At 28.9% G+C, this 68,625-nt stretch overlaps 2 protein-coding genes across 2 annotated transcripts; both read right to left on the bottom strand.

The window, feature by feature from the left end:
- Positions 1-24,702: 24,702 nt before the first annotated feature.
- Positions 24,703-64,680, bottom strand: LOC119608316 (serine/arginine repetitive matrix protein 1-like). Its single transcript, XM_037962688.1, has 2 exons — positions 63,219-64,680; positions 24,703-25,872 (listed from the first exon to the last, which is right to left on the bottom strand). Exons 1-2 carry the CDS (start codon positions 64,678-64,680, stop codon positions 24,722-24,724), a joined length of 2,613 nt encoding a protein of 870 aa, XP_037818616.1. The 3' UTR covers positions 24,703-24,721.
- Positions 25,923-27,291, bottom strand: LOC119608310. The gene is made up of 2 exons (XM_037962683.1): positions 26,709-27,291; positions 25,923-26,638 (listed from the first exon to the last, which is right to left on the bottom strand). Exons 1-2 carry the CDS (start codon positions 27,175-27,177, stop codon positions 25,947-25,949), a joined length of 1,161 nt encoding a protein of 386 aa, XP_037818611.1. The 5' UTR covers positions 27,178-27,291; the 3' UTR covers positions 25,923-25,946.
- Positions 64,681-68,625: the final 3,945 nt, after the last annotated feature.

Genomic DNA, 68,625 nt, shown 5'->3' with positions numbered 1-68,625 from the left:
GAACGAGAACTGAACTAGAATGAACTAGAACTGAACTAGAACTGAACTAGAACTGAACTAGAACTGAACTAGAACTGAACTAGAACTGAACTAGAACTGAACTAGAACTGAACTAGAACTGAACTAGAACTGAACTAGAACTGAACTAGAACTGAACTAGAACTGAACTAGAACTGAACTAGAAACTGAACTAGAACTGAACTAGAACTGAACTAGAACTGAACTAGAACTGAACTAGAACTGAACTAGAACTGAACTAGAACTGAACTAGAACTGAACTAGAACTGAACTAGAACTGAACTAGAACTGAACTAGAACTGAACTAGAACTGAACTAGAACTGAACTAGAACTGAACTAGAACTGAACTAGAACTGCACTAGAACTGAACTAGAACTGAACTAGAACTGAACTAGAACTGAACTAGAACTGAACTAGAACTGAACTAGAACTGAACTAGAACTGAACTAGAACTGAACTAGAACTGAACTAGAACTGAACTAGAACTGAACTAGAACTGAACTAGAACTGAACTAGAACTGAACTAGAACTGAACTAGAACTGAACTAGAACTGAACTAGAACTGAACTAGAACTGAACTAGACTACTAGAACTGAACTAGAACTGAACTAGAACTGAACTAGAACTGAAACTAGAACTGAACTAGAACTGACTAGAACTGAACTAGAACTGAACTAGAACTGAACTAGACTGAACTAGAACTGAACTAGAACTGAACTAGAACTGACTGAACTAGAACTGAACTAGAACTGAACTAGAACTGAACTAGAAAGGAACTAGAACTGAACTAGAACTGACTAGAACTGAACTAGACTGAACTAGAACTGAACTAGAACTGAACTAGAACTGAACTAGAACTGACTAGAACTGAACTAGAACTGAACTAGAACTGAACTAGAAACTGAACTAGAACTGAACTAGAACTGACTAGAACGGAACTAGAACTGAACTAGAACTGAACTAGAAACTGACTAGAACTGAACTAGAACTGAACTAGAACTGAACTAGACTGAACAGAACTGAACTAGAACTGACTAGAACTGACTAGAACTGACAGAACTGAACTAGAACTGAACTAGAACTGAACTAGAACTGACTAGAACTGAACTAGAACTGAACTAGAACTGAACTAGAACTGAACTAGAACTGACTAGAACTGAACTATAGAACTGAACTAGAACTGAACTAGAACTGAAACTAGAACTGAACTAGAACTGAACTAGAACTGAACTAGAACTGAACTAGAACTGAACTAGAACTGAACTAGAACTGAACTAGAACTGAACTAGAAACTGAACTAGAACTCGAACTAGAACTGAACTAAACTGAACAGACTGAACTAGAACTGAACTAGAACTGACTAGAACTGAACTAGAAACGAACTAGAACTGAAATTGATAAAACTGAACTATTTTTAACAACTTTATTTATTTAAAGTTTTGAAAATGTTCTGCATTACTTACAACATAAAATTTAAATTCCGTTTTGTTAACTCTAAGACTGTAACTAATAGTATAATATTAAAACGAAAATAAAAGAGCAGCAAGTAAATCATATTTCCGCCTTTTTCAACTTACTTTTAAACATTTATTTTTTCATTTATCATTGACACTATTTTTACAAAAAAAAATATATTTTTTTACTAAAGTTTTAGTTGTTTTTTTTTTTGTATTCATTGAGTAGTAGTGTAGTTGTAGATTATATTTCTAGTAAATCCTTTTTATTGGTTGCGTTGGCTTGCATGTATTTTTGGCTGGCTTTTGTATTAAATATTGTCCTTGACATGCTTCCAAAATAAATAGCAGATACATGAGACTAGTACTATATAGAATTTCTGTTCTTTTATATTTTGTATGTATTATATAATATTTTTCAATTGTTTGTTTAATGTTTGCAAAAAAAAGAACAAAAGTTTAAACAACAGAATTTGGTTCAATAGAAATAAATGAACTGTTTTATTTTAGGAAAATTGCTTGTAAATGCCAGTTTTTATTATTATTTTATACAATTTAGAAGAGATAAAAATAAATTGCTTCCGTTTTCGTTAAGGTGTAATTAGGGGCTTAATAGGTGTTAAAGGTCAAATAAGAAAAAGTATATTCTACAAAATAAAAGTTTAAAATACCTGGAAGACAGTTTCTAAGAGTTTGTAAAATAAATTGGTTTCCGGTTCTCTTTCTGCGTATTAGAAATTAACAAATAAAGTAACTCTGCTAAGATGTTATTAGTGTCTGTTGTATAGAAAATATTTGAAAATATTTCTCATATTCACAATTTTTATAACACCGTCCATTTAAATTTCAAATATTTAACCACATTTCACTTAATATTTTTCAAACATTCCAGTGTTTTGCTTCTAAATTAACACTACAAAAATATTTTTTATAAATATTTAATGTCCTTCCTTAAAACCCACAACTGGCTATAAAGTGTAAATTAAGTTAAATTATTTATTATTCACACGCTTTTACACTCGCTTTTAAAGTCAAACTAAACAAGTTTTTCAATTAAAAGAATACTAAATCCTTTTAAGGACCTCTTTTCTCCACTTCCTAACCACCCACTCAAAAACTCACTGTTTAAATTATATATGTGTGTGTGTATGTTTATGCATATGGTTTGGTATTTTTGTGTTTGTATTTTACTCATACAAACACTACCAGCATTTGTACACAATGATATACATACAAACAAACAAAAAAAGGATCTAAATCTCACGTACATTAAAACTCATACACACAAACTAAAGTAATTAAAAACCAAAAAGAGCATTGAAAATTATAACGCCTGCTGCTTATAATTAAATGCATTTATAACAAAAAACAAAAAAAAAACAAATGAATACTCAACACATTTAAATTAAAAAAATAAGTTTAATTTCCGGTAAAACAAGTTTTAAATATTGTTTAACAAAATTTGGAATCCTTCGAAGTATAGGACTATTTCTACCAATTCTAGTTCAGTTTTAGTTCAGTTATAATTCAGTTCTAGTTTAGTTCTATTTAAGTTCTAGACCAGTTCTAGACCAGTTCTAGTTCAGTTCTAATTCAGTTCTAGTTTCAGTTCTAGTTCAGTTCTAGTTCAGTTCTAGTTCAGTTCTAGTTCAGTTCTAGTTCAGTTCTAGTTCAGTTCTAGTTCAGTTCTAGTTCAGTTCTAGTTCAGTTCTAGTTCAGTTCTAGTTCAGTTCTAGTTCAGTTTCTAGTTCAGTTCTAGTTCAGTTCTAGTTCAGTTCTAGTTCAGTTCTAGTTCAGTTCTAGTTCAGTTCTAGTTCAGTTCTAGTTCAGTTCTAGTTCAGTTCTAGTTCAGTTCTAGTTCAGTTCTAGTTCAGTTCTAGTTCAGTTCTAGTTCAGTTCTAGTTCAGTTCTAGTTCAGTTCTAGTTCAGTTCTAGTTCAGTTCTAGTTCAGTTCTAGTTCAGTTCTAGTTCAGTTCTAGTTCAGTTCTAGTTCAGTTCTAGTTCAGTTCTAGTTCAGTTCTAGTTCAGTTCTAGTTCAGTTCTAGTTCAGTTCTAGTTCAGTTCTAGTTCAGTTCTAGTTCAGTTCTAGTTCAGTTCTAGTTCGTTCTAGTTCAGTTCTAGTTCAGTTCTAGTTCAGTTCTAGTTCAGTTCTAGTTCAGTTCTAGTTCAGTTCTAGTTCAGTTCTAGTTCAGTTCTAGTTCAGTTCTAGTTCAGTTCTAGTTCAGTTCTAGTTCAGTTTTCTAGTTCAGTTCTAGTTCAGTTCTAGTTCAGTTCTAGTTCAGTTCTAGTTCAGTTCTAGTTCAGTTCTAGTTCAGTTCTAGTTCAGTTCTAGTTCAGTTCTAGCTAGTTCAGTTCTAGTTCAGTTCTAGTTCAGTTCTAGTTCTTCTAGTTCAGTTCTAGTTCAGTTCTAGTTCAGTTCTAGTTCAGTTCTAGTTCAGTTCTAGTTCAGTTCTAGTTCAGTTCTAGTTCAGTTCTAGTTCAGTTCTAGTTCAGTTCTAGTTCAGTTCTAGTTCAGTTCTAGTTCAGTTCTAGTTCAGTTCTAGTTCAGTTCTAGTTCAGTTCTAGTTCATTCTAGTCAGTTCTAGTTCAGTTCTAGTTCAGTTCTAGTTCAGTTCTAGTTCAGTTCTAGTTCAGTTCTAGTTCAGTTCTAGTTCAGTTCTAGTTCAGTTCTAGTTCAGTTCTAGTTCAGTTCTAGTTCAGTTCTAGTTCAGTTCTAGTTCAGTTCTAGTTCAGTTCTAGTTCAGTTCTAGTTCAGTTCTAGTTCAGTTCTAGTTCAGTTCTAGTTCAGTTCTAGTTCAGTTCTAGTTCAGTTCTAGTTCAGTTCTAGTTCAGTTCTAGTTCAGTTCTAGTTCAGTTCTAGTTCAGTTCTAGTTCAGTTCTAGTTCAGTTCTAGTTCAGTTCTAGTTCAGTTCTAGTTCAGTTCTAGTTCAGTTCTAGTTCAGTTCTAGTTCAGTTTCAGTTCAGTTCTAGTTCAGTTCTAGTTCAGTTCTAGTTCAGTTCTAGTTCAGTTCTAGTTCAGTTCTAGTTCAGTTCTAGTTCAGTTCTAGTTCAGTTCTAGTTCAGTTCTAGTTCAGTTCTAGTTCAGTTCTAGTTCAGTTCTAGTTCAGTTCTAGTTCAGTTCTAGTTCAGTTCTAGTTCAGTTCTAGTTCAGTTCTAGTTCAGTTCTAGTTCAGTTCTAGTTCAGTTCTAGTTCAGTTCTAGTTCAGTTCTAGTTCAGTTCTAGTTCAGTTCTAGTTCAGTTCTAGTTTCAGTTCTTTTATTGAAAAAATACAATTTTTATTGAAATTTTTGAAAAAATCTAACCCTTAGTTTAAGGAAAGTTTTAAATCAATTCTCTACACGGAAATCTGTTCTTCTCTTAACCCACTGTTCTAATCCTTTTATTTAAACTTAAATAAAACTTACATTGTATTTGTCAGCTTACTATAATTTTATAAATGACAACTTGTCCCTTGAACTATTTTAAATATATACCTTTGTTTTAAAATAGCAGACAATGACAATGAATTGGTCGTTCTCTGTCTGTCAGTCTTACTTACAAGGAGTGTAAGAAATTGCTAAAAATAATGCAGCAATTTTCTGCTTGACAATACTATAAATACGAAAAAAAGAATTGCAGTAGTTAAAAAAATGAATAAGTAGTAAATTATTCATAATTTATTTACTTGAAAAACACTTGATTTCCGCTGACAACAAGAACAACAAATTTTGCTTTTCCTGTCCTTTTAAAATGCAAATTTTTTTTTTTTTTTTTAACAATTCAGAAATATTTTATAGTTATTGCATGGTCGTGTCAACACCACCAACACCCTTAGGTTAATTTGTATGGATGTACCAGAGTGTGTGTGTGTCTGGTCAAAGTGTCAGTCATTCGTTGTATTTGTGAGTAAGAGTAAACTTGCATGTGTTTATTTGGTATTTGTTATAGTAGTTGTTGTTCTTTTCCATTCCATTCATATTCATTCATTGTTGATGGATAATAATGATATTGTTACATAAAATTAATGACATTTTAACACACAATCAACTTGTAAATTGATGACACTTGATGGTTGACTCTTATAACACTTTCGGGGTTTAAGGGTAAATAGTAAATAGTAATGATTTTATGGGGTTTGATACCCAATAGATTTTGGAAAACTATATAATGTTGTTGGAAAGTATTTAAGAGAATATTACTTTTTATGAAAATTTACTCGTTATAGATTAAGATAAATCTATCGACATCTTTGGTGTCTAGGATAAAAGGAAGAATTTTTAGAATATATTTTCTATAAAAAGACAAATGTTCTGAAAATTTCCTATAAAAAGAAATATGCTCCCAAAATTTTCTAAAGAAAGAGAAATTTTTCCGAAAAATTTCTATAAAAAAGAAATGTCTCGAAAATTTCTACAAAAAGAGAAATTTTACAAAAATTATAAACTTTTCGAAAACTTTTTATAAGAAGTGAAATTTTCTAGAAAAAAGTGACATTTTAGTGCTTTTTCGGATTTTGTAAAACAAATTGTTTATTTTTCAATAGAGTAAAACATATTTCGTTATATTGATTTCGAAATACTGTGACAAGCCATAACAAAATTTATTCAAATTTTTCACATACAACGACAGAAACAATGCAGGAAGGAAATTGTTTATATGTATGTGTATTTGCATTTTTTAATAAATAAACCAACAAAAATGCATGTGTTAACAACAACAATACAAATGTGAAAAGTGGGACTTTAGACTGAAATAAGTAAAAGAATGGGAATTTTTCATAAAATGATTTTAATTTACATTGTTGACATTGTGTAAATAATTAAAACAAGTGCTTAAAACGTTATACTAAAGCAAAAAATTAGAATAATTTCTTCATATAATTGAAAAATTACATTGTTGACATGTAAAAAGAAATCTTTATATTAATATTTTCCAGTAAATTTATAATTTAGAGAAATTTGTATATACTTTAAATTTTTTACATTATGTCAACAATGTAAAATATGCAAAAAATACGATATTTCGACAGTAATATTATTATTTTGCATTTAAGTTTAAATTTTTTACAATTCTTTACATTTTTTACATTATGTAAACAATGTATAAAATACATGTAATCATACATTTGGAACAAAAATGTTCCTATTTATGATATATACAATAATTTTAGAAAAATAATAACTATTTACATTGTTGACATCGTGTAAACAATTTAAAAATTGCTTAAAATTTAAAACTGAAAAGATATAATTTTCTGTATAACTTTAAAATTTAAAGCTGTTTATTTTTCTGTTCTTCTAAAGAAGTAATTTCAAGAGCGTCGTGCGAGGTAATATTGCAATGTATTATCGACAGTTATTAAAAACGTTGTTAATTAAGAACTGTCAATCTCTAACCTACTATAAGTATTTCATTTTAGTGTTCTCTTTCCATTTCTATTCCCATTGTGCACACAGCACCTTCGCAATACTAACATTAAATATTGAAATGAAAAGTGCAAACCATTTTTTTCACCTGTAGTAGTAGTGTTAAATATTTTTCCAGTTTTTTTCGAAGACAAATGAATAGTAAATTTTTGTATGAATAATTTTTATACAAATCATCGTTATCTTTTTTTAATCAGTTTTTTAGTTTTGCTTTATTTTTCTTGCAACTTAGTCGTTCTCGAAACGATGCAAGAATACCTGTGGTGGTTTTTTGTGTGACTCGTTAGAGAAAGTTTTTAAATTATATACAAATTTTAAAGTGGTCCCTAAATGACCATTTACCCTGGAAGCATATACATACATGTGAGTGTGTGTGTTAAGGGCGGTTAAAGAGGAAGAAGAAATTGCAATTGTAATGTCATAAGTTTAGCATAAGGTTGATCACATTGTAGTGTGGAGGAGAAGAGGATAAATGCAATTATAGCTGAAAAATGGGGAATCATTTTAAAGTTTTTATTTATTTAAATTGATGTGTGGTATCCGGCAGTTAGTGTAGTAGTCTGGTAGAACGCAGGTCGTGAACTTTTTCCTACCTTACTCACTGCTAAACGACAACGCAACAGGCCGGAGGGGCTTAGGTGTATTTCTTCGTAACTAACTAACTAACTAACTAACTAACTAACTAACTAACTAACTAACTACTAACTAACTAACTAACTAACTAACTAACTAACTAACCAACTAACTAACTAACTAACTAACTAACTAACTAACTAACTAACTAACTAACTACTACTAACTAACTAACTAACTAACTAACTAACTAACTAACTAACTAACTAACTAACTAACTAACTAACTAACTAACTAACTAACTAACTAACTAACTAACTAACTAACTAACTAACTAACTAACTAACTAACTAACTAACTAACTAACTAACTAACTAACTAACTAACTAACTAACTAACTAACTAACTAACTAACCTAACTAACTAACTAACTAACTAACTAACTAACTAACTAACTAACTACTAACTAACTAACTAACTAACTAACTAACTAACTAACTAACTAACTAACTAACTAACTAACTAACTAACTAACTAACTACTAACTAACTAACTAACTAACTAACTAACTAACTAACTAACTACTAACTAACTAACTAACTAACTAACTAACTAACTACTAACTAACTAACTAACTAACTAACTAACTAACTAACTAACTAACTAACTAACTAACTAACTACTAACTAACTAACTAACTAACTAACTAACTAACTAACTAACTACTAACTAACTAACTAACTAACTAACTAACTAACTAACTAACTAACTAACTAACTAACTAACTAACTAACTAACTAACTAACTAACTACTAACTAACTACTAACTAACTAACTAACTAACTAACTAACTAACTAACTAACTACTAACTAACTAACTAACTAACTAACTAACTAACTAACTAACTAACTAACTAACTAACTAACTAACTAACTAACTAACTAACTAACTAACTACTAACTAACTAACTAACTAACTAACTAACTAACTAACTAACTAACTAACTAACTAACTAACTAACTAACTACTAACTAACTAACTAACTAACTAACTAACTAACTACTAACTAACTAACTAACTACTAACTACTAACTAACTAACTAACTACTAACTAACTAACTAACTAACTAACTAACTAACTAACTAACTACTAACTAACTAACTAACTACTAACTAACTAACTAACTAACTACTAACTAACTAACTAACTAACTAACTAACTACTAACTAACTAACTACTAACTAACTAACTAACTACTAACTAACTAACTACTAACTAACTAACTAACTAACTGCCTTCAAAATAACTACTCACCTAGCTGGTCGGGTGGCCATTGGTGGTCTTAAGTGGTTGGTTAAATAACAGTCCCCCGGAACTGCTGGGAAGGGACTATTTTGCTTAATTACCGTTGAAATTAGGGAAAAGTTTTTATTTTTTATGAATGTTAAGATAATAGGGAACGGATACTCTAAGAAGTAGAAGGGACTCGTTGGTTCAATGGCTAAATGGAGTTTTATTAATGGGGTAATACAATTCCATTTAGCCAAGCCTCTTCAACGTTCTCCGCCTTAGAATACCCGTTCTCTACATACTCAACATCAAATGCAAACACCCATTATTCTACCACAGAGCATAGAATGCCCTTCCATATTGCATTTCATCGTTAAGATGAATTCCTCTTAAAACAATTTTTCACCTAAAAACTCCATTTTTTACGTCCACTTTTCTTTGAAATCCTGCTTATCATGCTGCTCAACAAAACAAAACTTCTATAAACCATCAAATTAATCAATCTGTTTAATATTAGTTGTTTGCTTTTGCTTAATCAGGTTAAACTAATCCTTAAAACTTTAAATAAACACACACACTTGCATAAAAACGCGAGTAAACCAACTGGCGCCATCGTTTCTTTTTATTTCGGAAAAATTGTTGTAGATTGTCATTTCCTTTTGAAAATAACAGAAAAAAAATCTTGCTCTATTATTTACACTCTTTTTTTTTCTTTTCTATGTAAAACAAGACAAAATCAAATACTATAGCAAAAACAAATACAAATAAACATTACCAACAACTATACACTACAACAAAAAGAGTCGTATTGGGTAGTAAGGACAAAAAAAAGAGAAACAACAATAACACTAAAGTACAATTGAGCGCCAATTCAAAAGCACTTAAGTGTAATTTTCAATAGTTTCCTTGCATTCTTCCTTTTAGTCCTTGCTGCTCCCCCTTATAGTTTTTTCGTTACGTTTTATAAGTTTGTCGTTGGTTTTTTTTTTTTTTTGTCAAACTACTGTTTTTTTATTAATGCTTAAATCTATATGTATTAAACGATTAATAGAAGGCAAAGAGTAAGAGGCAAGAAAAAAAATCTTTAAAATGCAAATTGTTCTTGGGTTTTTTTCTCTCTCTCAGCTAGTTTTATGCTAAAATATACTGATGGCGGTTGACAGGCGGAATTTTTTTACTGTTTCAAATTAACCGAGGGATAAAAGAAAAATCTCGATTTTAGGCACTTTAAAATCTTTAACAAAATTCGAATTTTTGTTTCATATACGTTCTAGTTCAGTTCTAGTTCAGTTCTAGTTCAGTTCTAGTTCAGTTCTAGTTCAGTTCTAGTTCAGTTCTAGTTCAGTTCTAGTTCAGTTCTAGTTCAGTTCTAGTTCAGTTCTAGTTCAGTTCTAGTTCAGTTCTAGTTCAGTTCTAGTTCAGTTCTAGTTCAGTTCTAGTTCAGTTCTAGTTCAGTTCTAGTTCAGTTCTAGTTCAGTTCTAGTTCAGTTCTAGTTCAGTTCTAGTTCAGTTCTAGTTCAGTTCTAGTTCAGTTCTAGTTCAGTTCTAGTTCAGTTCTAGTTCAGTTCTAGTTCAGTTCTAGTTCAGTTCTAGTTTAGTTCTAGTTTAGTTAATGAATATATACATATTTTCGTATTTTCCGGTACTTTTCGATTATCCACTGGTACTTTTTTTGTTTTCAATAATATTGAGCTTAGAAACATGAAGTTAAATAAGCAGCGTTCTGAGTAATTGAAAATTAAAAAATTCAAAATTAGTTGAAATCTTAAAAATTTAAAAGGTATCCAAGATTAGTTCAAAATATAGAGGAAATCATTTAAATATTTACGATAATTTTTTTTGAAAAACAACAGAAATAATAAAAATATTTACGTTAAAGATTATGCTAATGAAGAGAGTAACCAAACTTACGAATGTAAAATACATTGCTCAGCGATTTGAATTGTAATTTGTTAAATAAATTGGATTAAACAATGTGAAAAAACTTTTAAGGATTTTAGGCGAAATAAAGATTAAACAAACTCACACCGCCAGCAAGATAATTAAAAACGCTAGAACACTAGATAAAACTTACTTTATTTAGCCATTATTTCTCTTGCCGAGTATGTATGGGTGGTGTGCTTTCGTTCATTTGTACTGAATTTTAAATAATTGTCTTAATGGTCTTTCTCTAACTAAAGCCAAAGCCAATCAAACGTCCAGTTATTCAGTTGTAGTAAACCACTACACTTTTATAGCATTTTTATGCGAATATAGGAGAGATTGCAAAAAAAAAATTGTTAAAGCCACATTATAAAATTCCCATTTTAATAGGCTGCTGCATTTTTATTTCTATATAAATATTTGATTTTAATTTTGTTTTTTTGCACAATAATTTTCAGGACTAAATGGCGACATAAAAGTCATAAATTTTTGTATTTTGTAGTGTTTTCTATTATTTTTTGTTTGCATAATGGTGGATAAAATAGGGAATTGCAACAAATTACTCGTTGGTAAGAGGTCAAGCGTGATTATATGGTATTTACTTAAGGGAAACAGGACATATTTGTTGAAAAAGCCTATTAATTAAATGGAATTTTTTCGTTTTGTTATTAGAACAGAAGTACACAAAATTCTTCTAAATTTAAACATTAGCAAAACATCTAGCAATAACATGGTGATATACACCAGCAATATGTAATTTAAAGTAATTTTTGGGAAAAAATGGAAATTAAAACAAAATATCAACATTATCGTAAATATTTCATTGACTTCTGGTATAATTTCTGCACAAGTTTTGGTGCCTTGTGAGTCTTTAGCATTTAAGCTAATTTTGAATTTAAACAAATATTTAAAAAAAGTTACTGAAACTTTATCGTAAATTTTTTACAGATTTTAATTAATTTGTAAACTAATTTTTTATATTTTATTAAAGTTTAAATAAAACACTAATTTCGTATTTTATTAAATTTTAAAATAAACAATTTTAAAAAATTTTTTAAAATATTAGCAACTTTATCGTAAATATTCTAATAATTTCTTGCTTAATATTAATAAAATTTTTGGTGCTTTTTAAATCCTTAAGATTTAAACTAATTTCGAATTTAAAAAAACTTGAATTGAATTTCAAATTTTTTATACAAAAAAATAAAACCAACTTTATCGTAAATATTGAAGTCTTAGAAAAGCCTTAGATCAAAACTAATTTCGATTTTTTTCATATTAAAAAAAAAATTATAAAATGCCAAGAAAAAGCAAATTTTATCGTAAATATTTTAACAATTTCTGGTAAATTTTTAAACAAAATTTTCGTGTTTTTTAAAACGGTACAATTTAAACTAATTTCGAATTTCAAAAAATTAAAAAAATAAAATAACAAATAAATTTTGTGAAACTTTATCGTAAATATTTTAGTGATTTCTGCAGATTTTTTTTAGAAACAAATTTATGTGTCATTAAAGCTTGACAGTGCAACCAATTTCGAATTTATTCAAAAACCAATAATAAACTATTTACAAATTTTTAAAAAATGTCTTACTTTATCGTAAATATTTGAAAGGTTTTTTGTATAATTTCCAAAAAATTTTTGGTGTCTTATGAATCTGTAGGATTTAAACTAATTTTGAATTTTAATAAAAATTAAAAAAAAAAACAAATTTTATAAAATTTATCGTAAATATTTTAGTGATTTCTACAGAATTTTTAACAAAAATGTTTAAGTCTTATTAAAGCTTGATACTACAACTTATTTCGAATTTATTCAAAAATCAAAAATAAACAATTTAAAAGTGATAAAAAATTACTTACTTTATCGTAAATATTTTAATGGTTTCTGTTACAATTTGAAAAAAATTCTTGGTGCTTTCTAAAACTGCAGGATTTTAACTAATTTCGAATTTTAGAAAATATTAAAAAACTCAAACAAATTCATTATAGGAAATAGTAAACATTTTAGTGATTTTTAAAATTTAGTAAATATGAAAAAATTACCAACTTTATCGTAAATATTTTAATGATTTCTGATACAATTTCAATAAAATTTTTGGTGGCTTATAAATCTTTACAATCTAAACTAATTTCAAATTTTAACAAATTTTTACATTTCCCTTCATTTTAAAAATTTAATAAAAATTAAAAAATTACCAACTTTATCGTAAATATTTTAATGATTTCTGATACAATTTCAATAAAATTTTTAGTACCTTATAAATCTTTACAATCTAAACTAATTTCGAATTTTAACAAATTTTTAAATTTCCATTAGAAAAGCAATATTTTCTTATTACAAAAAAAAAGTTTTTACTTTGCATGTATAATATTTAGGTCATTTAATATTATTTAGTAAAAGTAACTAAATCTTCAAATTGCATGTTTAATTTTATGCAAAATTTAATATATTAATAACACACTTTTATAAAACTATAAAAAATCCTTACAAACACCTGCAGTTTGCTGTACAAAAAAATGTCAAACACTTAAACGCTATATTACACACCTTGACGTATGATTAATTTATAAATATTTTAATTTATACAGATTACTAATACGTCTCTATGAACTTTAAAACATAAAACACTTTTTTAACAAGTTTTAAAGAATCTTAGAAAATTTTTGTTTAATTTCTTTAGAATCACTAGATTTTTTGATTTTTTTCTGTGGTTTGAAAATTTGTTATTTTTTTATTTATATTTTTTCCTTTTTAATTATCCTTCAACTTTAATTTCCATTTGTATTTAAGTTTATATGAGTGTAGTGTGTAAATGTGTATGTTGTTGTTTAACAATCTTTGAACAATGAATGCAGTTTTAATACTGAAAACTAAACTTTAGGAATCATGGTAAAAATTCTTTTGCTTATTCCAAAATACACAATACACAAATGTATTAAAACTATACAAACGCACACTCACACACACATACTAAAGTATTTAGCAAAAACAAAAAAAAAGAGTCCACTACTATTTTATTCACATGATATAAAACAGAGATGGGTACAACAGAAATCATCATAAAAGTACCTTACAAAGCAGAAACGGAAACAAATTGTTGAAATTTGAAAGTACCAAAGCAATATCTACAAAACTAAAGTTTTTAGAGCAATTAGCAACCAACAGGACTTGCATATTAAGCAAACTTTTGCAGCAGCAGGTTACTTTAATCTAATAAATACATTTAAATGATTTTAAAATCTCTTTTTGGTACCATTTTTTTCTATTTTAGTACCATTTCGATATATCCTTTTTGTGCATTCCTGCCAACAAGAAATAAGAAAATCAACAACAAAACTACATCGTACAATAAAAACATAATCATTACACTCTCACACAAACACTCAAATACACACACATTCTTTTTTTTTCATACTCACGCTCTTTAAATAAATGTCCATGTAATAGTTGTTGTTGTAGTTGTAGCAGGAGTAATAGTTTATAATAGTTGTTGCTGTTGTATAAAAGCACGAGTTGAATATTATACAAAAAAAAGGACATGGACTAACGTCATCACTAAATGAAATTCACTGTCAGACACAAAACTCACACACACTCAAACGCTCTCACACTTAAACACTGAAAACTATTAGGAGCAGGTTTCTCTGCATACAGCAGAGTGATAACAAAAACTATTAACATTTGAGTTTAACTCAAAATGCAGTTGCATCAGCTGCTTTATTGGCCAAAGAGAGAGAAAGAGAGTGATTATTATTCTCTTTTAAAAGAGAACGAGTTCATATAAGTTGCTTTTAAAGGAAAATGTGACAATTTTAATTGTATTTAGACATGTTATATTATTTTTATAGTATTTTGTTTTAGCAAAAGAAGAAAAAAGCTATGACGTGTTAACGCTATGACCATGTGGCTCATTTTTTCTGCTCTTTATAAATTTACTATGATTATCAAGGTAAAAAATAGATTATATGGAAGAGAGGTCTTTAAAATTTAATAGGTTTAAAGATAATTTAAAATCTCTATACAAATAGTACGAAATAAGTAAATAATAAACTAACTAACTAACTAACTAACTAACTAACTAACTACTAACTAACTAACTAACTAACTAACTAACTAACTACTAACTAACTAACTAACTAACTAACTAACTAACTAACTACTAACTAACTAACTAACTAACTAACTAACTAACTAACTAACTAACTAACTAACTAACTAACTAACTAACTAACTACTAACTAACTAACTAACTAACTAACTAACTAACTAACTAACTAACTAACTAACTAACTAACTAACTAACTAACTAACTAACTACTAACTAACTAACTAACTAACTAACTAACTAACTAACTAACTAACTAACTAACTAACTAACTAACTAACTAACTAACTAACTAACTAACTAACTAACTACTAACTAACTAACTAACTAACTAACTAACTAACTAACTAACTAACTAACTAACTAACTAACTAACTAACTAACTAACTAACTAACTAACTAACTAACTAACTAACTAACTAACTAACTAACTAACTAACTAACTAACTAACTAACTAACTAACTAACTAACTAACTAACTAACTAACTACTAACTAACTAACTAACTAACTAACTAACTAACTAACTAACTAACTAACTACTAACTAACTAACTAACTAACTAACTAACTAACTAACTAACTACTACTAACTAACTAACTACTAACTAACTAACTAACTAACTAACTAACTAACTAACTAACTAATTAACTAACTAACTAACTAAATAACTAACTAACTAACTAACTAACTAACTAACTAACTAACTAACTAACTAACTAACTAACTAACTAACTAACTAACTAACTAACTAACTAACTATCCATCTAAACTAATTTTGAATTTTAACAAAATTAAAAAAAAAATTGAAAAAAATTAAAAATTTCTTGTAAATATTTCAGCGATTTTTTATACATACTTTTTTAAAATATAAACTAAACTAAGCTTATTTATATTTGAAAGAAGTCCAATTGATTTTACAATGTCGAAGATAAAAATTCAAAATTTACTCGCTCAATACGAGTAAAATAATCTAAATTTAGAAAAAGATTTTCTATTGTTCTACCATAATCTGTGCAAAGAAGTTACGACTCAAAAAATCTAAAATAAACTAAAACAAATCTGAAATAACAATCTTTTGCAACTGAGAAAAACGTATTAGTATAATACGTGTAAGTATTACACCTTATATATTTACTACCTTCGAAAAAAAAAAAACGATTCCCAAACTATTGTTTTCTTAAAAGTTTTCTTGTTATTCCACACTGCTGCTGTGTTCTTTATTCTTCCAAAATTCTTGTTTTTTTCTGTATTTTAAGTCATAAATTTTTCAACTTTTTGATTTTGTCAAACAAAAACTTTAAACATTTTCTTCACAACTTTTCTATTTGTGGTCGTTCACACGCCCGTTTGTATATTTTGTTCCGTATGCAGTACTATTACCCTGATAATGATTATGAATTAGATTTCAAAACTGTGTGTTTTTTTTATTCCGTGTTGTTTTGGTTTTAAGGCGTTTATTTTTCATTTTAAATATTTTATTTTGTTTGCTTAAAACTTAACGCCAGAGTTCAACGTTACAATTTCTTGTGTAAATTTACACAAAAACTACACATACGAACATACGAGATTGTAAGGATGTGTGTATTAAGTCAAAATAATAAAGTGTCTTCTAATTATAAGATATTTACTCTTAGACACACATTTCCAGAGATAAACATTAAACATTTATAAAGGAAATACTAGAATGACATAAATCTAAGATGATAAAAAATTTATAAAAAATAAAGAGAAATGTGTGTGTAGGTATAAAAATGTTGTGTACCAAAATAAACACATAAATGTATGGCTAAATAAGTATGTAAGTATGAAAAATATTATATACAGTGTGTAACAAAAGTGGTGAATGTAATTCTTGGCAATAGACTCAGTAAATGATGCAAAACAGATTCAGTTTATTACGTTACGGATCTTTTCGTTAAAACGAGACAATTCTCACTTATTATGTACCTGTGAGGTCAAAGGTCACCTTTTTTATAAACAAGGATTGAAAATTTCCTAAGAAAGGAAATTTCTGAAAATTTTATATAAAAAGGAAATTTCTGGAAATTTTCTTATAAAAAGGAAATTTTTGGAAATTTTCTTATAAAAAGGAAACTTATGGAAAATTTCTTATAAAAAGGAAATTTATGGAAAATTTTTTATAAAAAGCTAATTTATCGAAAATTTCTTATAAAAAGCTAATTTATCGAAAATTTCCCATAAAAAGTAAATTTATCGAAAATTTCCTATAAAAAGTAAATTTATCGAAAATTTCCTATAAAAAGTAAATTTATCGAAAATTTCCTATAAAAAGTAAATTTATCGAAAATTTCCTATAAAAAGTAAATTTATCGAAAATTTCCTATAAAAAGTAAATTTATCGAAAATTTCCTATAAAAAGTAAATTTATCGAAAATTTCCTATAAAAAGTAAATTTATCGAAAATTTCCTATAAAAAGGAAATTTATCGAAAATTTCCTATAAAAAGGAAATTTATCGAAAATTTCCTATAAAAAGGAAATTTATCGAAAATTTCCTATAAAAAGGAAATTTATCGAAAATTTCCTATAAAAAGGAAATTTATCGAAAATTTCCTATAAAAAGGAAATTTATCGAAAATTTCCTATAAAAAGTAAATTTATCGAAAATTTCCTATAAAAAGTAAATTTATCGAAAATTTCCTATAAAAAGTAAATTTATCGAAAATTTCCTATAAAAAGGAAATTTATCGAAAATTTCCTATAAAAAGGAAATTTATCGAAAATTTCCTATAAAAAGGAAATTTATCGAAAATTTCCTATAAAAAGGAAATTTATCGAAAATTTCCTATAAAAAGGAAATTTATCGAAAATTTCCTATAAAAAGGAAATTTATCGAAAATTTCCTATAAAAAGGAAATTTATCGAAAATTTCCTATAAAAAGGAAATTTATCGAAAATTTCCTATAAAAAGGAAATTTATCGAAAATTTCCTATAAAAAGGAAATTTATCCAAAATTTCCTATAAAAAGGAAATTTATCGAAAATTTCCTATAAAAAGGAAATTTATCGAAAATTTCCTATAAAAAGGAAATTTATCGAAAATTTCCTATAAAAGGAAATTTATCGAAAATTTCCTATAAAAGGAAATTTATTGACAATTTCCTATAAAAAGGAAATTTATCGAAAATTTCCTATAAAAAGGAAATTTATCGAAAATTTCCTATAAAAGGAAATTTATTGAAAATTTCCTATAAAAGGAAATTTATTGAAAATTTCCTATAAAAAGGAAATTTATCGAAAATTTCCTATAAAAAGGAAATTTATTGAAAATTTCCTATAAAAAGGAAATTTATTGAAAATTTCCTATAAAAAGCAAATTTATCAAAAATTTAACGAAAATTTCCTTTAGAAAGGAAATTTATTGAAAATTTCTTTTAGAAAGGAAATTTATCGAAAAATTCCTTTGGAAAGCAAATTTATCGAAAAATTCCTTTAGAAAGAAAATTTATTTATTATTTATTTTTCTTTAGATAGGAAATTTATCGAAAATTTCCTATAAAAAGAAATTTTTGGAAAATTTCCTATAAAAAGGAAATTTTTGGAAAATTTCCTATAAAAAGGAAATTTATGGAAAATTTCCTATAAAAAGGAAATTTATGGAAAATTTCCTATAAAAAGGAAATTTATCGAAAAATTCCTATAAAAAAGAAATTTATCGAAAAATTCCCATAAAAAGAAAATTTTTTGAAAATTGCTTAAAGAAAAAAGAAAAAAATAATTTTCTAAAAGTTTCAGAATTATCCGAATGTAGCTTTTGATGAGTCTAACTTTTTAATGTTCGAAATTGTTTACTACCCACTGTATATTGTGTACCATGTAAGAGTGCAAGTGTTTGTATGTAAACTTACAAGCGAGAGTGTGTTTATTTTCATACTTCTTGTCATACATAGTAAATTTTGTATATAGAAATGTAATGAGTATGTATGTTTTTCATAAAACATACATACATACTCTTACAAACATATGTATGTACCAAGAGGAATAGATTTGATTGAAATAAGAGATGGTACTAATTAGCTAAAATGAGGGTACTTTTGATAGTGGTAGCAGCTAAATAAAAACAAAATATTTTCAGCTTGTGAGGGAAAAATATTCCAATAAAGTTCCATTGTCTAATTTGTAATCTACTGTCTACCTTCCGAACTACCATTCCCCAGAAAAATCTTTAGGGGAAACATATAATTTTAGTTTTGTTACTCTTATCTTATTTTTTTAATGGAAAATTTAGTATCATATTAGAAGATGGATAGTACATAATTTTTTAGAAATTACGGGATAAAATTCCCCCTTAAAATCAACAATATTAGTACTCACTGAGAAAGTAAAAGAGAAATTAAGAATAAAAAACTCTACACTAAAATAAAAAATAATAAAAATATATATATTTATATGTATGTATACGGAAGTGAAGTGACTTGTGTTTTGGCGCCATTAAAAACTCTAAGTGTACGTTATTTAAAATTCAAAAGTTAAAACAACAAAATAATGTATAAAGTTTAATGAAAATATAGTGTGTATCAGTATGTAAGTGGATTTTCGCATCTTTAGCAAAGGGGCCAGACCAAATATATGTAAATATGTATATAACACACTCATACACACATATATAATATTGTATTAAGGATAAATGATGCTGAAAGCAGCAGATGTGTAAAACAGCGGAGATATTTATGCAAAATATCAACAAATATAAAGAAGTATTAAAAAGAGTTAATAATATAAAAAAACTGAATTATTAATATAATGATTATTCAATATACAGATGAGATTATTTTTTGTACTTTAATGATTAACATAGATTTAAGCAAATTTGTATGGAAAAAAATTCCAACAGAAAAGTGTTTTAAGTAAGTAATTAAAGAAGAAAGTTGGTAATATACATATAGTACAAGTATATATTTTAATTATGGAAATATCAATAAATAGTAAAAAAAACTCTATAATGAAAGTTATAGCGAAATTTTTCCTACTTAATTATGTTTGGTACAAGTATTTTTTATGATTTCAAAATTGTCAAACTTTATTGGTGTAAATAAATTATTTATATTTTGCGTTTTAATTACTTTCTTACATTAATTTGGTAGTTAATGGCAAAAGGAAATGAAGCATAATAATGCAAAGAAAATTTTTTGTTAGTTTTTTTAAAAAGTAATTAAAAAATTCCAGTAAAAAGGAAATTTATGTAAAATTTCCTATAAAAAGGAATTTTACGGAAAATTTCCTATAAAGAGGAAATTAATGAAAATTTCCTATCAAAAGGAAATTTATGGAAAATTCTCTATAAAAGGAAATTTATGGAAAATTCCCTAAAAAAATAAAATGAAGGAAAATTCCCTAAAAAAGGAAATTTATGTAAAATTTACTATAAAAAGGAAATTTACGGAAAGTTTGCTATAAAAAGGAAATTTACGGAAAGTTTGCTATAAAAAGGAAATTTATGGAAAATTCCATAAAAAATTAAATTTATGGAAAATTCCCTAAAAAAAGGAAATTTACGGAAAGTTTGCTATAAAAAGGAAATTTATGGAAAGTTTGCTATAAAAAGGAAATTTATTAAGTTTACTATAAAAAGAAAATTTATAGAATATTTCCTATAAAAAGGAAGTTTATGGAAAATTTCAATAAAAAGGATATTTATAGAAAATTCCCCATAAATTTACTTTTTATTAGAAAATTCCCCATAAAAAGTAAATTTATGGAAAATTCCCCATAAAAAGGAAATTTGTGGAAAATTTACTATAAAAAGGTAATTTATGGAAAATTTCCTATAAAGAGGAAATTTATGGAAAATTTTCTATATAAAGGAAATTTATGAAAAATTTCCTATAAAAAGGAAATTTATGGAAAATTTCCTAAAAAAAGGAAACTTATGGAAAATTTCCTAAAAAAAGGAAATTTATGGAAAATTTCCTAAAAAAGGAAGTTTATGGAAAATTTCCTAAAAAAAGGAAATTTATGGAAAATTTCTTATAAAAAGGAAATTTATGGAAAATTTCTTATAAAAAGAAAATTTATGGAAAATTTACTATATACAGGAAATGTATGGAAAATTTACTATAAAAAGGAAATTTATTGGAAAATTTACTATAAAAGGAAATTTATGGAAAATTCCTTATAACAAGGAAATTTATGGAAAAATCCTTAAAAAATAAAATTTATGGAAAATTTCCTATAAAAAAAAATGATATTTATGGAAAATTTCCTATAAAGATAAATTTATTGATTATTTCCTATAAAAAGGAAATTTATGGAAAATTTACTATAAAAGGGAAATTTATGGAAAATTTTCTATAAAAAGGAAATTTATGGAAAATTTCCTATAAAAAGGAAATTAATGGAAAATTTCCTATAAAAAGAAATTTATAAAAAGATATATTTTCGAAATTTTTTATATTCCAAATTTTCCAAAAAAATTCATTTAAAAAGAAAATTTAACAAAAATTCCTTTAAAAAGAAAACTGAACAAAAATTTCCTTTGAAAAGAAAATTTACCAAAAAAATGTTAAAAAGAAAATTTACCAAATATACCTTTAAAAGAAATTTTACCAAAAATTTTCTTTAAAAATAAAATTTTTCAAAAATTTATTTCATTTAATTAGTAATGGTTTTCAACTCCTACTCACAACAATTACATTAATAATAATGTTTTTTATCTAAAATTAAATAAAAATATTTTTAAATATTATACAAAAATATCATAAAGAATTTTCTAAAAATATTTTCTACTGGCAAAACACATACCAACACAGCATCAGCTTCTACATAAGCTTGATTATAAAACCGACATTTCCATGGACTTGAATATGTATGTACATATATGTAAATGATAATATACTATTTTAAGAAATGTTTATATATACATTTTACATACTTCCTTTATTTATCTACCAAAACAACATAGAAAAAAAAAACTATTTTTATTTCAATTTCAACAAAAACTTTCTATTAAAAAATAACCACATTGATATGAAAAGGAAAATGTTTTGAATGGTTGCATACAAAGAGACATTTTGCCAACAAGACCACACAAATCTAAATAAAGACACATTGAGTTTCTTTCCAGCATTGGGCCAACAGGTTAAATAAACATTGACAGAGAGTATAGACAGACATATTTAATAATACTAAAAGCCGCAAGGAAGTTATAGTTTTTTATTTTTGTATTGATGCTGACAACTCACAGACGACAATAGACCACAATAAGATTCTGGTACAGATTTTGGAAATGTTTATAATGTTGCCAGCTCTTTTAGGGAAATGCTAGAGGGGGGATAAATGATTTATTTAAAAAAATATATACATAAGTATCTGGGACTAACTATATACTATATCGAAGTTTTGTTGTAGTTCCCTAATTTAAATAAAAGTGAATGTGTTCCATTGGTTTCACCATTTTCTAGCTCGGAACAATATGTTGCCATCAATCGATGTAGAACGCAGAGTATCTGAAGTTATGTTCTATATTTGGTGAGACCAAAGGGGTCCTATACGTTATTAGATTTAGAAATCTAGCCCAATCATTACAGGGAACCTGTACCGAATGAAATTGTTCCTGATTTTCTTCATCCGCCTTACCCCTCCGACGACTATTCATTTCGATCGATGCATAACGCTCTCTCTGGTATACGCTTTATTTCAGAAAAGGATATCTGAAATTGGCTTAGAAGACTACCGATCAGGTTAGAGTATCAGTAACTGACTTGATTTGATCATGACCTTAAAATAAGAAAATTTCTTCTAGCGCGAAACAATATGTTGCCAGAAATATGAGAAAAGATCGCCCGACTACTATTTCTTTTGATCAATGCAGTCATACGATCTCCTTGGGATATGCTTTACTTCAGAACAGAGTATCCGAAATTGACTTGATTCAATCATGTCCTCAATCATGTTGAAAGGTTCTTCTGGAACCACACGTCGGCAGAAAAATACAAAAAAGATTGTCCGACTACTGTTTCATTCGATCAACGTAGACATACGATCTCTCTGTAGGACACGCTTCACTTTTGAACAGGTTATACGAAATTGAATTGTTGCCAGAATGATATGAAAAGATCATAGCGAAAAATACTTTTATTGTAGAAATTGACCTTAATTACACCAATATAAAGGTAAAAATATCATAGGCCAATGAAACTACTCACTACCAGTATACAGAAAGGTAACTAATGTAATGCATAAGTAGCGAAAATTAAGGTAAGGATATTTACGAACTACTAGGGCCAATACTCTAGAAAGAACTAACAACCAACATTATCACTTTTAAATGAAACTTATCGTTACACCACTTGACATTATACTAGTAGATAGGATGGTAACTAGTATGATTTTAAGCTCTAGTCAGCTAAGACAAAAACATCATTAGAATATCCGAAATTGACTTGATTCAATGATGTCCTCAAAAGTTTAAAAGTTCTTCTGGTGCCGAACCACACGCCGACAGAAAGATACAAAAAAGATCGTCGGACTACTATTTTATTCGTTCAACGTAGACATAAGATCTCTCTGTAGGACACGCTTCACTTTTGAACAGGTTATACGAAATTGACTTGTTGCCAGAATGATATGAAAAGATCATAGCGAAAAATACTTTTATTGTAGAAATTGACCTTAATTACACCAAGATAAAGGCATAAAAATATCATAGGCCAACGAAACTATTCACTACCAGTATACAGAAAGGTAACTAATGTAATGCACAAGTAGCGGAAATTAAGGTAAAGATATTTACGAACTACTAGGGCCGATACTCTAGAAAGAACTAACAACCAACATTATTGAATATAATGAAACTTAACGTTACACCACTTGGCATTATACTAGTAGATAGGATGGTAACTAGTATTAGATTTGAAGCTCTAGTCAGCTAAGAAAACAACTTCATTAGAGTATCCGAAATTGACTTGATTCAATCATGTCCTCAATCATGTTGAAAAGTTCTTCTGGTGGCGAACCACATGTCGACGGAAAGATACAAAAAAGATCGTCCGACTACTATTTCATTCGATCAACGTAGACATACGATCTCTCTGTAGGTTACGCTTCACTTTTGAACAGGTTATACGAAATTGACTTGTTGCCAGAATGATATGAAAAGATCATAGCGAAAAATACTTTTATTGTAGAAATTGACCTTAAATACACCAAGATAAAGGTATAAAAATATCATAGGCCAATGAAACTACTCACTACCAGTATACAGAAAGGTAACTAATGTAATGCATAAGTAGCGAAAATTAAGGTAAGGATATTTACGAACTACTAGGCCCAATACTCTAGAAAGAACTAACAACCAACATTATCATTAATTAATGAAACTTAACGTTACACCACTTGACATTATACTAGTAGATAGGATGGTAACTAGTATGATTTTAAGCTCTAGTCAGCTAAAAAAAACAACTTTTATAGCATTAAATTGAAAAATAAATATCGTATTTACTTAAATTTCAATTTTAGCAATTATTTACTTTTACTTTATATCCTTCATTTGCTTGATTACTTACAGATGATAACTTAATTATAAGTAGTTATATGGAAATTTTCACTTATGATGTTAACTTTGGTTTCAATTTGTAAAGATCTTAATCATAGAAACCACAGCATTAGGCAAGAAAGTCAAATACAACAAAACCAATATATTACTAATAAAAACCAAGTAATTTCCAGAAATTTACATAAACATTTACATTAACATTTGTCATATTATAAAACAGGACGTTTGATAAATTTACTCAAAATAAAATTATAATTTTTTAGAAAAACATTGAAACAGTTTTTTAAGACTCAATATAATTTAGTTAGAAAAAAGTTTGAACCTAACCTAGAAATCTAAAACCTTCAGTGTCTTAATTTATTTGTGCATTTTTTTTTCTTCTGATAACACTTAACCTAAACTACTTTATCAAATTCAAAATTCTCACTTACCTTGAGCTCAACAATCGCTCAGCTTCATCGGCTGTCATAGCATCGGGTAGGCTGCTATCTTCTCGACTAATAACCTCAGTGGGCGCTGCAACTGGTTCCGTTGCCTGCATTAGTTTATCATCTATATAAACATAATCAACTAAATCCACATCACCCTCAATGGTACGCATTAAATCATCTTCATCTTCGCCAGCACTAGTATCGGCATATTCCAAATCCTGCATATCTAAAACATCAACATTATTGATAAGAGCAGCCGCCGGTGGCGGCCTTTCCGGTAATGCTGGTATGTCAGAAGAACCTAAATCTTCATTTGCATCGAGTGAGGCTATGGGTGCCACACCCTTGGCAATCGAAGACATGGAACGTGAATTGGAAGATGAATTTGCATTGCTGGCAGCCGAGGCCGGTGACATGGGTGGTGTGGATTTAATGCTTATTTCCGAGCTGCGTCGTCGTATGGGCGACACCACACCCACGGGAGGAGAACTGGCAGTTTTTGTGGGTGAACCTACTAGGGAATTTGAGCCCGAATTAGTTTTAGTGGGCGAAGTTATTTTGTCCTGCTGAGGCTTAGCCGCATAATACATATCTGTAGGATTATTGGGTAATAAATCTGGCTTAATAATGGCATAAACTGTGCTAGTCTCTTGGGCAAAACCATTGGCATGGAATTTCTTATGCATATCGGAAACTTTGGCGGCGGTATCATACAGCTCTGATTCGCCAAACACCTCACGGGCCTCACTGCCATCGGGATTAAGGCGATAGCCTACATCTACATAATTAAGACTAGGTTTTTCAGCCTCTTCATCGGCTTCGTCTGCGGCCTGTGGTTCGTTGGCCGATTTATGAATTTTGGTGGGACTCTGTTGCACCAGACGCGTTTGATGTTTGGGACTTTCAAAGTCATAGGCAGGCCTTAGTTTGGCCTTAATTTCGGGTGAAGGTTCATTAAAGCCACCCTCGTCATTGCTGTTCGTTGAGGAAATAATGCTGGGCGGTCGAGAGCCTAAACCGGCCGCTGGCATATTAACGGAAATGCTTGATACACGTTTGGAGGAACGTTGTGGTGAAGTGATATGATTTTGTACACTCGCATTATCGGTAAATTCCTGTGTCTGGCGTTCCGTTTTATTAGAGCGTCCTGGAAAATAAACAATAAAGATTTCGGATTAAGTTAATAAAGCAATTTTATTTAATTTTAGATTTTATTCAGATTTATTTTTCCTCATTTAACAATTTAACTAAATCATTTTGTAAACTCAATAACAAACAATTGCGCAATTTTATGTCAGAAGTTAAAGATTTCAAATGGTCCGCCAAATAAGAATTAACCATAAGAAAACTTTTATAACGTGACAATTCACGATCTAAATAATCATTACTGCCCGGTTCAGAATCTCCACATAATTCAGCCTTTATAGCCTCCAATAACTCATTGATATCCTCACGCATTTCTTCATAATCCGGAGGCGTTGTGACAGATCTTGTCTCCACGATATCATGTTTTGATGTTTGGGCGGTATTTGTTTCTTTTAGCGATGAGGGGTTTTTGGGTAAAAAATAATGCTTGTGTGTTGTTACAGATAATTGTGATTGATTTTGGGTTTTTCCCTCCACCGAAGTAACTTTACATAAATCCATAAAAGAGGTTAGAGTAGCATCAAAATTATTCAGAAATTCGGGGGTAAAATTTAGCTGTTGCATTAGATAATTGCAAATGATATCTTCATCTTGAGGATGTGGTGAATCAGCACCAGCAGTAGAACGATTGCAATTACAAGGATCAGCTGAGCATTGACAAGGTTTAGGAGGACAGCTACAAGGGGAACTAGGTCCAGCTCCACCACTAGTTAAATTAAACGACAAATTGGTGGAACCTACAGATATTTGACCCTGGGATTCAACTCCTTAAATAAATAAAGAATTTTTGAACATGAAATCCGTTAAAGAAAGGAATTAACTTATGATCCTTGCTACCTGTAGAATTTATAGTCTTGGTGGCATTTACCACTGTATAAGAAGACTGCTCGGGACTACAAACACTAGGTTTACTGGGTTTCAAAGTCATGGTCAAATTTGAGGTTTCCCTGGCTGGTAACTGCATGGTGGAATGAGCATTTGGTTGCATCTGCTGCAAAGCCATGCTTGTATTAGGACACACAGCCACAGCATGAAAATCTATTTTTTCCAATTTCCCTCCCTTAACTGGTTCCTTAACGAAAGGCCCATAAAGTTGACGCTGTACTAAGGCGGTACATAAATGACTGATATAAACATTTCTGAGACGTCTATCATTCAAATCTTCAACTTCATAGGTGCACAAATACTCCAACCATTTTTGAGCTAAATTTTGTTCTTCAGAATTGGGTGGAAACGCTTGAACGGGACAGAGATCCAACATAAAGGGGAAATCTTGAGTAAGAACATCGTCGTAATTGATTTCCATGTTAAGTTATTTATTTTTCAAGAATATCTTTTTAAGTTTTTTTTTACTAAAATATTCTTTATATGAAAATTTTGTAATTTTTCTCAAATTTTAATTTTTTTTATATGAAAAGTCTGTCAAGTCAGTTTACTAATAGAGAAAGTAACGAGAACAGAACTTTGAATTAGTACACTAGAAAAAAAGACTTTAGACTGTACTGTAGTCAAAACTATGGACAAGAACATAGACTAGACTTTAGTCCAAACTCTAGTCTATAGTTATAGACTAGAGTAGCTATTGTTCATAAAATAAACTGCAGTATAATCAAGACTATATAGTTCGGTCTAAAGAATAGACTATAGTTACGACTATCGACCAGATTTTAGACAAGACTATAGACTAGACTTTGGACTGAACTAGACAATAGCCTCAATCAATCCAGTCAGTTTATTAATAGAGAAAGTAACGAGAACAGAACTTTGAATTAGTACACTAGAAAAAAAGACTTTAGACTGTACTGTAGTCAAAACTATGGACAAGAACATAGACTAGACTTTAGTCCAAACTCTAGTCTATAGTTATAGACTAGAGTAGCTATAGTTCATAAAATAAACTGCAGTATAATCAAGACTATATAGTTCGATCTAAAGAATAGACTATAGTTACGACTATCGACCAGATTTTAGACAAGACTATAGACTAGACTTTGGACTGAACTAGACAATAGCCTAGACTATGGACTTGACTATAGACTACACTCAAGTCGAATCTATAGCCTAGACTATATTCCAGTCTGTAGAATATACTATATACTCCAGTCTATAGACTATATAAACACTAATCTATTTATATTCCTCCTAAAATCGTATGAGTCAAAAAGTCAGCCATTAGACAGACAACCACGTGTCTCTGTTGACCATATGAGAAAAATTTAGGTTGCCTCATGATTTATGAAAATCAATTTATAAACAAATTTTTGTTTCTAAAATATAATCGGAATATTTTATATATATTTATATCTATATAATAAAAATAGATATAAAAAAAAAACGAAATATTATAAAGAAAACAATAACAATTAACTAAAACATCATAATTATAACACACGTCTAAAATATTAACAAAAGAAATTTTTATAAAAAATCAAAACAACGCAAAATTTTTTCACATTAAAAATAGCAACTAATAAAAATTTCTCAACATCACACTAATAACATAAAACTAAGAAAAATAGTTCAACCAGAAAATTTATTTTATAAAAAGATGAAAACATTAGCAACAAAATTGCGGTTGTCGTTGTAAATTTTCTTGCGAATAGTTTTTTAAAAAAATCTCGAAAGTATTATGGAGAAATTTCCATTTCAAATAGTAACAGGTTCACAGAAATTTTAGAGAAATATTTGTTTGCTGCAAAAAAGGAGAAATGTGCTATAAATATATTTGTTAGAAATAAGAATATAATTTTGCTGATTCTAGGGGAATTATACATTACACTATATCCCCACAACTAAAGTAGTTTAATCTCATATGGATATTGATTTGAAATCCAAATTTATAGTTCATATTCGGATCTAGTTCAGTTCTAGTTGAGTTCTAGTTCAGTTCTTTCTAGTTCAGTTCTAGTTCAGTTCTAGTTCAGTTCTAGTTCAGTTCTAGTTCAGTTCTAGTTCAGTTCTAGTTCAGTTCTAGTTCAGTTCTAGTTCAGTTCTAGTTCAGTTCTAGTTCAGTTCTAGTTCAGTTCTAGTTCAGTTCTAGTTCAGTTCTAGTTCAGTTCTAGTTCAGTTCTAGTTCAGTTCTAGTTCAGTTCTAGTTCAGTTCTAGTTCAGTTCTAGTTCAGTTCTAGTTCAGTTCTAGTTCAGTTTCTAGTTCAGTTTCAGTTCAGTTCTAGTTCATTCTGTTCAGTTTAGTTCAGTTCTAGTTCAGTTCTAGTTCAGTTCTAGTTCAGTTCTAGTTCAGTTCTAGTTCAGTTCTAGTTCAGTTCGTTCTAGTTCAGTTCAGTTCAGTTCTAGTTCAGTTCTAGTTCAGTTCTAGTTCAGTTCTAGTTCAGTTCAGTTCTAGTTCAGTTCTAGTTCAGTTCTAGTTCAGTTTCTAGTTCAGTTCTAGTTCAGTTCTAGTTCAGTTCTAGTTCAGTTCTAGTTCAGTTCTAGTTCAGTTCTAGTTTAGTTCTAGTTCAGTTCTAGTTCAGTTCTAGTTCAGTTTTAGTTCAGTTTTAGTTCAGTTTTAGTTCAGTCTAGTTCAGTTCTAGTTCAGTTCTAGTTCAGTTCTAGTTCAGTTCTAGTTCAGTTCTAGTTCAGTTCTAGTTCAGTTCTAGTTCAGTTCTAGTTCAGTTCTAGCTCAGTTCTAGTTCAGTTCTAATTCAGTTCTAATTCAGTTTTAGTTCAGTTCTAGTTCAGTTCTAGTTCAGTTCTAGTTCAGTTCTAGTTCAGTTCTAGTTCAGATCTAGTTCAGTTCTAGTTCAGGTTCTAGTGTCAGTTCTAGTTCAGTATCTGTTCAGTTCTAGTTCAGTTTCTAGTTCAGTTCTAGTTTCAGTTCTAGTTCAGTTCTAGTTCAGTTCTAGTTCATTTTCTAGTTCATTCTAGTTCAGTTCTAGTTCAGTTCTAGTTCATTCTATTTCAGTTCTAGTTCAGTTCTAGTGCAGTTCTAGTTCAGTTCTGTTCAGTTCTAGTTCAGTTCTAGTTCAGTTCTAGTTCAGTCTAGTTCAGTTCTAGTTCAGTTCTAGTCAGTTCTAGTTCAGTTTCTAGTTTAAGTTCTAGTTCAGTTCTAGTTCAGTCTAGTTCAGTTCTAGTTCAGTTCTAGTTCATTCAGTTCTAGTTCAGTCTAGTTCAGTTCTGTTCAGTCTAGTTCATTCTAGTTCAGTTCTAGTTCGTTCTAGTTCAGTTCTAGTTCAGTTTCTAGTTCAGTTCTAGTTCCGTTCTAGTTCAGTTCTAGTTCAGTTCTAGTTCAGTTCTAGTTCAGTTCTAGTTCAGTTCTAGTCAGTTCTAGTTCAGTTCTAGTTCAGTTCTAGTTCAGTTCTAGTTCAGTTCTAGTTCAGTTCTAGTTCAGTTCTAGTTCAGTTCTAGCTCAGTTCTAGTTCAGTTCTAGTTCAGTTCTAGTTTAGTTCAGTTCTAGTTCAGTTCTAGTTCAGTTCTAGTTCAGTTCTAGTTCAGTTCTAGTGCAGTTCTAGTTCAGTTCTAGTTCAGATCTAGTTCAGTTCTAGTTCAGTTCTAGTTCAGTTCTAGTTCAGTTTCTAAAGATTAACATATTATGACACTGCCCCTTTTGACCCCTATGATGTAGGGTGTTTCTGAAAATTCTTCTATTTAAAATATATGCTTAGTTTATAGTTAAAAAGCCAAAAAGTCTCGCAAAATTAAAAAAATAAAAACAAATACACAGCAACAAACAATACGAAAAAATCATCTACAAAACAAAACCAAATGGCAGCCAAAGAAATCAAATGTTGTCGCGACGTGAGATTTCAAAATTTTTTAAAAAATATAGAAACAATTTTCGAAATTAATTTTAGAACATTTTAGCTAAAATTATATGTATGTCTGTACTTTAATACTTTATCTACCACAAAAACAAGAATACCAATTTTATTAGCTTTAAAATAAATTTTTCAAATATTTTTGTTTATTTAAAAATACAAATTTATATTAAAATTTTACACACATACACAAAATTTAACGTAATTTTGACAAATTTTTCGTGACGTCTTTAATAGATACTATAATTGTTAATTGTTAGATTTAATTTCTTAAATTAAATTTTATTTGTTAGTTAGAGATTGACGACATTTATTAAATGTAAATTTTCGATTTAATTAAAGTTAAATAGAAATTTTGTTAAATGTGTATTTTTTTTTATATACTGACCTCGACAGGGGTTGCAGAAATTTCGTATACTTAAACACATGGTTGTTTTAAGAATTTTATCTTAAATATTTATTTGCTTTTAATTTCTTTGGTATGTTTTACTTTTTTGTATTTATCAATTTAATTTAATTATTAGAGATTTTTATGAAAAACACATTTAAGTTTTATTATTTTATTGGTTTTATAGAATTTTATAGTCATTATAATTTCAACTGTAGAGAAGAATAAAATTTAATTTTTAGCAGTTTTTTTAACATAAAAACAAACAATTTTTAATCAAATCAATGTTTAATTTTGTGAAAGGATTTTAATTAAAATTTAATTAAATGTTACAAAATGACATAATGAATCCAATGGACAATGTTGAGGGCGAAAGGTTTAAGATTAGTTCCAAGGACTATAGTTTAATAAGATCTAATTCAGTTTTAGTTTAGTTCAGTTCTAGTTCAGTTCTAGTTCAGTTCTAGTTCAGTTCTAGTTCAGTTCTAGTTCAGTTCTAGTTCAGTTCTAGTTCAATTTTTAATCAAATCAATGTTTAATTTTGTGAAAGGATTTTAATTAAAATTTAATTAAATGTTACAAAATGACATAATGAATCCAATGGACAATGTTGAGGGCGAAAGGTTTAAGATTAGTTCCAAGGACTATAGTTTAATAAGATCTAATTCAGTTTTAGTTTAGTTCAGTTCTAGTTCAGTTCTAGTTCAGTTCTAGTTCAGTTCAGTTCTAGTTCAGTTCTAGTTCAGTTCTAGTTCAGTTCAGTTCTAGTTCGTTCAGTTCTAGTTCAGTTCTAGTTTAGTTCTAGTTCAGTTCTAGTTCAGTTCTAGTTCAGTTCGAGTTCAGTTCTAGTTCAGTTCTAGTTCAGTTCTAGTTCAGTTCTAGTTCAGTTCTAGTTCAGTTCTAGTTCAGTTCTAGTTCAGTTCTAGTTCAGTTCTAGTTCAGTTCTAGTTCAGTTCTAGTTCAGTTCTAGTTCAGTTCTAGTTCAGTTCTAGTTCTAGTTCAGTTCAGTTCTAGTTCAGTTCAGTTCTAGTTCAGTTCTAGTTCAGTTCTAGTTCAGTTCTAGTTCAGTTCTAGTTCAGTTCTAGTTCAGTTCTAGTTCAGTTCTAGTTCAGTTCTAGTTCAGTTCTAGTTCTAGTTCAGTTCTAGTTCAGTTCTAGTTCAGTTCTAGTTCAGTTCTAGTTCAGTTCTAGTTCAGTTCTAGTTCAGTTCTAGTTCAGTTCTAGTTCAGTTCTAGTTCAGTTCTAGTTCAGTTCTAGTTCAGTTCTAGTTCAGTTCTAGTTCAGTTCTAGTTCAGTTCTAGTTCAGTTCTAGTTCAGTTCTAGTTCAGTTCTAGTTCAGTTCTAGTTCAGTTCTAGTTCAGTTCTAGTTCAGTTCTAGTTCAGTTCTAGTTCAGTTCTAGTTCAGTTCTAGTTCAGTTCTAGTTCAGTTCTAGTTCAGTTCTAGTTCAGTTCTAGTTCAGTTCTAGTTCAGTTCTAGTTCAGTTCTAGTTCAGTTCTAGTTCAGTTCTAGTTCAGTTCTAGTTCAGTTCTAGTCAGTTCTAGTTCAGTTCTAGTTCAGTTCTAGTTCAGTTCTAGTTCAGTTCTAGTTCAGTTCTAGTTCAGTTCTAGTTCAGTTCTAGTTCAGTTCTAGTTCAGTTCTAGTTCAGTTCTAGTTCAGTTCTAGTTCAGTTCTAGTTCAGTTCTAGTTCAGTTCAGTTCTAGTTCAGTTCTAGTTCAGTTCTAGTTTCAGTTCTAGTTCAGTTCTAGTTCAGTTCTAGTTCAGTTCTAGTTCAGTTCTAGTTCAGTTCTAGTTTCAGTTCTAGTTCAGTTCTAGTTCAGTTCTAGTTCAGTTCTAGTTCAGTTCTAGTTCAGTTCTAGTTCAGTTCTAGTTCAGTTCTAGTTCAGTTCTATAGTTCAGTTCTAGTTCAGTTCTAGTTCAGTTCTAGTTCAGTTCTAGTTCAGTTCTAGTTCAGTTCTAGTTCAGTTCTAGTTCAGTTCTAGTTCAGTTCTAGTTCAGTTCTAGTTCAGTTCTAGTTCAGTTCTAGTTCAGTTCTAGTTCAGTTCTAGTTCTAGTTCAGTTCTAGTTCAGTTCTAGTTCAGTTCTAGTTCAGTTCTAGTTCAGTTCTAGTTCAGTTCTAGTTCAGTTCTAGTTCAGTTCTAGTTCAGTTCTAGTTCAGTTCTAGTTCAGTTCTAGTTCAGTTCTAGTTCAGTTCTAGTTCAGTTCTAGTTCAGTTCTAGTTCAGTTCTAGTTCAGTTCTAGTTCAGTTCTAGTTCAGTTCTAGTTCAGTTCTAGTTCAGTTCTAGTTTCAGTTCTAGTTCAGTTCTAGTTCAGTTCTAGTTCAGTTCTAGTTTAGTTCTAGTTCAGTTCTAGTTCAGTTCTAGTTCAGTTCTAGTTCAGTTTCTAGTTCTAGTTCAGTTCTAGTTCAGTTCTAGTTCTAGTTCAGTTCTAGTTCAGTTCTAGTTCAGTTCTAGTTCAGTTCTAGTTCAGTTCAGTTCTAGTTCAGTTCAGTCTAGTTCAGTTCAGTTCAGTTCTAGTTCAGTTCGTTCAGTTCTAGTTCAGTTTCTAGTTCAGTTCAGTTCTAGTTTCAGTTCTAGTTCAGTTCAGTTCTAGTTCAGTTCTAGTCAGTTCTAGTTCAGTTCTAGTTCAGTTCAGTTCTAGTTCAGTTCTAGTTCAGTTTCTAGTCGTTCAGTTCTAGTTCAGTTCTAGTTCAGTTTCTAGTTCAGTTCTAGTTCAGGTCTAGTTCAGTTCTAGTTCAGTTTCAGTGCTAGTTCACTTTTAATTCAACAACAAGAAAACACTCATATTTTATGTAATTTATTCCAATTGAAGATATATTTCAAGATCTTATCTACGGAACCTCTCTCACTTCTATATTCAACTTCCTCCTCTTATGCCAAAAATAAATGAATTCAATAGCAAAACCCAAACAACTGGCACAAATGCCAGCAATCCACAAATAAAAGGCTCCTTGTAAGATTTCCATATTCAAAACAACTTTCTTTTTATGCTGTAATGTTGCTGGCATACTGGCACCCACTTCATCATTTTCCAACCAATCAAAATCTTCTTCCAAATCTTGAACAAATTCCGAAGAACGATGGTAATAGTTTTTCTGTCGCGCATCAACCTCAAGCCAATGATTTATGAAACCATACTCATAGAATGAACTTACAATAGTCTGAAATTTATAGATGAAAGGAGAACCTTTGGTCAGCACGTAAGAGGAAGTAAGAGAACGTAAATACTCTTTGACGATGTGGAAAGAAGGACGTTTAGTTTCATCGTTGTAGGAATGAGCAACAACTTCTTTGGCTAATTCCCCGTGTAGTATAATGGCCACATTTTTATGTTTTTTAACGAGGGCTAGGGAAAAATCATCAGCACTTATATTGCGTGGAACACGTACACCATTTTTATTGATTATATCAAAGTATTTGGGTTCCAATGAGACCTTTATGGCTTGGAAGACTACATCAAAAGCATAAATGGGTACTTTAAGTTGACACAAATCTTTTAGGTTATCCAATTCCGGTTCATAGATGGGTTGCACAAAACTGCTCTCCAGTTTGGCAAAATAAACACTAGTCAAAACATAACTGAATAGAATCCAGGTAATAAGAAATTGCCGGAGAGAGCTAATGCGTGAAAACCCCTCCACCGGTTCTCCCAGTTGAGTTTTTATAAACATTTCCACAATTTCATACCAGCGCCAATGTTTGGGTGAATTCTCAAGATTATGATTGGGCAAACGTTCCACTAGTTTTTGAAGAATTATGAAAATCACAAGAATTAAAAGAAAATTTATTAACAACAAACGCCAAAGGGAATAAGTGAAGGCATTGGCAAATATCAAATACTCGGGACGCATTTCAGCAGCCGGTACCACTAGATATAGCAGGCGCTTTTTATAGGGATATAACTCTTCTATATGAGGCTTAACATGATCTAGGGTGTAACGAAAATTAAAGCCTATATGGGTAAGGCCCGAATGTATATCCTTTAGAGAACCAGTGAAAGTGCCATTTAACAAGGCGCCATAGGTTTCTCGATCAGTGGGTTCTATATAACGGGCCGAGGCATTTAAACGTTCCACCAAGGTGCGGGCTACCCAGCCGTCGACTCTTTTATAGCCACGTTTGATATGACCCTCCAGAGGTAAGGCTCGCACGCTGTCCTTAAACATGCTAATGCGTAATTCAAAATGATGGAAGTTCCTCAATTTATCATAAAAATAGGGGGCTTCATAGATAATCTTCAACCGAAATCCTTGTGAAGTAAAAGGCTCAAAAGTATAAATTTCTTGTAAATTCATCACTGCGGCCACTGCATTAAGAATATTTTTAAACCAAACTTTCTCGAAAAATCTTCTCAATGTGTTCACATCATCCAAAAGCCATATGAATAAATAACAATGAGCCGGTTTCCATTTCTGTTTGGGATTCAATAAAGCCAACACTTTTCGCATAGTTCTATAGGAATCTATAAAATATATACTTAAACTGCTGGCAGATCTTAACGGTTCCACTTGATACTTATCCATGTCCCGTATAACTACCGGTTTCTCAGACATACAATGATAAAATAAATCCCAATTATTTTCATAATTTAAATCAAATACCGAAGAAGTTAACACCTCCGATTCCAAGTTAAGTCTATATATAATATTAACAACAGCATTTTTATTTGTTACAATTTCACAGATTTTCTTATGAAAATGTTGATCTCTTTTGTTAAACCGAAAACCACTTGAGTTTGTAAAACTCCAAAATCCCATCAAAACAATTAGTTTTAATAAATGTTTCATGTTGTTCTTACGCTGGCCAACTAATTTGTTGATTTCATTATTGTAACAATTTAGTTGTACTTGTAGCAAAGATTATCTTGCAACACAAACTTGTTGCATGTTTTTAAACAATTTAACACTATTTTAATTAGCTACCGGTGTTTGTTGGAAATGGTGCTTGGTAGTGGGGATGGTTACAAATATACAAATGCTTTCAGCTGTTGTTGTTTTTGTTGTTCTTTTATTAATTAACAATGTTTGCATAATAAAAATAAATAAAAATGATTTAAAGTTTATTAATTACAACACAACAAAGAAACTTTTTTTTCGAAATAGAAAAAAGGAAATGTTCTTGTAGTTTCTAGTTTAAATTAGGAAGTAAAGAGGAGTAAGCAACTGGTAAAGAGAGAGAGGTAGATAAAGTGTTACATTACTCATGAGTTATTTGGTATAGGGTTTGCTGTGTCTTGTCTAGTCTATAGTTTAGTTTATAGTATAGCCTATACATAGTCTGGTCTAGTCTAGTCTATAGCCTAGTCTACAGTCTAGTCTATAGTCTAGTCATTAGTCTAGTCTATAGGCTAGTCTATGATCTAGTCTATAGGCTAGTCTATAGGCTAGTCTATAGTCTAGTCTTTAGTCTAGTCTATAGTCTAGTCTAAAGTCTAGTCTATAGTCTAGTCTATAGTCTAGTCTATAGTCTAGTCTATAGTCTAGTCTATAGTCTAGTCTATAGTCTAGTCTATAGTCTAGTCTATAGTCTAGTCTATAGTCTAGTCTATAGTCTAGTCTATAGTCTAGTCTATAGTCTAGTCTATAGTCTAGTCTATAGTCTACTCTATAGTCTAGTCTATAGTCTAGTCTATATTCTAGTCTATAGTCTAGTCTATACTCTAGTCTATAGTCTAGTCTATAGTCTAGTCTATAGTCTAGTCTAGTCTAGTCTGTAGTCTAGTCTATAGTCTAGTCTATAGTCTAGTCTATAGTCTAGTCTATAGTCTAGTCTATAGTCTAGTCTATAGTCTAGTTTATAGTCTAGTCTATAGTCTAGTCTATAGTCTAGTCTATAGTCTAGTCTATAGTCTAGTCTATAGTCTAGTCTATAGTCTAGTCTATAGTCTAGTCTATAGTCTAGTCTATAGTCTAGTCTATAGTCTAGTCTATAGTCTAGTCTATAGTCTAGTCTATAGTCTAGTCTATAGTCTAGTCTATAGTCTAGTTTATAGTCTAGTCTATAGTCTAGTCTATAGTCTAGTCTGTACATCTATAGGCTAGTCTATAGTCTAGTCTTTAGTCTAGTCTATAGTCTAGTCTAAAGTCTAGTCTATAGTCTAGTCTATAGTCTAGTCTATAGTCTAGTCTATAGTCTAGTCTATAGTCTAGTCTATAGTCTAGTCTATAGTCTAGTCTATAGTCTAGTCTATAGTCTAGTCTGTAGTCTAGTCTAGTAGTCTAGTCTAGTCTATAGTCTAGTCTATAGTCTAGTCTATAGTCTAGTCTATAGTCTAGTCTATAGTCTAGTCTATAGTCTAGTCTATAGTCTAGTCTATAGTCTAGTTTATAGTCTAGTCTATAGTCTAGTCTATAGTCTAGTCTATACATCTATAGGCTAGTCTATAGTCTAGTCTTTAGTCTAGTCTATAGTCTAGTCTAAAGTCTAGTCTATAGTCTAGTCTATAGTCTAGTCTATAGTCTAGTCTATAGTCTAATCTATAGTCTAGTCTATAGTCTAGTCTATAGTCTAGTCTATAGTCTAGTCTATAGTCTAGTCTATAGTCTAGTCTATAGTCTAGTCTATAGTCTAGTATATAGTCTAGTCTATAGTCTAGTCTATAGTCTAGTCTATAGTCTAGTCTATAGTCTAGTCTATAGTCTAGTCTATAGTCTAGTCTATAGTCTAGTCTAGTCTAGTCTATAGTCTAGTCTATAGTCTAGTCTATAGTCTAGTCTATAGTCTAGTCTATAGTCTAGTCTATAGTCTAGTCTAGTCTAGTCTATAGTCTAGTCTATAGTCTAGTCTGTAGTCTAGTCTGTAGTCTAGTCTATAGTCTAGTCTATAGTCTAGTCTATAGTCTAGTCTATAGTCTAGTCTATAGTCTAGTCTATAGTCTAGTCTATAGTCTAGTCTATAGTCTAGTCTATAGTCTAGTCCATAGTCTAGTCTATAGTCTAGTCTATAGTCTAGTCTATAGTCTAGTCTATAGTCTAGTCTATAGTCTAGTCTATAGTCTAGTCTATAGTCTAGTCTATAGTCTAGTCTATAGTCTAGTCTATAGTCTAGTCAATAGTCTAGTCTATAGTCTAGTCTATAGTCTAGTCTATAGTCTAGTCTATAGTCTAGTCTATAGTCTAGGCTATAGTCTAGTCTATAGTCTAGTCTATAGTCTAGTCTATAGTATAGTCTATAGTCTATTCTAGAGACTAGTCCACCCATTTTGTCCTCCAATGTTCATATGGATGTCAAGGTTGGTCATACAAAATTTGAGAACTACAGCTATCGCTGTTTCTGAAATGTGCGACTTTTAAGACTTGTATGTGGGACCGACCGATAAAGACCTACATATATCCAAATATCCATATTTTTATCCCTCGGAAAGTTTTTTAATTTGTTTATAATTGAAACCCCTAATCGTAATAAACTTTAGTCAAGTAGAGGTTGAAATTGGAAAACAATGTGTCTGTAGCTACAATTAAATTATCTATGTTACTGGCTAATTTACGTTTAAATTACAACTTCGTGTTGGAAGCAAAGTGTCTCTTTAGACACAAAAATATTAAATAATTTCTTTTCAAAACCAGACATTAAGAAAGGCCGTTGGAAAATGTGTAGCTAGACTTAGAGATGAATCACTTATAAAGTAATTACTAAAGAAGATAATTATATATTTTAATACTGATTTAAAAAAATGTGTAAATTGTCATCAATGTGTAAGTAATGAATAAAGCTATAATTACAAAAATAGAAAATTTTAAATTTAGAACACATTCTTCAAATTCCTTTACATCTATATGTACATATGTATGTATATGCAATGTAATCTATTAGAATGTCTAAAATTTATTTTCATTTTCTGGATGTAATAAAATTGCAACATTTGTAATGCTATTTTTAAGAATAACAACAAAATTTGGTCAAAAATATACATAAATTTTCAATGAAAAGAATAATACACACAATCATTGTCTTCTAAGTCATTTACGATACTAAACAAAAATACATATAAAAACAACAAAAAAGATCATTCCCAGACACCATCAAATGTGATGTAATTTAAAACATGACAATGCAAATGTACGAAAAAAAACAAGAACTAAATGTAAAGGGTGTCATATTGGGCTATAAAGAATCATTTGAACTCTACATTTATTTAATTCATAATGGAGGTGCCACGCCCCTTATTATTTATCCGCCAATATATTACCCAAAGATTCACAGGGATGTCAAAGTTGTTCATGCAAAATTGAAGGTTTAGAGCTCAAATAGTTTCCCAGATATTCGTACTTGAATCAAGTATTTTGTACTTGATTTAAGAACAACCGTGCTTACCGCAGTTCTGACACTGTACCTGATTGATTTGTGAACGGACCGAAAAACATGTTTGGTACAAATTTTATCAAAATATCTTGAAAACTCAGGACTGTCTGATGGACATGTCTTATTCGACTTAGAAAGTGATTCTAAATCGACCGGTATACATTAAGTACCACCAGTTATGGGCAAATATCAGCACAAATTCCTAATAATGTCCCCACTTTGGTGGTGTAGGGTATAATAAGAGAAAGAATGATAAATGTTAAAAATAAGAAACGAAATAAACTTGAGATATCAACATATTAAGTGAATATACACTCGAAAATTGTAACTAAAGAGGGAAGTTTGAAAAGTTAATTAAAAAAGAAATAATATAAATCTAATACAGAACTTTAAATATACTGCTTCTAGCACCTATTGTTTTCCTTTGATTCAGTATATCGGTTGAAAATTTTTCGAAGATACTGAAACTGAAAGAAAGTCAGATGTTTGATTCATATGAAGTTAGTATTATGATCCCCTAGTTTCATGTGATAAAATAAATAAACAAAAATATTACAATAACTTTTTAGTCCTACCTCGTTTTTACAACTAGAAATTTTTGTATTTAAATGTATAAATATATGCATATATAGAAATCTTTTAAAAATACTTTAGGGCAGAACAGAAAAATACAAATATTTTTAAGACAAACCGAATATTTGTTGCAAACACACATCATACATATAGTTTACATGTGTTTAGTTGTTGCAATTGCTGCTATTTGATGTGAGAAGCATGTGAAATTAAATTATTCACTGTATAACAGCAACAGTAGCAGCAGCACGAACAACATCACATATTTTAATTTAAAAAAAAAAAATTATTCTCAAATAACAACAACAGCAAAAAATAGATATTTAACCAAGTACAAATATGCAAAAATTTTGGTTAGAACGAGAGAGAGAGAGATAGAGAAAGAAATTAAAGCAACTTAAAACTGTATTAGAATTAAACATGATGCAAATCAATTTATAAGCACAGTGGGCCATGAATGGTGCTTAAATTGCTTTCAAGTATTAGAGCTTTTCGGTTAATTCAGGTCATTTTGTCTATTAAGTTCTGGCAGTGTTAAAGAAAAGATGTTTCTAAAAAGTTTTCTAAAGAAAACTGTTAGAAACGAAAGATTTCTTCTGAAAGCTTTTCGAAAAGCAAGATTTCTAAAAAAAATCGGTTCTAAATGGATACTTTCTAAAGAAAACTGTTCCAGAAGTAAGTTTTATAAGAAAACTGTTCTAAAAGAAAATTTGTTTAAAGAAAACTGTTATAAAAGAAAGTTTTTTAAAGAAAACTGTTCTAAAAGGAAAGTGTTATAAAAAGGTTTTAAAGAAAGTTTTCTGAAGAATATAAGAAAGTTTTCTAAAGAAAACATTTCTAAAAGAGAACTTTTCTAAAGGAAATTGTTTTTTAAAAAAGATTCTCTAAAGAAAATTGATTTTAAAGAAAATTTTTTTTATAAAAAAGCTTTCTAAAGGAAAAAACTGTTTTAAAAAAAGTTTTTAAAAAAAAGCCTTTTATATTTCTATAAAAAACCATTTCTGTTTACATACATGTTCTTTAAGAAAGTTTCTCATAGAACTTTATTAAAGAATGGCTCCTACAAAAAACTTTTCAAAAGAAAGCTTTCTATAGAAAACGTTTTCATAAGAAAACTGTTTAAAAGTAAAAATCTGTTGTAAAATAAAGCTTTTAACAAAAAAAATTATTTTAAAAGAAAGCTTTTATTAACATTTCTAAAAGAAAGCTTTTCACAGAAAACTGTTCTAAAAGAGAGCTTTTGAAAACTTGTCTAAAAGGATGCTATCGGCAAAAAAAAATAATGTCTAAAAGAAAGCTTTCAACAGAAAACTATTCGAAAAGGAAACTTTCTCTAGAGAACTGCCTTTAAAGAAAGTTTTCAAAAATAAGTTCTAAAAGAAAGATAATTTTGTAAAAATCAGTTCTAAAAGAAAGCTTTATATAGAAAACTATGCTGAAAAAAGTTCGCTATAGAAAGCTGTCCCTAAAGAGAGTTCTCCATAGAAAGCTTTTTTTATACAGAACTGTTTTAACGGGAATTTTCGACGTTTAACTTGTCTAAAGGAAAGCTTTTTTAAAGCTGTTCCACAAAAAAGCTTTCTACAAAAAAGTGTTATACAATAAAGCTTTTTTTAAAGCAGACTGTTCTAAAAAAAGCTTTCTTTATTAATTATTTCAACAGTAGGAAACTGTTGCAGAAGAAAGCTTTCTATGTACTACTGTCATATGAAGATTACTTTTAAGAAAGTTTTCTGTAAAAACTGATCTAATGGAAGCATTTTTGAAAAAAAAAAAAGTATCTAAATGATAGTGTTCCATAGACAACTGGACCAATGAAAGTTTTCTATAAAATTGCTAATTTGGTTAGTTTAACTATGATGTATCATTGACGTTATCACTTTGTCATTAAATATCAGTCGCAACATCATCTTTTACAACATCAAAAAATATACAATTTAGTTAAAAATACCTTCTACTAGAAATGACGAAATCAAACTAGACAAAAAAACTTGGCACTAAAATTCAAATATTTAGAGAGGAAATGTTTTAGATTTTTTTGCTTTTATTTTCTTTTTAATTGATTTGAAATAAAAAGCTAAAAAAATATCTAAAGAAACGGAAATAGACAAATAGCAATTGTTTTGCAAAAAAAAAAAACTGAAAACAATTTTTGTTCAAAGTAAAAATATCAGAAACAATGGTCAATGACTACTGACTGACTAACTGAATAAATGCAATTTTTGTAAATAAAAAAAAAATGTATTGACTTAAATGTAGGGGAACCAAAATCAATGGGTCAATGTGATTGCTAACTCATACACAGACAGAGATGCTTAAAAACACACATTTTGGCTTTAGTTAGAGTGTTAGAGATAAAAAAAGAATTCAATTGAAAAACCATTTAAATTACTAAATAATAAAATTCACTTGATCGCCTTCAAAATCAATACAATTTGTTAAATTCACATGCTGTTGATGTTGGTGATGATGTTTTGTTCAACTTGCGTCAAATGTCATTAGTGGACACGCTACAGCATTGATTATATATACTGATGGTTTTATTGTTGGGTTTGATAAATCAATTTCTTGTACTTTTTTTATTAAAAATATTAAAGTTATTGTGTTCATTAAGTCCTGGAAGGGTTACTGTACGAAAAGAAAGCTTTATAAACAAAACTATTCGAAAAGAAACTTTAAAAAACTGATTTAATAGAAAGGTTTCTTCAGAAAACTGTTTTAAATGAAAACTTTATATAAAAAGCTAAAGAAAACGAATAAAAATGAATGATTTATTAAGAAAGTTTTCTGAAAAAACTGTTCGAAAAAGAAGTTTTCCAAAGAGAATTGATCTAAATAAATGTGTGCCAAAAACTGTTCTAAAAGAAAGTTTAATAAGAAAACTGTTCTAAAGAAAGTTCTTTAAATAACACCGTTCTAAAATAAAGCTTTTTAAAGAAAACTGTCAGAGAAAGTTTTTTAAATAAACAGTTTTATGAGAAATTACTCCAAGGAGAACAGTTCTAAAGGAGTGTATTCTATAGAAAACTGTTATAAAAGTATGCTTTTTGAAAAAAGCTTTTCTAAAAGAAAGTTTTCTAGAGAAAACTATTTTAAAAGGAAGTTTATTAAAAAAACTGTTATAAAAGAAAGTTTTCCAAAGAAAACTGTTTCTAATAAATTGTTCTTAAGAATGAAAGTTTCCTAAAGAAAACTGTTCTAAAAGAATATTTTCTAAAGAAAAGTGCTTTATGAGAAAGCTTTCTAAAGAAAACATTTCTAAAAGAAAGTTTTGAACAGAAAACTGTTCTAAACGAAAGTTTTATACAGAAAACTGTTCTAAACGAATGTTTTGTACAGAAAACTGTTCTAAAAAAGTTTTGTAAAGCAAATTGTTCTAAATAAGTATTGTAAAGAAAAGTGTTCTAAAAATAAATGAAAACTGTTCTAAAAGAAAGTTTTCTAAAGAAAACTGTTCTAAACAAAAGTTCTCTAAAGAAAATTATTTTAAAAGTTTTCCATAGAGAACTGTATAAAAGTAAGTTTTGTAAGAAAACTGTTCTAAGAGAAAGCTTTCTGAAAAACTGTTCTAAAATAAAGTTTAATAAAGGAAAATGTTCTAAATAAAACTGTTATAAAAGGTTTTTTCTAAATAAAACTGTCAGCAGCGAAAGATTTTCAAAGAAAACTGTCATAAAAATAAGTTTTCTAAAGAAAACTGTTATAAAAGAAAGTTTTCTAAGGAAACTGTTCTAAAAGAAAGTTTTCTAAAGAAAATTGTTGTAAGAAAAAAGTTTTCTAAAGAAAACTGTTATATAGGAAAAATTTTCTAAGGGAAACTGTTCTAAAAGAAAGTATTCTAAAAAAAACTGTTCTAACAGAAAGTTTTCTAAAAAAACTGTTCTAAAAGAAAGTTTTCTAAAAAAATTATCTAAAAAAAAGTTTTTTTAGAGAAAACTGTTAGAAAAGAATGTGTTCTAGAGAAAAGTGTTAGAAAAGAATGTGTTCTAGAGAAAACTGTTAGAAAACAATGTGTTCTAGAGAAAACAGTTCTAAAAAAAAGTTTTTCAAAGAAACCTGTTTTAAAAGAATAAAACTGTTCTAAAAGTTTTGTTACAAAAAGAAAACTTTTCTAAAAGAAAGTTTTCTAGAAAAAGTTCTCTAAAGAAATCTGTCCTTCAAGGAAGTTTTCTAAAAGAAAGGAAGTTTTTCTAAAAAACTGTTCTAAAAGAAAGTTTTCTAAAGAGAGCTGTACTAAAAGAATCTCGTATAAAAAACTGTTCTAAGAGAAATTTTCTGAAGAAAACTATTCTAAAAAAAAATTTTGTAAAAGAAAGTTATCTTAAGCAAACTGTTTTAAAAGAAACTTATCTATTAAAAATACTTCCTAAATTATCATTGATCATCATTTCTGAAATATCATGTCCAACCCTGCTTCTACTTGATTAAGTTTAATACTAGTTTATTTAGTACTTGTTCCCATAACTATAACAGTGTATATTTGTGCCAAAATATTTATGTTTCCATAAAGTGACTCAATATAACTTATGATAAAGAACAATATTTGTTGATTGTTCTCGGATCCCTAACCCACTAACATCAATTTGAAACAACAACAATGTGTTTTCTTTCAGCGGAAAATTTAAAAAAAAAATTTCCCATTAATACTTGCAGTCGTACGCTGACACACACCCTCACACCATGCTCAAAAGATATATAGACACTTTATGGATTTGTGCATTAAAAAAAAAAAAAATAGATCAATTTGTCAGTCAACAAAATCCAAATTGTTTGTTTTGCACCCTCCATTTTGCAGCAGCAACGCCACATAATTATATTTCATACATTTCAATATAGAAAGCATTAAATTATGTGTTCTGTTAATATTTTTGTTTCTTTTTCTAAAAAAAAATTTTTTGAAAAAATATTTACTTTGTATTTTAGAAAATATCGAAATTATTTTTGCATTACAATTAACGCATTGACATGATTTTCTGTTTTGTTGAAAACTTGAGTATAATTTTGTTGGGTTTGCTTTTAGCCAAAATCAATTTATAATATTTTTTTCTTAAATTCCTAGAATTTAAAATGAGTAGTGTGGTTGTGTGTGTGTGAGGAAAATATTTGTAGATTATATTTTGAAAAATTTATTGGCTTTTAAATATTTTATGTTGTTATTGTTTCAATTTTTATATTGTATTTATTTACTTTAGGTGGCCATGGAATGAAAAGAAATTTATTACAAAGTGATATTTGATTTTGGGAGGGAAGGTGAAAAAAGAAACCAATTTGGCAGACCATATAATCAAAAAATTTTAATTTTTTAAAAAAATGTCTTTATATAGAGATGCTCTTAAAGGAAGCTTTCTATAGAAATTAGTTGTAATATGTCGAATATTTTATAAATACTGTTTTAAAAGAAAGCTTTCTACACAAAACTGTTGTAAAAGAATGCTTTCTATACAAAATTGCTTTAAAAGAAAGCTTTATATAGAAAACTATTCAAAATAAAGGTTTTGTACATAAACTAGTTCTAGAGAAAGCTTTTTATAGTAAAATGTTTCCAAAAAAAGTTTTTTTTACAGAAAAACAGTTTTTTTTATAGAAAACTGTTCTAAAAAGTTTTCTGCAAAAAAGGCTTTAAAAATATTAAAAAAAAACTTTTTTTGCAAAAAGCTTTATATGTAAAACTATTTGAAGAAAAAGCTTTCTACAAAAAACTGCTTGAAAGAAAAACTTTTTGCAGAAAATAGTTTTAAGATAATATATAGAAGCACATTATCTAAAACCTCTTCTAAAGAAGATTTGTCTAAGAAAAACTGTTCTAAACGAAAACTTTTTATAAAATAACTATTATAAAATAAAGCTTTCTATACAAAATTATTGTGAAAGCTTTCTATAGAAAACTATTCTAAAGGAAAACTGTTCCGAACTCCTAAAAATAAAGTTTTTTATAAGAAAAACTGTTATAAACAAAAATTTTTATAGAAAACTGTTATAAAAGAAATAAAAATATAACAACTCTTAAAAAAGAAAACTTTCTATAGAAAACAGTAACTATTCCAAAAGAAAGCTTTCTTTAGAAAACTGTTCTAAAAAATTACTTTTTCTGTATTAAACAAAAGCTTTCTAAAAAAACTCTATACTTTTCTAAAAAAAACTTTATAAAGAAAAGAAAGTAAAATATAAAAATTTGTATAAAAGAAAGCTTTTTTATAGAAAACAGTTTTTAAAGAAAGCTTTCTATATAAAACTGTTCCAGAAGAAAACTTTCTATAGAAAACTATTCTAAAAGAGAGCTTTCTTCAGAAAACTGTTTTAAAAGATTATTTTTTATAAAAAACTGTATTAAATAAAAGCTTTCTATAAAAGCTCTATACTTTAAAAAAAAACTTTATAAAGAAGGGTATTCTAAAAGTTCTAAAAGAAAGCCTTTTATAGAGAAATGTTCTAAATGATTGCTTTCTATAGAAAATTTTTCTAAAATATGATAAAAACTGTATTAAATAAAAGCTTTCTATAGTTATCTTTCGAAAAATGCTCAATAGAAAACTGTTATAAAAGAAAGCTTTCTATAGATAACTGTTCTAAAGAAAGCTTTCTATAGAGATATGCACTAAAAGATAGCTTTCTGTAGAAAACTTTTCTAAAAGAAATAAGAAACTGCATTAAACAAAAGCTTTCTATAGATAGCTTTTCTAAAAAAAGGCTATAAAGAATAGTATTCTAAATGATAGTTAATAGCAAACTGTTCTAAAAGAAAGTTTCCTATAGAAAACTGTTCTAAAGAGAGCTTTCTATAGAGACATGCTCTAAAAGATAGCTTTCTATAGAAAACTTTACTAAACTAACATAAAAAACTGTATTAAATAAAAGCTTTCTATAGAAAACTGTTCCAAAGTGAGCTTTCTATAAGGAAAAGTTCTAAAAGAAAGCTTTCTATAGAAAACGTTTCTAAAATAAACTGTTCTATAGACAAATGTTTTCAAATAATGTTTTCTATAGAAAATTGTTCTAAATGTAAGCTTTCTATATAATCTGTTATATAAATGAGACCTTTATAATAAATATATAAAGTAAACGAAAGCTTTTATAAGAAGACTTTCTATGGAAAATTTTTCTAAAATAAAGATTTCTATAGAAAACTGTTTTAAAAGAAAACTTTCAAAATAAAATGTTTCTTCAATAACGATTTTTATAGAAAACTGTTCTAAATAAATATCTATATAGAAAATTATTCTAAAAACAAGTTTTTTTTTAGAAAACTGTTCGAAAGAAAAGTTTGCTTTAGAAAACTGCTGAAAAAAGAAAGCTTTCTATAGAAATACGGACCAAATGAAAGTTGCTTGAAAAAACTGGTCAAAAATTGTTGTAGGAAATGATTTTTTATTGAAGACTGGTATAAAAAAAGCTTTCTATCAAAAACTGTTCGAATATAATGGGTTCTCCATAGAAAAAAACGTTTAAAAAGTAATATTCATAAGAAAAGTGTAAGAGAAAGTTTTCTTTCCAAAACTTGACTTAAAAGCTTTTTATTTGGAAAACCATTTTTAGTTAATTCAACAGAGTAATAGAGCAAAATCTAGTTTTTATTACTCTTTTTATAAACTTATAAAAAAACTCATAATATTTAGCAACATATTAACACCTTTTAAAAATTATATCCTTATTATTATTTTTTGTTTAAAATAAAATTTAAAATTGCATTGATTTGATTAACATTGTTACAGATTTTTTTAAAAAATTATATTTTTTTAGTTTTGTTTAATAACAATTATATTTTATGTTATTATTTACACACTCAATTAAATACACACTATTTTGAATAAAGAACTAAAAGAATCGTGTTAAACTACACAAAACAAATGCTTAATAAATGTTCTTTTTGTTATATTTTTTGTTTATTGTTATAGTAGAAATTTTTTTTTTTCAAATATTTTATAATATATATTTTTTTTCATTCATAAAATAAACAACAAAACACTGTTCGATGTATTCGCTAAATTTAATTAAAAATTTGTGTTTTTTTTATATATTCAAATATGTTTTCAATTTATTTCAAACGAAATCACACAATGGAAAATGTAATTAATTTAATTAAAACACTATATTATAAAAATTGTTTAAAGGCTTTAAAGAGAAATGTTTAAAATATGTATTTTATATTATTTAAATTTAAAATATATGCACTTTCGATTTTTTTGTTTTTTCAAATAACTTCTACAGGAGCTTAAACAAAAATTTTCTTTTAAACATTTTTTTTTAATTGTTTAAATTTAATGCGTACGCAAAAATGAAAACGTTTTAAATTCAACCGTCACAAAACAACTAAAAAAAATTTATTGCATACTCTCTCTCGTTGGGAAAAAACAGCGGCATTAAGTTCTTTCTAAAGATCATCATCATAATGTTGATGTTTCTGATGATCGTCATCATTATGGCAAAATGCTCTAGCTAGTATAGTTTTAATTTTAAATATATTCTGATATTGTACTCTCAAACATTTTAAAAAGAAAAAGTACACTGAATCTGAATTTTTAAGAAATATATTTTTTTCTTTTGTAGAGTATGAATGATGATGTTGCTCTTTTTTTCATACAACAAATTTTGGCACATTGCCCATTTAGTACTTGTGTACTGTTTTAAAGGAATAAACTGACTCTGACGAGCAGTCTGCCTGCCCCTTTTACAAGTGAACGTCATTTTGTATAATTCATTAAGAATTATGCTCTCTTTGTGCCGAGTGCTTACTCTCTTTAGTTGGCCTGTGGAGCATAAATATTTCAAGATCTTTGACAGATAGAGAGCAAGATAAATAAACTTTTGTTTTTGTTAATTAACCCTTAGGAGGAACGATTTATTTAATACAACAGAGCAAAAGAACATTTTCTATAGAAAACTGAAATAAAGGAACGTTTTTATAGAAATCTGTTCAAAAATAAAGATTTCTATAGAAAACTCTTTCAAAAAAATACTTTTCCATAGACAATTGTTGCAAAAGAAAGTTTTCTATAGAAAATTATTCCAAAAGGAAGTTTACTATAGAAAAAAGAAATAAAGTTTATATAGAAACCTGTTCCAAAGGAAAGCTTTCTATAGAAAAGTTTTTTAAAGAAAATAAAATTGTTTCATAGAAAACTGTTAAAAAGGAAAGATTTCTACAGAAAATTCTTATATAGAAACCTAAGAAAAGCTTTTCATAGAAATCTTTTCAAAAGGAAAGATTTCTACAAAAAACTCTCCCAAAGCTTCTATAGAAACCTCAGTAAAGCTTTTTATAGAAAGCTATTAAAAAGGAAAGATTTCTACAGAAAACTCTCCCAAAAAAAGGTTTCTATAGAAATCTAAGTAAAGCTTTCTATAGAAAACTGTTCAAAGAAAAGTTTCTATAAGTTTCCCAAAGAAAAGTTTCTATAGAAACCTCAATAAAGCTTTCTATAGAAAACTGTTAAAAAGGAAAGATTTCTACAGGAAATTTTCCCCCAAAAAGTTTCTATAGAAATCTAAGTAAAGCTTTCTAATGAAAACTGTTTAAAAAGGGAGAATTCTACAGAAAACTCTCCCAAAGAAAAGTTTTTATAGAAACCTCAATAAAGCTTTCTGTAGAAAACTGTTAAAAAAAGGAAAGATTTCTACAGAAAACTTTCCCAAAGAAATGTTTTTATAGAAACCTCAATAAAGCTTTCTATAGAAAACTGTTAAAAAGGAACGTTTTTTACAGAAAACTTCCCCAAAGAAAAGTTTCTAAAGAAACCTAAATAAAGCTTTCTATAGCAAACTCTCCCAAAGAAACCTCTCTCTATAGAAACCCAAGTAAAGCTTTCTATAGAATACTGTTAAAAAGGAAAGATTTCTACAAAAAACTCTCCCAAAGAAAAATTTTTATAGAAAACTAAATAAAGCTTTCTATAGAAAACTTTAAAACGGAAAGATTTCTACTCTCCCAAAGAAGAGTTTTTACAGAACTCTGAGTAAATCTTTCTTTAGAAAACTCTTAAAAAGGAAAATTTACTACCTAAAACTCTCTCAAAGAACAGTTTATATAGAAAACTATCTTAGAAAATTGTTAAAAATTAAAAATTTATACAGAAACTCTCCCAAAGAAAAGTTTCTATAGAAATCTAAGTAAAGTTTTCTATAGAAAACTGTTAAAAAGGTAAGTTTTTTACAGAAAACTCTCCCAAAGAAAAGTTTTTATAGAAACCTAAGTAAAGCTTTCTATAGAAAATTTTTCTAAATTGTTCCACAAGAATTTCTATTCCAAATAAAGCTATATTTAAAGGTTCTAGATGAAAGCTTCCTATAGAAAACTATTCCAAAAAAAAACTTTCTATAGAAAAAAAAAATTTTTCTATAGAAAATGATTACAAAAAAAACCGTTTGCAAAGAAAATTTTCCGTAAAAAACTGTTCTAAAAGAAAGCTTTATCTGAAAGCTAATTGGAATAAAAGTTTTATGTAGATAACTTTTATTTAGAACAGTTTTCTAAAGCAAATTGTAACAGAAGAACGATTTTTAAAAATAACTGTTCTAAATGGAAGTTCTTTACAGAAATATGTTTTAAAAGAATTTTTTTTATAATAAAATGTTTTAAAAGAAAGTTTTCTGAAGAACTCTGTTCTAAAAGATTTCGATCTAAAGAAAACATTTCTAAAAGAAAGTTTTCTAACTAAAACTGTTCTAAAAGAATATTTTCTAACTAAAACTGTTCTAAAAGAATATTTTCTAAATAAAAAAGTTTTAAAAGAAAGTTTTTTGAAAAATAATGTTTTAAAATAAAGCTTTTTTGTAGAAAACTACTCTTAAAGTAAAATGTTTTATAGAAAACAGTTTTGGAAGAAAATGGAGTACTGTTCGAAAAGAAAACTTTTCTAAAAGAATGTTTTCTAAATAAAAAAGTTCTACACGAAAGCTTTCTGAAGAAAAATTGTTTCAAAAGAAAGCTTTTTTGTAGAAAACTACTCTTAAAAATAAAATATTTCTACAAAACTATTTCGGAAGAAAATAGAGAACTGTTGGGATAATATTGTTTCTTAAGGGTTAAAGAAACTCGGTAACCATATTCCAAAAAAAACAGAGAGGGAGTTCACAAAAAGAGCAAACTTTTCAATTTCTGCGTAATTGTGAACATTTCCTTATTTATCATTATTAATTTGTTTTTATTTTTGAAGTGTAAAGAAATGCCATGTGATGAACCATAAGAAAGATTACTGTTGTGCGAGATCTTTTAAGCTTTTCCAATACAAAAGATCTTGTACAAGATCTTAAACAAGATCGTTTTAGAAGGCGTGTATGTAGTAGTATTAAACAGTTTGTTTATTTATTTTATTCACTAGATACTTTATGGGATAAGTGGGATTTAAATACTACTTACTAGTTGGCGAGTCCGAAGTAAGTGGTTGCGTATGGGGGAGAGGTTGAATGGATGATAATTTTGGATACAAACAAATAACAATTAAAGAACGCATACATATGTATATATAAATGAGTGGAGTTATAGAGTGTGTGGTCATTTATTTAGATCAATTGTTGTTATAGGAGAATTTTGATTGATATGTTTTTGAAAAAGACATTTATGAAAAAAGATTTACACCGAAAGTTGATATATCATTGTGACAGCTGTGGATGATATGTTCTACTTTAGCACTTCGGCAGAAAAACAATTTTTCTGTTCCCGAAGTTCTCTTAAAGCTGAAGCCTAAAACTGAACCCAAAAAGTTCTATAGGAGAGTGAACTGAAAAATTGTTTATAGAGAACCGGTCGGAAAAGGCTTTGTTTAGAAAATTGTTCCATAAAAGTTTTCTACAGCATACTGAGTCGAAAAAGCTTTTTATTAAAAACACGAAAAAGCTATATAAAGCAAATTGAACCGATAAGTTTTCTATATAAAACTGAACCATAAATGTTTTCTATACAAATCATAACCTAAAAAGCTTTCTATACAAGACTGAAGCGAAAAAGCTTTCTATGGGAAATTGAACCATGAATGTTTGCTATAGAAAGCTTTCTATAGAAAACTGAATCGATAAAGCTTTATACTTTTTAAAAAAAGTTGTCTAAAGAAAACTTCAAGAGTTTTCAATAAAGAGTGCAGCCGAAAAAAAAAAATATTCTATATTCTAAATGAAAGTTCTGTTCCAAAAAATTGTTTACTATGGTAAAACGTTCCAACAGAAAACTGTTTTAAAAGAAGGTTTTTTTATAGAAAAGTGACTTTCTATAGAAAACTGAATCCAAAGAGTTTTCTAAAGAAAATTCATCCGGAAATTTTCTATTGAAAAGTGAACCGAAAAAGCTTTCTATGAAAAACTAAATTGAAAAAGCTTTCTATAGAAAAAATTTAAGTCTAAAAGTTGTCTACAGAAAACTGAACTGAAAAAAGCTCTCTATAGAAAACTTAACTTCAAAAGCTTTCGATAGAAAAGTGCACCCGAAAAACATTTTCTAAAAGCACATATTTTAAAGAAAACTTTTCTAGAGAAAACTGTTGCAAAAGAAAGATTTCTGTAGAAACTGTTCCAAGAGAAAGTTTTCTATAGAAAACCGTTCCAAAGTTTAAAGCACCAAAGGAAATTAAAATATTCTTTAAAGAAAACTAAAACAAGCTTTCTGTATAAAACTGCAGCCGGAACAAATTAAAAAAAAGCTTTTGATAAAACTTCATACAAATTTTAAATCATTTATCAAAATAGAATTTGATTAAAATTTTCAGCTTGATAAACATGTAGTTAAACGATAATTTTGAAAATCTACAAAAAACTTTACAATTTAAATGTTCAAAAAATAGATTTTTTTAAAGCTCTTTATTTTAATGGAGACACCCATAAAAATTTGGACAAAAAAGTGTAATTCTTTGAAAAATAAAAAAAAAACACGAAAGTTAAAAAGTAGATTTCAAAATGCTGTAAATAAGAAAAACCACCCACCAGACAAAAACGCAAACATTCTAATGAAACTGAAACTTAAGAAAACAAAAAACAAAATAAAATTTTAAGCAATTAATAAAACACAAGAGAAACAAAAAAACAAAAAATTCTGACTAAGGGGACATTGATCTATCTATCTAGCTAGTGACAATTATGATAAATTAAAACTAAACACACATGAAGCAGCTAGTAAGTGGCAGCAACAACAGATGAGACAGACAGACACAAGAAATACAGATTTTAACCCTAACGTATACTTTATGTTAATAGTAGCGACATCTATGATAAAATTTGACAAGTTTTTAATAAACTTTTGCAGATAAAAGCTTAAAAAAGCTTTGCTACAGATTTGTTTACATATAAAAAGCTTTGCTATTTGTTCTTATATAAAAAGTCTTGCAGAAAGTTTTCGCTCTCTCTCTCTCTCTCTTTGAACAGTTTTTGTTTACATTTTTATTTGTTTTTTTTTTCGTTGTGCAGAAATGTAAACAAACTTTGTATTTTTCTTAAGAAAAATCATTATTACACCCATACTAAGGCAAATGCTTACACAATGCATTTTTATACACTCAGCAAAAAAGCTAAAGAATATTAGACAAGGCAAACAGAGAGGAAGAGAATTGCATTTGATAAAAACAAAAAATAAAAGAAAACAAGTTAAAACTGCATAATGCCGGTATGTATTTGTAAAACAAACATGAAAAAATTATTTACAGACAAAAAAATAAAAAAAATAACAAAAATTGTGTATAAAAGACAAAATGCAATCAATAAACAAATATTTGTGCATGTACTTATATGAATCTGCATGTTTATACATACATATTCTATAGAAATTTTAATATTTATGAATTGAAAATTGAGTACAGGCAGGCAGTCAGTCAGTCAGTCAGTATGAGTGAGTATTTGTTGTTATAATAAAACGTTGTATTTGTTTGTGTGTATTAAACACACTCACTCCCAGTCATTGATTGATTTTGTTGCTTTGAAAAAAAACAGTTTAATTCATAATATCCACAAACTAAAAACAAATAAAATTCAAGTGAAAAAATTTCGAAAAAAGGAATAAAAAGAAAACAAAATCCAATTTCAATATTTAACTATTATTTTACTATTGTTGTTGTTTATATTGTAAGCAAAAACAAGTCAAACATGGAGACGGTCAAGACAATCAACCTATTGACAGCGAAAAATCAATAGAAATTTTTGTATGTGATTTGTTAGTGGCGTGGTATTTGTACAAATATTTTTCATTCAACTTAATGGAATTGGAAAAGCAAAAAACAATAAAAAGTTTTTCATGTTAAACAATGAAATTAAATATGAAAATTAAATATGAAACTTTAGTAAAATGATAATCATTTTAAATTCTAGTGGAAAACTGCATTTTTGTGTAACTAACTAACTAACTAACTAACTAACTAACTAACTAACTACTAACTACTAACTAACTAACTAACTAACTAACTAACTAACTAACTAACTAACTAACTAACTAACTAACTAACTAACTAACTACTAACTAACTACTAACTAACTAACTAACTAACTAACTAACTAACTAACTAACTAACTAACTAACTAACTAACTAACTAACTAACTAACTACTAACTAACTAACTAACTAACTAACTAACTAACTAACTAACTACTAACTAACTAACCTAACTAACTAACTAACTAACTAACTAACTAACTAACTAACTAACTAACTAACTACAACTAACTAACTAACTAACTAACTACTAACTAACTAACTAACTAACTAACTAACTAACTAACTAACTACTAACTACTAACTAACTAACTAACTACTAACTAACTAACTAACTAACTAACTAACTAACTAACTAACTAACTAACTAACTAACTAACTAACTAACTAACTAACTAACTAACTAACTAACTAACTAACTAACTAACTAACTAACTAACTAACTAACTAACTAACTAACTAACTAACTAACTAACTAACTAACTAACTAACTAACTAACTAACTAACTAACTAACTAACTAACTAACTAACTAACTAACTAACTAACTAACTAACTAACTAACTAACTAACTAACTAACTAACTAACTACACTAACTAACTAACTAACTAACTAACTAACTAACTAACTAACTAACTAACTAACTAACTAACTAACTAACTAACTAACTAACTAATACTAACTAACTAACTAACTAACTAACTAACTCAACTAACTAACTAACATAACTAACTAACTACTAACTAACTAACTAACTACTAACTAATACTAACTACTAACTAACTAACTAACTAACTAACTAACTAACTAACTAACTAACTAACTAACTAACTAACTAACTAACTAACTAACTAACTAACTAACTACTAACTAACCTACTAACTAAACTAACTAACGACTAACTAACTAACTAACTAACTATAACTAACTAACTAAACTAACTAACTAACTAACTAACTACTAACTAACTAACTAACTACTACTAACTACTACTAACTACTAACTAACTAACTAACTAACTAACTCCTAACTAACTAACTACTAACTAACTAACTACTAACTAACTACTAACTAACTAACTAACTAACTAACTAACTACTAACTAACTAACTACTAACTAACTAACTAACTACAACTAACTAACTAACTACTACCTAACTACTAACTAACTACTACTAACTAACTAACTACTAACTAACTAACTAACTAACTAACTAACTAACTAACTAACTAACTAACTAACTAACTAACTAACTAACTAACTAACTAACTAACTAACTAACTAACTAACTAACTAACTAACTAACTAACTAACTAACTAACTAACTAACTAACTAACTAACTAACTAACTAACTAACTAACTAACTAACTAACTAACTAACTACTAACTAACTAACTAACTACACTAACTAACTACTAACTAACTAACTAACTAACTAACTAACTAACTAACTAACTAACTAACTAACTAACTAACTAACTAACTAACTAACTAACTAACTAACTAACTAACTAACTAACTACTAACTACTAACTACTAACTAACTAAGCTAACTAACTACTAACTACTAACTAACTAACTACTAACTAACTACTAACTAACTAACTAACTACTAACTAACTAACTACTACCTAACTAACTAACTAACTAACTACATTTTAGTGAAAATATTAAATTTTAGGCTAAATATTATATTTTAGTGAAATTTTAAATTTTTGTCAAAATTTGAAATTTTAGTGAAAATTTGAAATTTAAGTTATGTATTGAAATTTTAGTGAAAATTTGGAATTTAAGTGAAAATTTGAAATTTTATATTTTAGTGAAAATTTATATTTTAGTGAAAATTTATATTTTACATTTTAGAGAAAATATTATATTTTATAAAAATATTCCATTTTAGTGAAAATTTGAAATTTTAGTGGAAATTTGAAAATTTTATGAAAATTTGAAAATTTTGTGAAAATTTTACATTTTAGTAAAAATATTGAGATTTTAGTGATAATTTGAAATTTTAGTGAAAATTTGAAATTTTAGTGAAAATTAGACATTTTAGTGAAAATTTGAAATTTTGGTGAAAATTTAAAATTTTAGTAAAAATTGGATATTTAAGTAAAAATTGGAAATTTTAGTGAAAGTTGGAAATTTTAGTGAAAATTGGAAATTTTAGTGAAAATTGGAAATTTTAGTGAAAATTGGAAATTTTAGTGAAAATTGGAAATTTTTGTAAAAATTTTAAATTTTAGTGAAAATTTTAAATTTCGATGACAATTTTAAATTTTAGTGAAATTTGGAAATTTTAGTGAAAATTTTAAATTTTAGTGAAAATTTTAATTTTGGAAATTTTGTTTTAAATTTTAGTGAAAATTTTTAGAAGAAAAAGAGGACATTTTCAATTTAAGACAAAATTGTGCATTTTAGAATTTGAATGATTATGACGCGGAACAAAAGAACAGGTCGGTCAGACAGGTCAATAGCATTATTCTATAAAGAGTCAAACTGAGTATGAGTTTCCAAAATCTTTGGAGCTACTCAAGCAGCTGTTTCAAAAAGGAACAAAATTCATCCAAAAGCAGGAAAATTGGATACCATATTAAGATGAGACACCTTGAAGAACTATGTAGAAAGATATAGCCTCAAATATGTATGCTCTTTTGGAAAAATTAACGAATTCAAAATAAAGTTAAATTGTTTTCATTTGAGTTAAAGAATACAGAGTTATCCAAAGAAAATTTTAGTTGTTGAAAAATAATTTGGGTTTTTAAAGAAACCCATTAAGAGTTTCCCCAATGGGTTAAACTCTCATTAAAATACCAATTGATAAATAAGAAAAGCTAAATAATATATCCACAAATAAACACCAACGAATTTACGTCATTATTTCGTAAATTATTAGCAAAATCTTTTTCAAACTGCAAAAAAATATTTCTAAAATAAACAACAAACAGCCGCAAAATTTGTCTAGATGACATTAAAGTGAAAATAACAACAGACATCAGCAAAAAAAAAAGAGGCATTTAATGATATAGAAAACGTCTTTGGGGAAAAATAAACATTAAATTGTCGCTTTTTTCCTTTGTTAAGTTTATAAATTAGTTATAGAAAGTACTATGTTTTAACTAATAAAAGGCGTCTAGTGTCCTGTCATCATTTATTTATACGTTCAAGGATCAAATATTGATTTTTTTATTATTGTAGTTTTTGGGGTGGTTAAGTGAAGTAGTGGGTGTTTAGAAAGTTTAAAATTAAATGAAATGAAAATTTTAGAAACTATTTTTAATGCATTGTTTATGAATGACATCATTGAGAAGTTAAAAGTTATTGTTGTTGTGTAAGAGAGATAAGGTTGAAAGTCGTAAAGCGAGGAAATTTAAATTCCGAATATTAAAATCGCTTATTAACCTAAAATCGCTTTGAAGTATTCGAACTTAATTTCGAAAATTCGAACTTAATAGCGAACACTGGGAATTTGTAAACAAATATATTTAAACAAGTTTTGCAGTATAAATTAAATTCTTTGGCATGTTCGATAATTCGAACTTAATTTAGAAAAATTTTCGAAAATTCGAAAAAATAATTTAAACAAGTTTGCAGTATAAATTTAGTTATTTTAAGCATGTTCGAATATTCGAACTTAATTTCGAAAATTCAAACTTATTGTCAAATCTTGGAAATTCATAAAAAATTAATAAAAAAAATTTTGGAGTATAAAATTTGTTCTTTTAATTATGTTGGAACATTCGAACCTAATTTCGAAATTTTTTCGAAAATTCGAAATTAATTTCGAAAACTGGAAATTTCTAAACAAAATTGTAGTCTAAAATTAATTCTTTTAAGCATGTTGGAACATTAGAACTTAATTTCGAAAATTTTTCGAATATTCGAAGTTAATTGCATTGGAAATTTGTGAAAAATAATTTAAACATGTTTTGCAGAACAGTGTTAGTTATTTTAAGCATTTTCGAATATTCGAATTTAATTTCCAAACATGTTCGAAAATTCGAATTTAATTGTAAAAACTGGAAATTTCTAAAAATATATTTAAAGGCGTTTTGCAGAAAAAAAAGTTATTTTAAGCATGTTCGAACATTCGAACTTGATTTCAACAAATATTCGAAAATTCGAATTTAATTGCGAACACAGGAAATTTGTGAAAAATAGTTTCAACAGTTTTTGCAGTATAAAGTTAGTTATTTTAAGCATGTTTGGACATTTGAACTTAATTTCGAAAATTCGAATTTATTGCGACACAGAAAATTTGTGAAAAATAGTTTAATCTGGATTTGCAGTATAAAGTTAGTTATTTTAAGCACGTTTGAACATTTGAACTAAATTTCGAAAATTCGAACTTTATTTCGAACATTGAAAATTTGTTAAATATTATTACAATTCACATTTTGCCTAAATTGAATCACTTTAAACACGTTTGAAAATTCGAAGTTAAATACGAATATTATTTTTTAATTTACAAGTTATTTAGAGCAAGTTCGAAAATTCGAACATTGATTTTTTATTTAAAAATCATTAAATATTCCTTTGTAGTACAAAATCTGTTATTTTAAACATGTTCGAAAATTCGAACTTAATTTTAAAGGTTGTTAACAACATAAATATTGTTTTTACCCTCTTGGTATCAAATTACATCTATTAATACCCAATTCCTGTTCACCCCAAAAAACTGTCACTTACACTCGTGAAAGTATATCTTTTTTCATTCTCTATTTCCCTTAAAAATGTCAAAAGTTCACAAAACTCAAAACCAACAAAAGGTGTCAAAAAGTTGAAATACATTGTGACCACAATTCATTTGTCAGTTTTTCTTTAGAAACATATCCCTCTAAAGAAGTAAATTGAATAAGAAATTCGTTGTCTAAATATTTAGCACACACACAGGCTTTCATAATCGCTCATATCACTTCCATCCCTACCTCCTCTCTCAACCCACTTTTTTCATTTTACAATTTATTTATTTTCTTTGTTGCAAAAAAAAAAAAAAATTGCAAGAATAGAATAATAAAACCAAATAAAAATCGTGACTATAAGAGCCATGACAAGCTGGCAGTTAGAATAACTTGGTTCCAATATGGGTCAAACATCATCAACAACAATTTCATAATCATCATTAACAGCAGGCAGCAGCAGTAAGAGCTCCTCACTAGTCTCATATCTAACGAGCAGTTAAAAAAGCCAGCGAGACAGTGAAGAAGACGTTGAGGATGACAAGAACAACGACTTATTGTTGCAAAATAATATATAAACAAATAAATAGTAGAAGAAGAAGAAAAAATAATAAAATAAAACTTTAATAAATACTATTAACTAAAGAGATACTGTGAGTAAAGGGAAGTATAGCCCATTAAGAAAGGAGGATTAATGGGGACTTACAAGTCAATATTATACTTGTTACTCACTATTATATAAAACAAAGATTTATACTAAAGAATCCTAAGATGCTTAAAAAATTAATTTGTTTTTACGGATCTGATCAGTTTTTTTTAATATCTCTTTTATGTAGATATTTGACTAAATACAAATATTCAGAACTTAATTGGCCGTTAGTTCTTTTTATCTAGGACACTTACTTAAATAACATGAAGTGGGTTACTTCCCCTTTAGGAATGTATTTAAATGTATTCGCTCATGTTACTTTGTGTAAAATTGATGAAACAATGACGTTTTATATAGAAACAATAAAAAATACAAACTATGCCGCCAGGCTTAAAGTGCAAAACACAATTACATACATTTTACCTAACATTAGGGAGGCACATATTTTAAGTTGCAAAAAAAACACAACTAAAACAAAAATAATGTCAACACTTTTACTACCTCCTAAGAACCAATCACGTAACTAGTTCTGTGTTCATTTTCTTCCAGTAGGAACTAAGAAATTCTAACTAATGATTTTATCCAGTATTTTTACACTTTAGGTCTTTCCAATTTCCAAAAGTCTTTCAAAAACCTTCTCGGTCTGCCTAAAGTACATTTTTTTAATTATTCCTTTATCATGTTGTAACATCGCTAAGAATGGGAGGAGTTAGAACATAAAGTATCTTTGGATGTAGTCGACAATAACCACAAGTAGTTGCTGTAACTTTACTTTATGAACGACAACAGCAGTTACAATGTAGTTTTAAAATAAAATTTACCAAACAAATAAATTCATTTAGAAAATTTATGAGAACTTTGTTCTGATTTTGTTGTTCATTTGCGATAGTGTTAAAAGTACACTCCCGTCGGAAAACATAAACGAGGGTTATACCAAAAAACGAAAACAAAATCCTTGAACAAGCTATATTTACAATAGTCAGGCTACGGTCAGAACATAGCAACCACAATAGTCTTGACTAGTTCTAGTCAATCTATAGTCCAGATTACAGCCAGTCTATAGTCAGTATAAAGTCCAGACTATAGTCAATATATAATCTAGACTATCGTCAATCTATAGTCCAGACTATCGTCAGTCTATAGTTCAGACTATAGTCAGTCTATAGTCCAGACTATAGTCAGTCTATAGTCCACACTATAGTCAGTCTATAGTCTAGACTATAATCAGACTATAGTCCAGACTATAGACAGTCTGTAGTCCAGACTATAGTCAGTCTATAGTCCAAACTATAGTCAGTCTATAGTCCAGACTATAATCAGTCTATAGTCCAGACTATAGTCAGTCTATAGTCCACACTATAATAAGTCTAAAGTCCACACTATAATAAGTCTGTAGTGCAGTCTATAATCAGTTTATAGTCCAGACTATAATCAGTCTATAGTCCAAACTATAATCAGTCTATAGTCTATAGTCCAGAATAAAGCCAGTCTATAGTCCAGACGAAAGTCAGTCTATAGTCCAGCCTATAGTCTACAGTCTGGACTATAGATAGTCTACAGTTGGACTATAGATAGTCTAAGGTCTGGACTATAGATAGTCAGTCTATAGTTGGACTATAGATAGTCCATAGTCTGGCATATAGATAGTTAGTTTATAGTTGGACCATAGATAGTCCATAGTCTGGACTATAGATAGTCCATAGTCTGGACTATAGATAGTCCATAGTCTGGACTATATATAGTCCATAGTCTGGACTATAGATAGTCCATAGTCTGGACTATAGATAGTCCATAGTCTGGACTATAGATAGTCCATAGTCTGGACTATAGATAGTTTATAGTTTGGACTATAGATAGTCTATAGCCTGGACTATAGATAGTCAATAGTCTGGACTATAGATAGTCTATAGTCTGGACTATAAATAGTCTATAGTCTGGACTATAGATAGTCTATAGTCTGGACTGTAGATAGTCTATAGTCTGGACTGTAGATAGTCTATAGTCTGGACTGTAGATAGTCTATAGTCTGGACTATAGATAGTCTATAGTCTGGACAATATATAATACATAGTCTGGACTATAGATAGTCTATAGTCTGGACTATAGATAGTCTATATTCTGAACTATAGATAGTCTATATTCTGAACTATAGATTGTTTATAGTCTGGACTATAGATAGTCTATTGTCTAGACTATAGATAGCCTATAGTCTAGACAAAAGAAAGTCTATAGTCTGGACTGTAGATAATCTACAGAGTGGGCTATACATAGATATTTTGCGGTCTGGGCTATAGAAGGTTTATAGTCTTAACTAAAGTCCATAGTCTAGATTATAGATAGTCTATAGTCTGGGCTATAAATAGTCTATAGTCTTGACTATAGATAGTCTATAGTAGTATACATAGTTTATAATATATTCATGTACGCATTAACACATTCAATATGTAGGCATGACCTCATCACACAACTCTCGTAACCACAAAAATGTTGTGAATGCTTCTATTTTCCAAGCAACCTCCTTTTAAAGAAAATATTTATTACGTTTCTATACATAAGTATGCATTTTAACACCCGCTTCACGAATTTAACCTACACTAGACAGACAGACAACATTCATTCCTTTCCCTCTCTCTTCCATATGAACTTCGAAACATAAAGAATTTCTTCCTGATACCAGAACTGGAGAACATAAAAACAATTGCAAGTGTATAAAATGTGTGTGTGAGTATGTTGTCAGTCATGTAACTCATTTCCAATGCGGTATGCAACAAACACACATGCATCATTACATATAGAGGACACACATGTTGTACGTTTGTTTGTTGTATGAAATGGAATGATAATATCATCATTTATGCAGTTGTTGTGTTTTACACTTTTTGTTGTAAGTTTTTGTTGTTTGAACATTTTAATGCTGTTGAAATTGTATTAATACGAGATTACAAGTAAAAACACAACAATTTCAACAACTATAAAAAATTCTGTTGTAATGATGCGTTACAGACTGGCTTGCAACAAATGCGAATGCAAACACCAATAAAAAAACTGTTTACCACATGCAAAATTCCATTTGAGAAGATTTATTTTTTTATTTTCGAAAAAATAGATTAAAATAATTGTAAATGATATTAAACACATAAGTAAGTTGAGAAAACAAGGCATTTGACCTGATAAATAGGGAGCGTAAAATAAAATTGCAAAATTAACTATTTTGCAATTTTATTTTACGCTCCCTATATAGGCTATAGGCTATATTTGAACTATAGTTAGTCCATAGAATGGACTATAGTCAGTCTATTATGGACTATAGTCAGCCTATAATCTGGTCTATAATATATTCAGTCTATAGCCTGAACTATCGTCGTTCTAAAGTCTGGACTATAGTCAGTCTATAGTCTTTACTATAGTCAGTCTATAGTCTGGACTATAGTCAGTCTATAGTCTGGAGTATAGTCAGTCTATAGTCTGGACTATAGTAAGTCTATAGTCTGGATTATAGTCAGTCTAAAGTCTGGACTATAGTTGGTCTAACGCCTGGACTATAGTCAGTCTATAGGCTGCCTATACTATGTTGTCTAGGTTGTACTATAAATATTACATAACTCACCTTCATTTTCGCTCTTCCGTCTACGAGGCATACTGTTATAATACTGTTGTTGCATTTCCGACTTTTCCGTTGATTCATTTTCCTGTTTCTCATCTTCGGTATGCACCGGCGACGAGGGTCCCGACGAAGCACTGGCTGCGGGCGAGGCTGCCGAATTACTACTACCACTCAGCAGACCATTACCACTGGCTGTGGAATTACTATTGCCCAGACTATCAATGGATGCTCGTTTGGCAGCATAAGCATATGGTGGTTGTTTGGTGGGCGAAACGGGCGTTTCAGTCTCCACTAAATCTATAGATTTTTTACGTGGTTTTTCGGGTGGTATCGGTGGCGGTGCTATGCCATTCTGTTCATCGATTGAACGTTGTTGGGCAGCTGCAGCGGCGGCCGATTTGGCTGGTGGAGGTGGTGGTGGTTCGGAGATTTTTGTGGGTGAACGTACACGCTCCGGATTCAGTTTTATGGGACTGATATTTTTCGGCTTAACCGCTGGTATGGGTGGCAGTGGTGGCGATTTAACTGGACTACCGATTTTATTAGAACTGCGCGGTTTTATTTCGGGCGGTTGTACGGAATGTCTTACGGGCGGACTAGGTGGTTTGTCCTGTTCATGAGCTAGACTGGCTAAAATGGGAGAACGTGTTTCCATTTGATTGCTCATTTTGTGATTACTTAATGGCGAAGTTAAGACCGATTCTTTCTGTTGTATAACCGAGCTGGGTATTAATACTGTGCCCGGCCCAGTTCGTATTATATCGCAGCGATTTAGATCACTGTGAGAACGTGTTGTCTTTGTTTTGGTAAAGTGTGAGGTCCACTTTTTCTGTTTTTCGATTAATTCGCGTGAGTTAAATTTTCGTTCGGGTTTTTCGGGCTTATCGGCCGACAATAGGGCACTTACGCCACCCGCGCCTAAGGAAGAATTTACACTTTCTTCGGTTTTCAAACGTGATATATTATGTTGAAATTTCGGACTAGGCTCCATTATGAATTTAGAGTTGGCCAAATTTGGTCCACCATTTAGTTGATTACAGTTATTATTGGCCATCGAGGCAGCCACCTGACAACCGGACGGAAATGGTGAACGTCGTTTAGGTGGTGACACAGAACGATCTGAGGATCTCGACGATGAACGATCTGAATGATTTTGTAAATCACAGAGATTATCTTCACGCGAACCCGAACGTTTAACACTTAAGTTTGAATTACTCTCGACACCGAGTTTTTCGAAAAGAGCTCGTGCGTTATTAAAACGAGCCGAATGGGATTCTGTGCGTACAACGGTCACTGGTGTACCGGCAGCTGCATTTGCAGCCGCGGCGGCGGCAGCAGCTGCTGCGGCTGCTGCTGCAGCAGCACTTAATTGTTCAACTGGTTGTATCTCAATCGGTTTGCGTTGGAAAAGATTCGCTATTTGCGAAACTTTACCAACGGCTGTTGTTGCAAAGGTTTCTTCCATTTTGACGATTATAACGTAGTAGATTGATTTTAAAGATGCTGGGGGCGGTAGATGTCTGTAATAATCAAAAAAAATGTAAGAAAGTGTTTTAAAAAAAATTGACTAAGTAAATGTTCAAATTACAATATAACCATAACATATAATTGTATATAAATTCTAAGAATTATAGTATAGTTCCAAGACAAAAGTTCAAGTATACTTTTAGTTCTAATTCAGTTTTAGTACAGCTCTATTAATTATATATATAATTCTTGAATTTATATACACATAAATTGTATATAAATCTAAAAAATTCCAAGACAAAAGTTGAATTATACATTTAGTTCTACTTCAGTTCTAGTTCAGTTCTAGTTTCAGTTCTAGTTCAGTTCTAGTTCAGTTCTAGTTCAGTTCTAGTTCAGTTCTAGTTCGTTCTAGTTTCAGTTCTAGTTCAGTTCTAGTTCAGTTCTAGTTCAGTTCTAGTTCAGTTCTAGTTCAGTTCTAGTTCAGTTCTAGTTCAGTTCTAGTTCAGTTCTAGTTCAGTTCTAGTTCAGTTCTAGTTCAGTACTAGTGCAAGTCTAGTTGCAGTTCTAGTCCAGTTTCCAGTTCAGTTCTAGTTCAGTTCTAGTTCAGTTCTAGGTTCAGTTCTAGTTCAGTCTAGTTCAGTTCTAGTTCAGTTCTAGTTCAGTTCTAGTTCAGTTCTAGTTCAGTTCTAGTTCAGTTCTAGTTCAGTTCGTAGTTCAGTACTAGTGCAGTTCTAGTTCAGTTTCTAGTTCAGTTTAGTTCAAATCTAGTTCAGTTCCAGTTCGTTCTATTCGTTTAGTTCAGTTTCTAGTTCAGTTCTAGTTAGTCTAGTCATTCGAGTTCAGTTCTAGTTCAGTTCTAGTTCAGTTCTAGTTCAGTTCTAGTTCAGTTCTAGTTCAGTTTAGTTAGTCAGTCTAGTTTCATTTCTAGTTCAGTTCTAGTTCAGTTCTAGTTCAGTTCTAGTTCAGTTCTAGTTCAGTTCTAGTTCAGTTCTAGTTCAGTCTAGTTCAGTTCTAGTTCAGTTCTAGTTCAGTTTAGTTCAGTTCTAGTTCAGTTCTAGTTCAGTTCTAGTTCAGTTCTAGTTCAGTTCTAGTTCAGTTCTAGTTCAGTTCTAGTTCAGTTCTAGTTCAGTTCTAGTTCAGTTCTAGTTCAGTTCTAGTTCAGTTCTAGTTCAGTTCTAGTTCAGTTCTAGTTCAGTTCTAGTTCAGTTCTAGTTCAGTTCTAGTTCAGTTCTAGTTCAGTTCTAGTTCAGTTCTAGTTCAGTTCTAGTTCAGTTCTAGTTCAGTTCTAGTTCAGTTCTAGTTCAGTTCTAGTTCAGTTCTAGTTCAGTTCTAGTTCAGTTCTAGTTCAGTTCTCTTTCAGTTCTAGTTCAGTTCTAGTTCAGTTCTAGTTCAGTTCTAGTTCAGTTCTAGTTCAGTTCATTCTAGTTCAGTTCTAGTTCAGTTCTAGTTCAGTTCTAGTTCAGTTCTAGTTCAGTTCTAGTTCAGTTCTAGTTCAGTTCTAGTTCAGTTCTAGTTCAGTTCTAGTTCAGTTCTAGTTCAGTTCTAGTTCAGTTCTAGTTCAAGTTCCTAGTTCAGTTCTAGTTCAGTATTCTAGTTCAGTTCTAGTCGAGTTCTAGTTCAGTTCTAGTTCAGTTCTAGTTCAGTTCTGAGTTCAGTTCTAGTTCAGCAGGTTCGAGTTCAGTTCTAGTTCAGTTCTAGTTCAAGTTCTAGTGCAGTTCTAGTTCAGTTCTAGTTCAGTTCTAGTATCAGTTTCTAGTTTCAGTTCTAGTTCGTTCTAGTTCATCAGTTCTAGTTCAGTTCTAGTTCAGTTCTAGTTCGTTCAGTCAGTTCTAGTTCAGTTCTAGTTCAGTTCTAGTTCAGTTCTAGTTCAGTTCTAGTTCATTTTAGTTCAGTTCTACTTTAGTTTTGTTTCAGTCCTAGTTTAGAGCTGAATTTGTTAATATGTATGATTCACTTTCAATATTTTATTATTTTTATCATTAACATTTTTTTCATACTACCCTAAACTTTTCTTTAACCATTTTGAAATATTTTTGAAGAACCTTGCCACAATTATTTAAAGAAAGATGAAAATACAAACAATTTAAATTTCACTTTAACACTATTGTTTAAATCCGTTTCAAATAAATGTTTATTTGCTACAATCAAAACGTTTTCATACGATAATTTTTATTTTTCAACACGTTGCAAATGTCTGATTATCTTTTCTGTTCTTTTATATTACAACCAAATCAGTACAATTTTCTTGTTTAGTTTTTGTCAGTGAAAAAAAGCGTCTAAAGTAGAGCAATACTTTGAAATGAATAAAGAAAAGACGTAAAATAATAAATACATACGAGTATAAATTTTGTTTTATATGACAAACCATACAAACGCAATTGTTTACTAGACACAAGTACTTTTACAATCAGTTCTTTAGGTTGGAAAATAAAGACGACAAAAGTGATTGATACATTACATATGGGTGGGAGTAGATCGTTATATGAGCACCCTTTTGGGGAATAATTGTAATATGGATGACATTTTGAAATTAATTTTGGAGGAAATTATTGTTAGAAATATGTATACACTACGTTTATAACCGTCATGGGCATCGATCATGTGAATGCTGAAGTGTGAGTCCATCTGAAATTGATCTTTAGCGTATTTAAAAGATAAAACTCTCTGTTCAGTTTATTAGAATACATAGATTTCTTCTGATTTAAAACCAAGCATTACTGTGGTAGTTTGCCTATCAATGCCCACTTGTACAGATTGCATTACAAATATTAAAATTAATAATTGATTTTTTTTTTAATTTAAACAATAATAGAAGTATTAGCTTCAATTGTGTTACCAATCAACTTTCAAACTAATACTACCATTTTAGAAAAATATACCAATTTTAAAGAAAACTAATGTCAATAACATTTATGACACTCACTACATAACAGACGTCAGCACACATAGGCAAGAGGATCCAAAAACAATACACTTAACCTAACACAAATATCATTGCACAAAAATCGACAAAATAATTGCTTTCAAAAGCTTTCCAATTTCGAAATTTTATCAATGTATTCGTCATAATCTCTTTATGCCGTTCACTGCTTTATATACCCCAAACGAAGGTATGAAGTGTGTGCGAAAACAATCACGATACAAATATCTATTTCATGACAATTAATACAAAATATATTTTGTTATTGTTTTTTTATATTTATTGCTATTATTTCTTTTTTGTTATCGTTTAACATGAAATTGATTTTAAAGAAAATGTTTTACTTTTAAACAAATAATTACAACAAGAACAACTAATCAGCGAAATTGAAGCACAACAAAAATGTTAAGAAAAATAAATAAAATAAAGAAGAAACACACTAACAAAAGAAAGTAAAAACAAGTGTGAAATTTAAACCAAACAAAATATTATTAAAAAACATATGATGAGAAAGTGTAAAATTTTTGTAAACAAATACATATCGATAATTAGTATAGAGATGTAACTGTAGCGATAAATTGGCTTAAAACTGAGAGTGTTATTACTTTTCTTTAAATAATAGAACTATACATTCTGCTAAATTTTAAATATCGGAGAAATTGGATTGTAATTTTGTTTATTTCAGTTTAAGTTCAGTTCTAGTTCAGTTCTAGTTCAGTTCTAATTCAGTTCTAGTTCAGTTCTAGTTCAGTTCTAGTTCAGTTCTAGTTCAGTTCTAGTTCAGTTCTAGTTCAGTTCTAGTTCAGTTCTAGTTCAGTTCTAGTTCAGTTCTAGTTCAGTTCTAGTTCAGTTCTAGTTCAGTTCTAGTTCAGTTCTAGTTCAGTTCTAGTTCAGTTCTAGTTCAGTTCTAGTTCAGTTCTAGTTCAGTTCTAGTTCAGTTCTAGTTCAGTTCTAGTTCAGTTCTAGTTCAGTTCTAGTTCAGTTCTAGTTCAGTTCTAGTTCAGTTCTAGTTCAGTTCTA

Source organism: Lucilia sericata, unplaced genomic scaffold, assembly GCF_015586225.1.
Source record: "Lucilia sericata isolate MDLA Ls3-8-SP2 unplaced genomic scaffold, ASM1558622v1 Contig000820F_arrow, whole genome shotgun sequence".
NCBI classification, from domain to species: Eukaryota; Metazoa; Arthropoda; class Insecta; order Diptera; family Calliphoridae; genus Lucilia; species Lucilia sericata.
This window is presented reverse-complemented; position numbering and strand designations above follow the sequence as displayed.

Bases quoted from the DNA above. Each gene is read 5' to 3' on its own strand.
- LOC119608316 (XM_037962688.1), bottom strand. From the start codon at position 64,680: ATGGAAGAAACCTTTGCAACAACAGCCGTTGGTAAAGTTTCGCAAATA. The intron at 25,873-63,218 runs GTGAGTTATGTA...TTTATTTTCCAG, and splicing joins ACGGAAGAGCGAAAATGAAG to GACGCTCTAATAAAACGGAA.
- LOC119608310 (XM_037962683.1), bottom strand. From the start codon at position 27,177: ATGGAAATCAATTACGACGATGTTCTTACTCAAGATTTCCCCTTTATG. The intron at 26,639-26,708 runs GTAGCAAGGATC...TATTTATTTAAG, and splicing joins CAAGACTATAAATTCTACAG to GAGTTGAATCCCAGGGTCAA.